Source organism: Cucumis melo, chromosome 9, assembly GCF_025177605.1.
Source record: "Cucumis melo cultivar AY chromosome 9, USDA_Cmelo_AY_1.0, whole genome shotgun sequence".
NCBI lineage: Eukaryota > Viridiplantae > Streptophyta > Magnoliopsida > Cucurbitales > Cucurbitaceae > Cucumis > Cucumis melo.
In genome coordinates this window covers 22,747,455-22,806,071 of record NC_066865.1, presented here as the reverse complement: position 1 = coordinate 22,806,071, position 58,617 = coordinate 22,747,455, and the positions used below count along the sequence as shown (strand labels likewise).

General features: G+C 29.9%; 7 protein-coding genes, 1 long non-coding RNA gene and 1 other non-coding gene across 10 annotated transcripts in view; 5 read left to right on the top strand and 4 right to left on the bottom strand.

The window, feature by feature from the left end:
* Positions 1 to 1,385, top strand: part of LOC103482670 (ACT domain-containing protein ACR8-like) — a 3,288-nt gene extending 1,903 nt beyond the window's left edge. The window contains exons 4-6 of the mRNA XM_008438941.2: positions 1 to 330; positions 432 to 536; positions 625 to 1,385. The exon at positions 1 to 330 is cut by the window's left edge and continues 237 nt beyond it. Coding sequence (XP_008437163.1) covers positions 1 to 330; positions 432 to 536; positions 625 to 987 — 798 coding nt within the window. The 3' untranslated portion in view covers positions 988 to 1,385. The remainder of the gene's footprint in view (positions 331 to 431; positions 537 to 624) is intronic.
* A 13,082-nt stretch (positions 1,386 to 14,467) lies between these two features.
* Positions 14,468 to 19,067, top strand: LOC103482669 (AT-hook motif nuclear-localized protein 1). The gene is made up of 5 exons (XM_008438940.3): positions 14,468 to 15,398; positions 16,237 to 16,304; positions 16,750 to 16,881; positions 18,253 to 18,414; positions 18,542 to 19,067. The coding sequence occupies exons 1-5, from the start codon at positions 14,999 to 15,001 to the stop codon at positions 18,770 to 18,772; spliced, it is 993 nt and encodes a 330-aa protein (XP_008437162.1). The 5' UTR covers positions 14,468 to 14,998; the 3' UTR covers positions 18,773 to 19,067.
* Positions 19,068 to 21,808: 2,741 nt separating this feature from the next.
* LOC103482668 (ATP-dependent Clp protease proteolytic subunit-related protein 2, chloroplastic) lies at positions 21,809 to 25,552 on the bottom strand. The gene is made up of 9 exons (XM_008438939.3): positions 25,387 to 25,552; positions 25,255 to 25,298; positions 25,078 to 25,150; positions 23,583 to 23,703; positions 23,110 to 23,247; positions 22,851 to 22,967; positions 22,537 to 22,605; positions 22,332 to 22,427; positions 21,809 to 22,078 (listed from the first exon to the last, which is right to left on the bottom strand). Exons 1-9 carry the CDS (start codon positions 25,446 to 25,448, stop codon positions 21,941 to 21,943), a joined length of 858 nt encoding a protein of 285 aa, XP_008437161.1. The 5' UTR covers positions 25,449 to 25,552; the 3' UTR covers positions 21,809 to 21,940.
* Positions 25,553 to 26,160: 608 nt separating this feature from the next.
* LOC103482667 (protein cornichon homolog 4-like) lies at positions 26,161 to 28,427 on the bottom strand. The gene is made up of 4 exons (XM_008438937.3): positions 27,988 to 28,427; positions 27,527 to 27,708; positions 26,543 to 26,665; positions 26,161 to 26,439 (listed from the first exon to the last, which is right to left on the bottom strand). Exons 1-4 carry the CDS (start codon positions 28,057 to 28,059, stop codon positions 26,403 to 26,405), a joined length of 414 nt encoding a protein of 137 aa, XP_008437159.1. The 5' UTR covers positions 28,060 to 28,427; the 3' UTR covers positions 26,161 to 26,402.
* Positions 28,428 to 29,208: 781 nt separating this feature from the next.
* On the bottom strand, positions 29,209 to 30,898 carry LOC103482666 (uncharacterized protein At4g22758). The gene is made up of 3 exons (XM_008438936.3): positions 30,584 to 30,898; positions 29,836 to 30,046; positions 29,209 to 29,747 (listed from the first exon to the last, which is right to left on the bottom strand). The coding sequence occupies exons 1-3, from the start codon at positions 30,896 to 30,898 to the stop codon at positions 29,515 to 29,517; spliced, it is 759 nt and encodes a 252-aa protein (XP_008437158.1). The 3' UTR covers positions 29,209 to 29,514.
* On the top strand, positions 29,370 to 30,093 carry LOC127150936 (uncharacterized). The gene is made up of 2 exons (XR_007823554.1): positions 29,370 to 29,459; positions 29,583 to 30,093. It is a non-coding gene; the product is annotated as an uncharacterized LOC127150936 (long non-coding RNA).
* A 1,613-nt stretch (positions 30,899 to 32,511) lies between the features above and the next one.
* Positions 32,512 to 35,077, bottom strand: LOC103482665 (pentatricopeptide repeat-containing protein At4g22760). Its single transcript, XM_008438935.3, has one exon. The coding sequence runs from the start codon at positions 34,566 to 34,568 to the stop codon at positions 32,826 to 32,828; it is 1,743 nt and encodes a 580-aa protein (XP_008437157.1). The 5' UTR covers positions 34,569 to 35,077; the 3' UTR covers positions 32,512 to 32,825.
* Positions 35,078 to 36,378: 1,301 nt separating this feature from the next.
* On the top strand, positions 36,379 to 36,451 carry TRNAK-CUU (transfer RNA lysine (anticodon CUU)). The gene has a single exon. It is a non-coding gene; the product is annotated as a tRNA-Lys (tRNA).
* Positions 36,452 to 46,210: 9,759 nt separating this feature from the next.
* Positions 46,211 to 50,601, top strand: LOC103482664 (uncharacterized). Of its 2 annotated transcripts, XM_008438934.3 has the most exons (2): positions 46,211 to 48,831; positions 49,882 to 50,601. In XM_008438934.3, exons 1-2 carry the CDS (start codon positions 46,512 to 46,514, stop codon positions 49,923 to 49,925), a joined length of 2,364 nt encoding a protein of 787 aa, XP_008437156.1. In that variant the 5' UTR covers positions 46,211 to 46,511; the 3' UTR covers positions 49,926 to 50,601. The 2 variants fall into 2 exon arrangements, with proteins under 2 accessions (XP_008437156.1, XP_016898880.1); XM_017043391.2 differs by lacking the exon at positions 49,882 to 50,601 and having other exon boundaries at positions 46,211 to 49,674.
* Positions 50,602 to 58,617: the final 8,016 nt, after the last annotated feature.

The window sequence follows — 58,617 nt, the reverse complement described above, 5'->3', positions numbered from 1 at the left end:
ATTGTTGGACGTTTGAGGAATGTTCTGAAAGGGGACGATGATATTCTTTATGCCAAGACTTCAGTCTCCATGACCGTTACTCATACCGAAAGAAGGTTACACCAAATGATGTTTGCTGATCGGGATTATGAAAGGAAGCCTGTCCTGCAGCATAGTGAGGATTCACCTGTAGTGACAGTTCAGAATTTGGTGGAAAGGGGTTACTCAGTTGTGAATGTTCAATGTAAAGATCGAATGAAGCTGTTATTTGATGTTATTTGCACGATGACGGACATGGATTACGTAGTTTTCCATGGTACAATCACTACATCAAGGCATAGAGCATATCTGGTATTAATTTTTTTCTTACCTTTTGGGTTCACATTCTTCCACATGATGGTTCAATCATCTTGTTATTGACAAAGACACCATATTTCCTTTGGTTTCCACAGGAATTTTACATCAGACACACTGATGGAACACCAATTAGTTCTGAGGCTGAAAGGCAGCGTGTCATTCAATGCCTCCAAGCCTCAATAGAGAGAAGGACATCACGGGTACATGACTTGTTTAAACGTATTATTGTTTAATTAAATGCCTTGTTGCATTATTTATTGCAGACATTAACTGTTATGTTTACAACAGGGTGTGAGATTGGAGTTATGCACAACCGACAGGCCATGTCTCTTAGCAGATGTTACCAGAACGTTTAGAGAAAACGGTTTAAACGTTACAAGAGCAGAAGTATCCACATCACAGGAGGTAGCTCTAAACCTGTTCTACGTAACGGATGGACATGGGAGTGCTGCAGATACAAAAATGATAGACTCCGTTAGAGAGAAAATTGGGGTGAGTAACTTGAAAGTAAAAGAATTACCATTGATTTCTCAACAAAAGACAGAAGGGGAGGAGCAAGCAGCGAGTGTAGGTGGGGCTGTTTTGTTATCTCTCGGGAGCATATTGAGAAGGAATCTGTACAACTTGGGATTAATCAGGTCATACTCGTAGGCATAGAGACAGAGAGAGAGAAGAAAAGAAAAACCAATAGAGTTATTGAAAGATTTGTCCATATGTCTACCTTTTCCGATAGCATATTCTTTGCTTGAAGTTTGAGCATAATAGTTAGTGTACATAAAAGAATCAAACATTGGAAGGAAAGAAAGGAGGTGGGTATGTTGATAGTTAATTTGTTTTTAAAAAGTTGGTGGAAAAGAGAGGAAAGGTTTAAAATGGGTAAAGAGTAGTGTTTATTATGGTGTGTGGTCTGACATGTGCTGCTGCTGCTACTAGCTGGCGGACCAATGTTTGGTAAGAAGGTAGAAGGGAAATGGGTTGTATACAGCTTAACACATTGTACATAACAGCCTTTTTTTTAAGTACTTGAATCAATGTTGACTTTCTCTCTCTCTCTCTCTCTCTCTCTCCCCCACATGATGTTATATTTTTTTAATTATACTCCAAATTCAAACTATAGTCAAAAAGATTAGACGAATGAATGCGTAGTGCAAGGGTAACGCCTAGTTGTCGTTTGCTATCTTTCTTCTGTCTTCAAGTTAGGGTAAACAACAGTGATTTAGATCGTGTTTGGGGAATATTATGTCTAATATAATAATTAATTATTATGAGATTTAGAACTATCCAACACTATAACAATCAATTTTTTGCTATAATAAATGAAATTGGGTTTATCTCAAAACAAGATATCTTTTCAGATAAGGGGTTTGTCTAAAACTGGAACCCAAATTCATGTATATAAATAGTAAAAATTGATAGAACACAACACAGAAAAAAGAACAAGCGAATAAAATCCAAACAAAAGAATATAATAATAAAATGTTTTGATGTCAAAAGCAAAGCCAAAGCTGCCTTTTGCCGATCGCATACAAAAAAACAAAGAGAAAAGAAAAGAGGAGCTCGAGAATCACAAACACCAATACGAAGCCTCTTTCTTTGATTCCCACGGGGCCGGGTGGCTCTGCTTTACATACTCTTTTCGCTTCTTCTTCTTCTTCCTCTTCTTCTTTTTCCTTTTCTTTTAACTTATGAAGTAATTTGTGGTTAATTTGCTCATTAGTCCCTAGATCTTTTGAATTTGTATCTACTTGGATCATTAAATTTAAAAATTAATCTATTTAAATTCTTCACTATTTGGTTGCGGAAATTTTAACTAATGTTTAATTGGTCTCTAAACTAATTCTTGTCCGATGTTTTTTTTGACTTATTTGAAGTCTTGCTTGATCCAAATATAAATTTTGAAGTTCAGAAATCCCCATGTTTTCTGATTAGAGAAAAATAACGCTGGCGTTTATCTATGGTGTATGTATGTAATCTCATTATCCTCCAAATATAGGGTTTATAGAGAGACGTGTTGGGTTGGGGCCCCAAAAGGCCTAAACTTTCATCCTCTTCTCTTTTTTTTTCTTTTTCTTTTGTTTCTTTTATTTTTCTCTCTTTTTCTTGGTTTCATACATCTGATTTTATTTATTTTTGTCCATTTCCCACTTCCCTTTTTAATTAAGTATGAGATTCTGCTGCTCGAAAAATGGGTCTGTGGAAAACAAAGAATAAAAACACCTTTTCCCATTGGTCAAAGAAGAAAATTGCTATATAATTTTCTTTTTCTTTTCTTTTTTAATGCACCTTTTCTTAGTATTTACTATTTCTACACCCTCCTCCTCTAATTTTCATTCTGTCATCCAAAATATTCTTTTACCTATGAAATTATTCCCACTTCCAAATAGTATAATACAAAATTTTGAAGGCATATGGAAATATAATTCATAATCATATGGAATATTAATATACTTTTTCCATTTATTTTATTCTCAAATTATATACATACATACACACATATATAGGATCTCTTAATTATTTTTATAAGCTCCACATTGAGACAAATACATATGTAACATGCACAGTTTCTGAGAAGAAAAGGACACAAAATAAGTTTTCCAAAGGATTATTATCTTGTTTGAATGGAATAATTTTGCAAAATGGGCTTTTCAAAAAAAAAAAAGAAAAAAGAAAAAAAAAAGGTTTGCTTTATTTAGTTGATATTGAGAAAGGTATTTTCTTTAATCTTTTTCTTTTTCTACAACGAAACTTTTAAAGATGGGGGAATACAGAGTTGGGGTTGGGGGTTTTTAGGCCAACTTGAAAATGATTTTTGACAAATTCTCTAATGTTTGTATGCTTTTCATTTTTCAATTTAATTTTTTATTATTTTATTAATTTTAATTTTGAATTTCTTATAATCATCTTGGGGATCTCATTGTTAATAAACATGAGAGCCCGTTGAATATTTACTTAACATGAAACTTAAGACAATAAAACAAATCAATAACTATATGATTATTTTAACATTCATTTTATTGAAAGATACCTAAAGACAACATCGAGGCTCAAATACATCCCAATCCGAATCATTCTAAGGAGTGTATTCCTAAGGATCCACATGTTTCTAATTGTAAAGTCAAAGACTCCTGAATATTAGATTCACTAAACTTAGCTCTATCCCTATCACCTACACAGTAAAATTCAAACTAAACTTGGTGATTGAGAAACTGCGACCTTGAGAACTACACACAAGATGCAGTTGTTAATATTGCATACATTCCAAAGAAATGGTACTTAAACACATACTATAAATAGTCTCGTTCCACCATTTCAGGAGTAAGTAAAGCATTTAGTTGAATAAATACATTATAAATGTACAGATTTAGACATTAGAGTTTGTTTTGCTTGAGATCAACGCTCGTGTGAATTCTCTTATAAGATGGTCCAAATACACCTCCACTAAGGTTAAAGTAGCTTTGTCTATGAACCCAAAATTGCAGCCGCATCTATTCGCTTACTAATGGTTGGAGACTAAGTTAAAGAACATATATAGGCATTAAGGACTAAACTAATAATAAAATAAATAAAGATTAAGGTCTAAATTATATATATATATATATCTAAGATTATGGTTTCTTGAAGTTCATGACTTTGCTTGCTTTTGAGTTTTGGGCTGAAAATAACAAAGGCCACGCCAAAGTTTCCCTATCTTCAAATTTTAGTGGGCCTCGTTATCAAGGCCCACTAAAATGCTATAATAATTATTTAATCTTGGTTAATTAAATGTAAATGGAATAATAATAATAATAACAATAATTAGCCCATTTTAATTTTAAAAACAACGGATAATGTGGTTAAAAAAAATTAAAAATTTAAGTTTATGAACTGTTGAGATTTTTCATTTGTATTTATATGGTTCTTAAACTTTTAAATTATACTAAAATATTTGATGGATGAAAAAAAAACAATGATGTGAATTAAAATTGATAAGCTTTATAAAAGAAACATAAAATCAGAGGAACCTTTTCAATTGAAAAGAAAACATACAATTAATGTATTTAGTTTAGGAAATAATTTGAGTAGATTATTTAATTAGTTATGGAGATAAACCTAACCAAAGGCACAATCATTAAAAAAAATTACATAAAATCTAAATACGATTTTTAAGATCATCTTTATCATGTTTTCACTTTAAAATTTTAGAAAGGAAAAAAAAAAAAAGTCACTCCAAAACTCATTTGAATAATTCCCAATTAATTTAACGTTTAATTTTATAGTTTTGAACTGTTATTTTCATATCATCAAATTTAATTTTTTGAATTAAAAAAATATTAAAATCAAGCATGTCCTCAAACATTTATAATTACCCTATTTGGCTAATAATTTAAATTTTTTAATTATATTTTTGTTAAGAGCTTATAACCTAATTTGAAGGCCCAAAACATCACTTGGGTGAATTTTGCAATAGATATTGATCACAAATAAATAAAGAGAAATAAAAATAGTAACTCTCAATTATGTTAATTACTCAACAAGATATTGCTATTTTATGACCTTGAAATAGACCATCAATTGTCGAAGCACCACTTAATTAAAAGCTAATTAATTAATTAATCTTTTCCTGTAATGATTTTCTCTATCATAAACAAAGCTTTTCCACTAATTAATCGAAATTAATAAATTAATTATTAACCTCGTTTATTTTATAAATAATTCGGTGGGTTTGTGAAGTAAAATAAAATAAATGTTAGGTAGGATTAACAATCATATAGCTGAGATGGAAAAAAAAAAAAGAAGTTTATAGCTTATCTGCTGCCAATTAATTGTTAAAAAAATTGCAAAATTTTAGTAAAGAAAATTAAACTTTCAGTATTTATTTTTTAAATCAAATTATCTGAGACTTTTATCGTTTATAAAAGGAAAAACTTCAGAGATAAAAAAAAAAAAAAAGAATTGATTATATTTATATTTGTGAAAGTATTTATTATTTGAAGTAAATAATAGAACACGAAACATAAGATATAATTATTAAACATTTCTTTTTCTTTCTAAAAAAACAAGAAATAAAACGTAGAGTGAGAAACAAGAAATAGAATATAATAACATTACCAAAACCTTGTTAACAATATTATATAAAATAAAAATAAAATAATAGTATCGATCTTATCTAAACCAACTTTAATTCAAATTTCTCATTTCTTTAGTAATATTATTTTATTTTATTGGGGTATGGGGATTTTACTTTTTTAACTTTATCTCAAACACAACTTGGACGTAGATACCTTTTTTCCTTGAGAATATTATTTTTTTTTTTGAAAAAAATTATGGATATTATGTTTTCTTTAATATGTATTATAATAATTATATATACATTTTTATTTTAAAGAAAGAAATAAAGGGATGCATATTTGGTCAATGGTTGTGGCTCCATAATTAAAGTATTTTCTTTTTTAATTTATATATATATATAGACTCTTGAAATTGGCTTTTTCCAACCCCTAAACGAGTTGTTTAAGAAAATTTTAAAACTAAATTAAGGTATTAAGTATTGTCCATTAAGTTTGCTTATTGATATATCCTTTAACTCTTAATTAAAAGCCATTAATTTATGTTTTATATATTTTCTATATATTAGATATAAAAGTAAAGTTGTAAAAATTTATTGGATGTTTTCTAAAGTTAAAAGCTTACTATTGGCATGAAATTGAACTTTTTTAAAAAAAATTGTTAAATATTTTAAAAGTTTAGTTTAAATAGACACAACTTGATTTAACTTTAAAATAATTTAAATTTGATGTCATAATTAAAAAGATATATATATTGATTTTATAGTGTAAGCATAAAGAGGATGGTGCAGTCTTGGGGTTTGGGGGTGGCAACGAGTGGTTTTCCATCTATGTAATTTAAAATAATTATGGGTTTTTCTTTTGTGATAATAATTTTTAATTATGCCAAAAAATTATGATGTCTTTATTATTTTTTTTTTATTTCTTGAGAATAATTATGTTGGGTTTATTTACATTAATTTAGTGGGATCATGTTTACATCAACTAATTTTAGAAGATGACTGGTCTAATCCTATAACGATCAGATATAAAAAAAATTATCGTAACATATTAAATCACAGCTCATAGGTAGGTGATTACTATCAATTAAATTTATGACCTCTTAGAATTTTATCAAGATAATATCTAAAATATTTACTACTAGGTCAACCCATGACCATTTATTAAAGAGAAACTTCACGACTATTTATAATCAAGTTTTCATTAGCCACCAAAAGAAATTTATATTTCTAAAAAGACTTGTTTTTCTTTTTTGTAGGGCATTGCAGCTATTGAACCCTTTGGATATCATAATTTTCTCGTTTATTGTTTTTGCTATCTAACATAGACACAATTTTCTAGTTTTTAATGATCACAATAACCCTAGTGTTGATCATATTTATTGGATGATAAATCGGGTAGAATCATTTGACTGTTTAAGTCGTCAACCTTCTTGTTGATGGTTCTTTCTATCCCTATTGATGACGATTGTTCATGTTTGCCCCTCCTATAGGTTCTGTCAAGTTAAACTCTAATACAGCTTTCTTGAATGGTGATCTAGATATTGGAGCAATTGTTTGTGATGTTCATGGTGGCGTGCTTCTTGCTATCAATATTAATTTACTTTAATCGGCACTATTAAGCTTGCTGAGGCCATTGCTATGTTCAATGGTGTTTCTAGATCCCTTCAAACAAGCATTGTTTTTCATTTTTGGATTGAATCTAAATAAAAAGTTCTCTGAAAATTTTTAGTTGGAAAATGTCATTGTGTAAATGAGATTTAAGTCTTTATTGACGACATTTTTACTTCCTTTCTTGAGGTTCTATTCTTGGCTTCATCTAGACGTTCTTCATTTTTATTGATTTTTGTGTTTCCATCCATTGTACTAGAAAAATCAACAACTAAAGTTTTTTTGTAGAATCTATTTTTTAAAATTATGTTTTTCCTTTTTTATTTGGTTATTCATTGTTTTAACGTTTTAAGCTAAATTTTGAATTTGAAATTTTTTTAGATTTCGTGGGATGTTAATGTTTAAACTTAACTAAACTTTAATTTTCATAAAATTGGATAAATAAGAGAAAAATGAGAATATTTAAATTGACAAAATGATATATATCATTCAGTTTCAAATTGTTTTTTTTTTTCAAATTAAAAAAGATTAAATATTTAGATCATTATATTATACTAATATGATATAGAAGCATTTAAAAACTTTTAGTTTGCATTGGTTTTGAAATTTTAGAGTTAACTTTGGATATTAACTCTTTCTCTTTCTATACCAACAATAAGAATATTTTTAAAAAGAATTTAAAATATAGTGGTATTTTATTTATACTTTTAAAATTTTAGTTAGTTTTAATACAAAACAACAAATGGATTTCACAAAATAAATCGAATTCTTTTAACTCTTTAGAATATAGTGGTAGCTAGGATAATTTTGAAACTTTATAGATATTTTTTACATATATAAAACACAATATTTAAAAGTATTATATATATAATTCATCAACACATCTTGTATCAATTATCATCACATAAAAGGGTCATTTTATGTTAGTGTGTTCTCTATCTAATTAAAATAAAAATAAAAATAAAAATAAAAATAAAATGATAATAATCATTATAAGCAAACAAATGAAGAGTAGATGTAGAACAAATTAGATGCTTTATATCCTGATCTAAAAAAATTGCCATTGTTGGTAAAGAGTCAAAAGTAATAATAATTAAAATGAAAAATAAAACAAGTGAGAAGAAAAGAAAAGAAAAGATGGATTCAAATCAAAGTAAATAATAATAATAATAACAATTAACAATAGCAGTGGCCTCCAACCTACAACCTTCCAATTTAATAGAAATTTAACAGCAACGTACCCTTTTGTGCCTCCCAAATTACAACTTTGCAATTAAAACTTCTGAAAACACTCTTCAAGTTGAATTCAAAATTATTTTTGAGATTCAAACTACCAACTTCATACTTATTAATGCATTCGGATGTTAATTGTATTATTTCTTTTCTTAGAAAACAACAAGTAACAAATTTAAAGTGAAACATTTCATCATATGCATTTTCCAAAGAATCATTAATACAAGAAGAGAGGAAAGAACCTATACAAAATGATATAATAAAAATAGATGAAGTCAATTCGAACAATTAGGTAAATTTTTAAAATTGTTAGTTGAAATAAAACATGTTTGAAACTATTTAGGAAAATACGACATATTTTTTAATATCTTTTAGTAAAATAATTTGGTTCATCTGATGCACTCTTCTTAAGAATTGTGATTGTGATGAACCTCTCATTATTTTTTAAATTAAATTTAAATGTGGTTAAAATAAGTAATTTGTAAATACTTAGATATGTACATAATTTGGTTTCAGGTGGAAAAAAAAAATCAGTATTCATAAAATTTAACATTAATCAAACATATTGAGATCGTTATTTTCCTATATGACCGAAAAAATAATATATCTAATAACCAATAATTGTGACTAACTTTTTTTTATTTATTTATTTTACATGAATTTTAAAATAATTGTCAATAAATAGTTATATAATCTTAAAATAATAGAATAGAATAGAAATGTTGAAAAATATACATTTGATGGCTATAAAATTTAATAGTAACTCTTCATCTAAACAGAAAAAATAAATCAAATCTTGATGGTATATGCTATATTCCTCCATTTATTATATTCAATTATAGAATTTAAGTTGACCTTTATTTAGACATTGAAGGATTGAATTTATGAAATTGAATGTTTAAGTTAATTTACTCACAACCTATTTTTAAAGTGAAATATTTTTATTTTTTCTAATATAATAATCATGTAAATAAACTTTAGATGTGTATATCTTTATAACTTATAATGATTTCTATCTTCTATTTATTGGTATTGATTGTTCTTTTATTGTTTTTTCGGGTTATAGTAATATAAGTTTTTACTAATTATAATTTTTGTTTTTAAATATTAATAATCTTTAACTTGTTGTTTCGATTTAAAGTGGTATAAATGAGATTCAAATTAAAAGGAAAGACATATTAAATTAAAATCTAAAAAAGAAAAACTTTAATTTTTTTTTTAATTTGCATATAAATTAAAAGGAATCGGCCTATATGCAATTAAAAAAAGAAATCCATTTTTTAAAATATTTGGATTGCTTTACAATTCCTTATTCCTAATTATTAAAATAACAAAAAAGTTGATGCGCACTTCAAAATTATAATTAAAAGAAATTGGGGTCATAAATGCAATTTCCATAATATTTCAGTAATTATTATTGACAAAATGGACAAAATTCATGAACTATATTGAATATAATTATCAATTAAATAAATAAAACATCATATTATGCTTCCCTCCATCATGAAGTATGGTTTGAATATAAAATTAATTAAATTTAGTGAAATTCTAAGTTACAAACTTTCAAACAAATACAATATATATTATAATACTATATATAACTTTTCTTTTATAAATATTATAGAGCAAAAGTCTTTAAAGTCAGTATAATTTCAATTCACATTGTGGGGATCAAAACTCATTTCAATGGGTCAATTAGTTAATTAGTGGACTAAATTAAGGGATAATAGCTGTTATGAACTATTGACGATAAAATCACGATAATTAATTATACGAGATAACCCATTGCAAAAGTGATAAACAATCCCTTGACTTAAAAAAATAAAAAAAATTATTTTAAATAAATATTTTTAAAAAAATATTTACGAAAATAAAAAAGCATCACAACTATAGTTCACTATAGAATACTATTTGTTTTTATTGTGATACAAATAGATAGTTTATCGTTGTCCATCATAGATAAACTATAATATTTTTATATATTATAAATGTTTTGGTTCATTTTGCGTTGAATATGGTATAATTAATAATTTGCTTCAACTTTTTTTAAAAAAAAATCTCTTATGAACTTTTGAATTTTTTTTTTCTATTTAAGGTCATGTTGTTTTTGAAAAAGCATAATTAAAATTCTCTTGCTATTCATACAATCAATTTGTTTGAAGTTATGCTTAGTTGGTGTAGTCAATTCTTTTACTATTGATCATATTATAGTTAAATATATGCTCGTACCGTTGTATTTGAATGGAGAAAAGGATGAACAAAAGTTTTATAATTATCAAAATATTAGAATTTAGTAATCCACATATATTCTTTTTTTTTTTCTTTCCTACTATATATTGACCATATTGTATATTTCTAACATTTTTTTTTAAATGCTTAGAGTTCTTATGAATTTTATAAAAATTCAAAGATAATTTTTTAAATAAGTTACTAATTGTTTGTGTTCATATAGGTATTTTTGAAAATAATAATAATAATAGTTTTCGTTTTCTTTAACGTCTAATAATAAAAGTTCTTTTTTTCTCTCAAATTAGCTTTTGAAATAAATGTGTAAAGCTAAGTATTTTGTTTTGTAGAATAATAATTCATAATCCTATAAACCCAAAACTGATGGTTTTTGTTTTCAAACATTAAAGGTTTGTATTTATGAAAAAGATTCGTGAATTATTTTCAACTTGCAATTTGACAAAGTTTAATTAATGATTCTTTCTTGCAAGAGTCAAATATAAGTAATGAGATTGACCAACCACATTCAAATTTTCTTTTTAATTTAGCTGTTTGGGGTAAATGTGAATTGTTATGTGCAATGCTAAACATTTTATTTATTTGTTTGCTTTTTTATTTTTTTAAATTTAAATTAAACCTATTTTCTCACGTAAATGACTAATTTTTCTTTAGTTTTTAAATTTTGGTCCGGGTAACAAAAGAAGAAATATAGAAGTCGAAGTATAGTGTTTATTTTTAATTATTTTATAGGTTTCAAGTATCAAATAGGTAAAGATTTAGGGAAAATGGGATTAAAACGAAGCAATTTAGAGCACTAAAGAAGTAATTAAGCAAAGAGTAAAAAGTTACAAAAATATCACCCACAACCCTGGTTGGCATCATCTGTGGTTCTAAAAACAATAGCGGACGAATTTTGACAGTGCCACGACGCTATGTGCGGTTATAAAATAACACTTCAGTAATTATGTCATATCTTTTGATCTGGGTAGTCATTTTGGGCAAATTATCACCCCTTTTCTTCATTTTTTATAGTCCATTCATTTACAACATTAGTTTTTTGGTTTTCTTTAATCTCCTTTATGTAATAAAGCAAAGTTCGATCTTTTTCACCACTATGGGAAGATATTTTTTTTGTTTTTTCTTTTTCTAATTTGAGGGATTTTGCATTATATTTTTTTGGACTATTTTGATAATACGATTAAATTTTTTTGTCTTTGTGTTTTACTCTTTGACAATCAATATTTAATTGTGTAGTTTAATGTTTTAGATTAATGTATAACACTATAATACATCTGCCTTTACAATTATATGTTATTTTCTTAAAAATAAATAGGTTAGATAGTTTTGTGATCTATCATCGACCATCCCAATAAAGAAGGGTCAAATTTTTATTTGTTATTATTTATAAACGTTTAGAGAGAAAAGTAATAATAGGAGGCACTAAAAATATAAAAAGCAATATCAATATTCTATTTTGCTCCATATATTATGAAGCTATTTAATTTATAGTTTTAATTTATGAACTTTCAATAAATCTTAGATGTAATCCCCGCTATGTCATTGTTAGTTTTAGTATTGTTTTTCTTTTTAAAGACTTTTTTGATGTTTCAAAACATTTTTATCATAAATTTTAAAAATATAATCACATATTATATTTTTTTATATGAAAATTATAATCTTTGTTTAACTGTTCGATATAAATTAATAAATTTGGCTAACTAAATTTAAGATTTATAAAAACTACAAAAATTATTGAAAGAAAAACATAAAATATTGATACTACAACCCGTGGAGGATCTAAAAAAGATAAACTCTATTTATACTTGTTGAAACTTTTCTCGTATATTTCCTAAATCATTTATCTATATTGTCTTTTGGTGTAATTTCTATTTTCAGTTTATAAAAAAACAAGAAGATTTTCTAAATGACCTAATTTTACCAGCATTAATGCATTGAGTTAAAAAATGAATGAAAAATATTTTTTCTTTCATATATTACAAACTAATTTTACATTAAAAGAATGTCACCCATATCATGAAATAAATATTTATTTCAAACAAGAGTTTTTTTTTTTTAAAAATCAACGATCGATCCATTGAAAATGAAAATCATATTAGAGCTCCAACTATTTCTTAATGAGTGAGATATTTCTAACGTGACGATACATTATAGGTGTTGGTGGGGATACTCTATGACGAAGTAAAATGTTAGTTTTCATTCTTCTTTTTTTTTTTACAACTTATCAAAGATTATTTACAGATCTTTACCGTTTATTTCATCTAATAATATAATATTAAATTCATATAGACATCTATTGTCTACACTTTAGTTACCACATCAAGTTACTCATCGACGATGTTTGTAAATAATATTATTGCATGTATAAAATATTTTACATGGTTTTTGTCACTTCATTTATAGTTGTATTTAATGAAAGTAACTCTTCAATGGTTTTATCTAAAATAAATGTCAAAGTTAAAAGTTAACATTTCATTTCTCATTTAATTTTGTGAGGCGTAGGTTCTTTCCATTGTTTTCTCTCCTCGATCTTTCTCTTCAAAAAAATCAATGAAATTAAGTAAGTACAATAAAAATTATTTAACTAAATTTCACAAAAATTTTTAATTAAATTTCACGTTGGACAGTTTGAATTTTAAGAAAAGTTACTCAAATTTTTAGTTGGAAAAAATAAATGCCTTATGTATATAATCTAAATTTGAATGTTTAATTGAAACACATTTTTATTACCTTCCTCAATAAATAATAAAAATTAAAATTTGTGTCATCCTAGAAGAGATTTGAAATTTAAATATAATATTTATACGATGATAATAACATTCTAACTTGATACCTATACCCGATCAAAAATATTTATCTTATTCTTAACCTATTTAAAAACGTCTATTATACAAATACTTGATTGCAAAAAAATCATCCAATAATATCATATAAAAATATTTTAGTACACAAAAATACATGGGAAAAAGAAATCATGTTTTAAAAATATAGTTCTTCCAAGTATGAAATTTCATCTTTTGAAACCACTTGTAAATTGGTCCAATCTTAATTTCTTATAGTAAATTTAAAGTATCTATTTACTTTCATACATTTATTTTTGCTTATCCAAATATATTTTGTTTACATTCCCAAATTGTATAGAAAAATTTCTAGTAATTTTTTTTATACAAAATTTCTTAATTAGTGTAAAAAGATTCTTACCTCCATAATTGACATGAACATTTTTTTAAAACATAATTATAATAATAAAATATTTAAAAGTAGAAAAAAAGAAGAAGAGAAAATGACATAAATAAAATAAAATAAAATAAGGGAAGAGGAGAAGGGTGAAGTAGGAGTTTCCCTTTTTCTTTTTTTCAATGAGAATTCCTTCAGCCTCTGGCAACCTCATTTTTACTTTTCCCTTTACCCAAACAATTTATTATTATAAACAATAATAATTCCTTACACAAGTTATTATATTATTTTAAAAAAATAAAACGATAATTATTAAGCATTGGTTCTCTAGAAAAAGTAGTCCCAGTTATTATTAATATTTATTCTTTAAAATTGCTACTTTTTCAGAAACAAAATAATAATAATAATAATAATAATAATAATAATAATAATAATAATAATAATAATAATAATAATAATAATAATAATAATAATAATAATAATAATAATAATAATAATAATAATAATAATAATAATAATAATAATAATATAGATTTATTATTAATATTAATATTATTATTGTTTATTATTTTAAAAAAAATCACCCACCCACTTTTGAAAAATCAAATAAATTTTATATTATTATTTCTCTGCCGGATTCCCAACCATACTCAATTACCATTTTTTTAACAAATAAAAAAACAAACCCCTAAGAAAATTGGTTTCTTTATGGCTATAATTCAATATTCTTTTTAATTAATTAATTAATATTTTGAATCTAAATTTGGACAGTCTTTGGTAAAGTTAAGTTAGGTCTCCAATTATCTAAACTGCACAAACAAGGTTTCATTATCTCACCATTTTCCCATTCAAATCAAAAGCTAAGTTTTTCTTTTTCTTTTTTTTCTTTTTTTTTTTTGCATAATCTTCTCGTATTTTTCAATTTTCTGAAAAAAGAAATGTTTTTATTTTATTTTTCTTAAAATAGATCAACATGGTTTAGGCTCTGTGTTGAACTTAACTATTTCTTTTTAGCAAAACTCTTCGAGTAAACAGTTCTTTTTTAAATTTTGTAGGTCATATAAGATTATAATCTCATTGTAAAGTCCTTTCTCATAATTTTTTTTCATGCTATTTAAAAAATAATAATGATAATAATTAATAATAAAGAAAGAAACTACCAAATTTCTAATTTTTGAGCTTCTAATTCATTTTCATTTTTCTGGGTTTTGATTTTTGAAGAGTGTCTTTCTTGTTCTTCTTATTTTCTGATGAGGGATTGGAAATTAAAGAATGAAAAATGAGTTTTCATAAATAGTTGGAGGAAATATTTGTTGGGTTTTTTTTTCTTTTTTCTTTTTTTCTTTTTAAGTAATGGAGGGAAGGGATGGTGGTGGTGCAAGTAGTGGGGTTACTGTGGTGGGATCAGATGCTCCGTCGGAGTACAAAATAGCTCCGAGGACTTCCGATAACCCACCGCAGACTGGTGGATCAACAACGCCGCCGGCGACTCAATCAACTTCGACGCCGTCGGCTTCAGCTCAGGTATCAGGACAGCCTCCGCCGCCAACGGCGGGCTCCTCAGTACCGGGAAAGAAGAAAAGAGGGAGGCCCAGAAAATATGGACCCGATGGCTCTGTTTCTATGGCTCTGTCTCCCAAGCCGATATCGTCATCAGTGCCGCCGCCGGTCATCGACTTCTCGACGGAGAAGAAGGGGAAAGTACGGCCGGTGAGCGCTGTGAGTAAAAGCAAGTTCGAAGTAGATAATTTAGGTAATGGGGATTTATTGATTTAATCACTCTGTCTAAACTTGGAGGGATTTTTCTGTTTCTGCCACTTAGTTTTTTTTTTTTTTTTTTATAATAAAAATAGAGCTTTGCTTTGGTTCTATTGATGTCCATGGCCAGTAATGTTCTTCGTTGGGCTGATTTGGTTGATTTGGGAACTGGGTTTTGGAGACAAGTGTTTGGATTTTAAGATTATTACTTAGTGATTCTGTGTGAACTTCTTTTCTTGCTGGGTGGAGGATGTGGGGCCTCTGGTTTGGATTCTTTGATTAAGTTCTCGAAGCATATTGTTGTTCTGATTCTCAAAAGATTGAGAGCTTTCTAGGTTGGTCTGAGAATGTCGGAATCTTCTTGTTTTTTTTGTTCTTGTTTGAACTCTCTGTCTCTGTCTCTTTCTCTCAGTTTGACTATTTTCTGATCCTGAAAACTCATGATTCATTCCCTTCGAGAAAAGGGGTCTTCAATTTTTTTGTTCTGGTGTTGGGTTCTGATTTGATTTTTATTTCTTACGAGTTCATAGACTCCATGATCTTTCTATCTTCAAATGTTTCTACATGGACCCAATTAAGTTTTTTCCATTACATGCCTCTACTCATCTCCAGTTTAATGCTTTCTTAGAGGTTTATGGATCAAAGTCTGTAAATCTGTCACTTGATACGGAAGTTTTAGGATTCTATAATGGTTTCAAAAATTCTTTTAATGTTGCCCACTTCAACTTTTTTTTTTTTTATTCTTTGAAGATTCATTCTGCTGCTAAATTACCTATCGTTCAATCTAGTTTGTCGTTGTGTTACAATCCTGTCACTAAATCCGTCCTTCTCAGGTGACTGGGTTCCGTGTTCTCTTGGTGCAAATTTTACGCCTCATATCATCACTGTCAATGCAGGCGAGGTAAAATGTCAAGAACTTATCTTCTTCAAAAAAGTTGGGGTAAAACCTGCGTTAGAGTTTTTTCTTTTTCTTTTTCTTTCATATGGTTGATCAATAAAGAGACTAATATTTTTTTTCTCTTCACGTCGATTCCATTTCTGAAGTTGAATTTATAGGGCGGAAATGAAATTTATGTAAATAACTGTTAGAATAGATGAAAGTCTTGAAGTTTGGTTGTTTCATTTAGTCACCACTATTTGCTCCACTCCAAATAGGAAAATTTCAATTTGTTATAACAAAAGTGACTTAAAACACTCATTTCTATTGAACTATTCTTGTGGTAAGTGAATAAAGGAGCTCTGAGTCTTGTGATGTGAGGGAAGGATAAGAACAAAAATAGAACGGTTGCTAATTACACTTTCATCCATCCTTTTCTCTCATGTGACCTAGTTTTTCCTGTTTGTAGGATGTCACAATGAAGATAATTTCCTTTTCTCAACAAGGACCTCGAGCTATATGCATTTTATCTGCAAACGGTGTAATCTCAAGTGTCACTCTCCGCCAGCCTGACTCCTCTGGAGGAACACTAACTTATGAGGTGATGCATTTATTTTGCCCTATAATGAAGAAGTGCCTAATTGAATGGTAATTCAGTTGTGTATGAATTCATGAAGTTTGCGATGGTATTTCCCCGTCTATTGGCTCTTGCTACCATGCTTTTAGGATTCAGTACAAAAAGAACATGCCGTTATTAGTTCCCTTACAAAATATCGAAATTAAAAATTCGAACACTATAGATAAAACAATTTGTATATGCAGACATCTATATGAAGCGGTTCTGAGAAATAGTACCATATTTATTAATTATGGTTCAGAAATTCTTATGTTGAATATTATGGAGGCTAAATTGAAATTTAATGAGCATTTATTGTTTACTTTTCTTTTAAAACCAAGGCTTTCCAATTCTTAACATTACCTTCCTAACATTGCACTTGGTCATCGACATATATTTCACTGTTCCCATCCTGCTCGTTGGGTTAAACCATCCTCTCTCTAACCTTAATGCAAACCGTAGCTAGATAGTTCTTTATTATTTCTTTCAGCTATCAACTCCTATAGGTGAAATGACTTCCAAGCATGTCTCTCTTGACTTATCACTTTCATCCCTCAACATAGAACCTTCATTTAACATTTTTTGTAATGTAGATAAATGTGAATTCGCTGCTTTCTTTTTTCAATTTTGGATTCTTCGATCTGTTCTATTATGTTTGTGTTGTTAAACTCAGGGGGTTCAGTCACAATGCAACCAGCCAATCCTGTTTAAGAGTTGATTAATGGGAGTACACTGGATACCTTAATGTTTTTATCCACATGCTATAGCAGTAAAATCTTTTGTCATAAGAGGCTATAACTGATGGTTCCAAATAATGGGAAAGAAACTCATTCAAATTGTAGTTTTCTTGCATTTTGCATTTTTGCTTCAACACTGTACTTCGAGCATTAGACTCATTCGTTATGTTAATGAAGTCTTGTTTCCATTGCAAAAAAAAAAAAAAAAAAAAAAAAAGAATTGTAGTTTTCTTAAGAATTGGTAAAGTATATTCTTCAGATACCTGGTCATTAAAATGAATTTGCTAGTAAATATTGATTACAATAGAATATTCCATTTTGATAGTTTCAATCAGTCCAGAATTGCATAATCATTATTTTTCAAGTAATGCTGAAAGATTTCCTGTTCATTTCTTAATGCACCGGGTTGTTCTGAAAACCTCAAAGTTTTGCCTCTGATCTATGCCAAGAGATCTCTCTGATATCTATTAATTGAATACCTTATATCAAGATTGTTCTTCTCGCGTACTTCTCTGCTGAAATGTGGTGGATAGAGGATAAATTAGAGGATTAGGATGTTGGTTTTTCATCCATTTGCGAAATATATCTCATATCCTTCTTTTTCTCATTTGGTTCACAGGGACGATTTGAAATACTTTCCTTGTCCGGCTCATTCATGCCTAGTGATAATGGAGGAACTAGAAGTAGATCTGGTGGAATGAGTGTTTCCTTAGCAAGTCCAGATGGGCGTGTCGTAGGTGGTGGAGTAGCTGGTCTATTAGTAGCTGCTAGTCCTGTTCAGGTACGGTATTTCTTTGTTTCTTCCATGCAATCAGTGATCCATTATTGATATGGCCAGATTGTAATTACTTTCCAAACAAGAGCTATGGAAACTAAGATTTCGCTTATTACTGTCTTTGCAAAAATAGGTTGTAGTAGGGAGTTTTCTGTCAGGAAATCAACATGAACAGAAACCGAAAAAGCCAAAACATGATACCATCTCACCGGCCCCGCCAACTGCTGCCATTCCAATATCTTGTGTCGATCCTAAGTCCAACCTGTCACCTTCCAGTTCCTTTCGAGGCGATAACTGGTCGATGCTGCCAACTGATTCAAGAAATAAGTCAACTGATATCAATGTATCTCTACCCAGCGCTTGATTTTTGAGCTCCATATCTTATTATGGAAGTCTCCCCCTTCCCATTTGCCATCATCAAACTTATTAATTGGTGGATGTTTCACATCTTGTTTCATGATCTCTGTAACTTACCATTGTACTTCCTATGTAGAATTTTAAACCCCCACACTACTGTTGATTCTTCTCAATTAGCTTTTCACTTGGTAGAGTAGCTATAGGCTCCCCGATGCTACCGCGTCGAGCCGAATAGAATAGTTTGATGTAATGTGAACGACTCACTTTTTGTTTCATATCAATGGATTGTGATTTTATGTTTCCTTCTTTTTGTCCTTATCGACATCGGTCAACATGTCTTCCTCAAATCTTTGTCTCTCTTTGCTTGGATTCATTAGATTTCGATGAAACTCCTGAGGATTTGTTTGGAAGACCATATGAAAGGAACCTTTAGAATAAACAAAAAGCCAATTCATAAACAATCAAGAATCACATAAGAAATCAATTACTAAATAATAGCAAGAATTGAAGTCAACTACCATCAACATCAACACAATATATAATTAGATCAGTGTTAATACGCAACTAGCTTAAACTTATCAAATCAATATATAAAGCTTGCTTAATCAATCAAGGAAGTGAAGTGAATTATGCATGTATTATAGAAAAGAGAAGCTTTTAGTTTGACTTGATAGATTTTGTTGTTCCTGCCTATTACAACATTGATGGTGACTTTAAAAAGTTCCCTATTAATTCTCATATTGCTTCAATCATAATGGAACCTTCTACATTATTGTTAGGGTATCGATTCTCTATATTTTTATTAAATCTTAAAATCAATTCGTTCAAGTTAGTCTATTGTTAATTTTTCTTGTAAGAAAATTATTATTATTATTATTATTTAAATGAATTTGATAAAATTTAACTTTGAATAAATTTAAAATTTATTGGAAGTAAATCAACTAAATCTAAAACTTGTTCAAACTTTATTCGATATAGAAATATAACTAAAATAATATTTTTGGTCTTGCTACTATTATTATTATTATTATTCTCAACTCTATGAAGGTTTGACTAGATATTTTGAAGGTTTCTTAAGATTGGGAAAATGGGGTCAATTTGATTTAACTCAGCCATGCAAGTTGAGAAAAGTTCTCATATTTAAGTTTAGTTTGTAATGTTTTTGTAGGCCCTATTTGATTGCAACTTGGGTTAAAAAATTGACTTATTTGTTTTCACTTTTCTTTAAATACTTTTATACTCTTGACAAAATTTTGAGAAAACAAGAATGAGTTTTTAATTTTAAAATTTTGACCTAAATTTGGAAATGTTTTTCAAAAAGATAAAAAGAAAGAAAAATAACAAGTAGTGTTGTTTACATTACCTATTTTTAAAAATAGAAAACCAAAATCAAAATTGGTTAGATCATAATATTCAATTTTTTACAACTTTTTTTATTCTAATCTCACTGAAATTAAATAACAATGTGAAAATGCCATTCAAAATTGTTATTAATATTATCCACCACATCCTTATTGAATACCTAAATCAATCTCAAATTAAAATATGTTAAAGCAAGACATTTATGTGGTTCAATAAGGAGAAAAATGATTAAAAAAGGCATTTAATAAGATATTATCATTTTTTTTATTGTTTAATTTTAATTTTTAAGGCTAACCTAAACATGGCCATAGTTTATCTAAAAGTCAAAGTAGTTCTTGAATATAATCACTTATTTCAGTGGGTTAGCTCATCATGTAATTAAATCAAGATTTTGCTATTTTTTTTAGCTTTTAGAGGTTGGATTTTCCTATCTTCCTTTTTTTTTTTTCTTTTTGAAATATTGATGTGCACAATGATCTGAATAATAGTTTAGATATATTTATGAATGCACCAAAGTATATATAAAAGAAAGAACCTAGTTTATGTTGGAGTAAGTTTTAATGATGTTTTTATACTTTGACGTTTTCAATTCTTATTTGGACGGATGCAAAGTTGATTATAATAGTTTGTGGAGTCAAATAATCTATATTTAAGTGCAAAAATTTTAGTTTGAGAAGTTAAATTTATTTAACATGGAGGTGAAGTATTGAGTTTAGGTTGATTATTTTTATTTAAGTTCTTTTTACTGTTTGGATTATGCAAGTATTAGTATGTTAAATATCATATTGCAAATAGGAATAAAAAGAAATAATTAACATGTCACTTGCTATACTTTAAAATTAAAAGAAACTTGAATTATTGAACAAAATTTTACTTTTCTATATTATTACATTTGACAACAGTAAGGTAGTAGGGTATTGAAGAAGGTACACCTACATCCCAAAAGAAAAATATAACTCAGTGTTCGATACCCCAACCATAGTGATGTTAATTGTGATTACATCCATAAGTAGCTTGATCCATCTTTATTCATAGTTTAACAATAAAAAGGAAAAAAAAATTACTATCTAATTATTTAGATCTACTAAATGCACATTTTTCACCGATAACTCTCTAATTTTCTACAATTATTAACAACCGACTCTTTCTTTAGAACATTTCCAAAAGTGTTTTCTTCTCTCTTTTTTATTATAAAATTTGTATTATTTCTTTTTTTAGCGGTCTCTAAAAAATGTAAAAATGTAATCAAGTTGCAAGCGGATAACTCACAAAGTCACTTCATGAAGATGACAAGGCCATCAATAATGATTTTTTAAATGATAATTAAAATTAAACTCTTTTCAAAAAGAAGAAAGAAAATCACTTTTTTCAAAAATTCTTTTTTTATAAAAAGGCCTTTTGAAATTAGCAATATTTATAAATAATAAGAAGAAAAAAATATACCAAAAACCCTCATTTAATTATTCTAGATCATCTCTAATCTTTAAGAAAATCTAATTCGTGTTTAAATTCTTAATCATGTCTATTTTTCTTCTCCTTTTAGTACAAATTCAGTCTCTATATTTATTAGCTTACTGATATAGATAGTATGCTTCTTGCCACAAATGTCCAAATTCAACCTGATATACACACTGATTTAACTATGTTTGGTACGACTTGAGAAAAAAACTAACAAACATAATATTTCAAACAGAACTTCCATTTAAATATAATGGATCAAAACAAGATACGAATTTTCATAAATAAATTTTACTTAATTAGTTGTGTGCTTCATGTGAACCTAAAAATAAACATGTGAAGGATTTACTTAACTCTAACCAAGCCCTGTTCCAGCATCCTTACGAGGTGCATCAGCCTTAATGCGCGGTGGCCTAGCTATACGGTCAATAAGTCCATAATCAAGAGCTTCTTGCGCATTAAATGGCTTCAATCGACTCAAGTCCTTGCTAATCTGCATTTATCCATTTATAAGGTCTTTAAGTTAAAGTTGCATCTTTGAGAAACATTTCCAAATCAGTACAATGTAAGATTCAAAACCCAAAATTCAAATTTGGGCATGTGCGAGCTATGTTGCAAGTTCGTAAAAGCTCAAGATTCATAAACCAAAAAACTCATGTTGGTTATCTCACTGGTAGCAAAAGTAGGTTTCGTTATGAATGAAGATATTATTATATATTTATAAGCTATGGTGCTGAGGAACTGACCTTTTCAACAGGCTGGCCTGTTTTCTTAGAAAGCTCCTCAAAAAGATAATCCCTGATTCTCAAGAGCTCGTTTGCTTCATTTTGAATATCATCAGCCTGTCAAGACAATTTCCGAAACAAAAATGTAACAGAACAAAATGTTTAGAACTTAACAAAGGCAATACATGATCGATGTGTGTGACAGGATATAACAAATTAATGATACCTGGCCACGAGCCGATCCGGCTGGGGATTGCAAAGCAATTCTTGATAGTGGCATAGCAAAGCGGTTACCCTTCACAACGAAAGGCGTGGTAAGATTTAAAAGAGATAAAAAGGAAGGAAACAGTTGGGCAAAAGGAATGAGCATTTCCAATTTTATTTAATGCAAATAAAAGGGGTTGAGATTTATTTTATGTGGTTGCATAAGATATGTTTTGATGAATATGCATGATTTTACTGACTGAAAAAATAGGGGTCACGAACGAAGAACCCCTACAAATCCAACATTTCTTAGACAATGATTAAATCTGTATTTACCTTTTCTCCAGCTGCTAGAAGAAAGGCTGCCATATTATAGGCATAACCCACACAATGTGTAGCTACAGGACTATTCAAGCTCTGCATTGTATCGTAGAGGGCCATGGTTGGAGTTAGCTGCAGAGATGCAAGGTTTCATCAGAAAACTAATACTAAATGAACCCATAGAATATAATTGAGAGAAAAGGAAATATAACAGATAATTATGGCGGAGTGGATCCAAATAAAAGATATATATTTGTAAACATATTTAACTCACATCTCCACCTGGGCCATTTATGTACATATAAAATTTCCTGGAAGTTTCAATGCTGTCAAGATATAGCATTGTTGCCAAAATTTGATTGCTAAACTCTTCATCAATGTTTTGCCCAATGAAGATAACTCGTTCTCGATACTGAACACAAGAAGAATTGCAAGGTTATAAAAGTTCAGTACTTCATATATTTATTTACCAAAAAGTTGGTTTTTTATATTCAGAGATTCTAGCCAAAAGAATTAAATTTGGTATAAAAGGACAGGAAAGAAAAAAGAGACAATAATGTAACAAAATGATGAAACCAACAGCAGCGTCTTTCTACTGTGAAAATACACTGATGCTAATAGTAAATTTTATGGTAACTTAATTGTAGGAAACTCATGTGTCCTGGCTGGTGAGTCTCATAATGTCAAACTAAAATTCTGCTCAGCCTCAGTCGGAGCCAAAATTACATAACTAGATCTATCACTTACTAGTGCATTCCACAAATCAACCCATTGCCAAGTTCCCTCCCCAGGATTTCTGTAAGGCACCCTTGGTGTCCCTATAGGCATCATCTGAAATTGTGCACGAGCAGCCTTTTTGTTATGTGTCCTGCCCGTAAAGTAATGAATTAGAAGAAATACATTAACTACCAGATGAATGCACGTTCCAACAGAAACACCTCTTTTAATTTCTCTTCAACTTTGTTGTCCTTATAGATGTCATTGACACAGAAAGCACCAATCAGTAGAATCAAAATGTAGGAAATAAAGGTTTGAATGGAAAATGTAGGAAACAGGAGGCCTCGTTTGATAATGATTCTTTTTAATATATATATGTATAGATATACATATATATTATGTGTGCCTGCTCACTGTTCCTTTAGTATGATTTCAAAATTTATTAAATAAAACATTTGAATTCTTCTCAAATTCCAAAAAGAAAATTAAGTTTTTAGAAATTAAAGAAAGATAGTTTTCAAAAACTTGTTAGTCTTTTTGAAATTTGGCTAAGAATCCAAATGTTTCCATAAGAAAAATGAAAATGATTGTAAAGAGAATTTGAGAAAACAAACACAAATTTGAAAAACAGAAACTAAATGGTTGTCAATCAGGGGTAAATGTTTACAGGTAGTTGCATAATATGTATGAAACTATTTTATGAAAACCACAGATTTCATTGAGGAAAAAAATGAAAGAATACACAGGCATACAGAAAAATCAACTCGACAAGAAGAGGAGACTCCCTTTACAAGAAGGAACTCCAACTATACAAGATAACACCTATAAAATAATTACATAAAATTATTGAATTCGAAGTCCAAAGATAAACTAATGAACAAGGACCATAGCTCTCTAAGACCCCTTTCCATTCCCCTAAACATCTTACTGTTACACTCACCCCACAAAACCCAGAGAACTGAACACACTCAAGCGAGCCAGAGAAATTGGCCTTTCTCCCCAAAAGACTGATCCAGGAGGAACTCCTCGGTCATAATATATGACCATGTTCTGATAAATTTCAGCAAACATCCACTGTCGGTCAAGCATTCGGATTCAGTAACTGATGGAAAAGAAAAGATATCCAAAGGGGCCAAAAGAAGCAGTGCAATTCCCATATTCATTTAGAGACGGCATACAATCAATAATATTTTCTGCACGCCACACTATAAAAAAATATTTCTAGTCAATCTCTCCTCAGTCCAGCATTTATATCACATGATTTTTCAGACAGGAAAACGATACTATTTCATCAAGGAAACAAATGAAACATTTCGTGTAAGTAGTCATCATATAGCAACCTAGGAGCTAGGAGTAATAAAGGTAGAAATTTTAGCAAGATAAATTATATCTTAGCAAGAACCGGAACTTAAGAATAAGTATAGAATGTCTTGAAGGTCCAAGAACTCCAATTGATTAATATCACCAGAATTTAGTTCCAAATGTAAAATAGGAAGCAGGCTTAGCTAAAACTACAATTTATTACCTGGCCTGCAAACTTTTATGAACTTTTCCATAGAATTCAGCAGTAATATTAGGTTTTACTCCTCCGAATGGACCTTAAAATTTGAAAGAACAAAAAAAACAAACAAACAGAAACCATATGTGATTAACAAGCAGTGGAATAACAAACATCAAGAAAAGGAAGGAAATGGAAGCTCACTAGCTGATTGAGGCTTTAATCCCGAGTAAACCTTGGTTGTAAAGCTAGCAAAATTCAGAAAACCGAAACGAAATCAGGTAAGCGGCGAGAGTAGCAATAAAGTTAAACAGATAATAGAAAGAGAAGGAAAACCTGAGAGAAGGCTGAGAAACTTTGATTTGAGGTTGAAAACAAGGAGTAGAAGAGACTGCCATTCCCAGTCGATTACAGAACTCTCAATGCAGAAGAGCTTAGACCGTTTTGGGTCTAATTCCGAAGAAGATGACACAGCGGCCAGCGCCGAAGGATCAGGTAACGTCAGAAAATTCTAAATTAGGCCTTTTGGGCTTCTACGAAATACGCTTAACCCGATAAATTATTATTGGGCTCCAATTAGGCCCATATCCAAAAAGCCTTTCAATTGTGTCTGCTAACCTTCATCATCCTCTTTGTAAATCTATTTTCTTGCAGAGACAATATGACTTCGAACCTTCCATGAATATCTACACAATTTTAATGTATTAACTTTGCAAAGTTCCAAAAGATATATACCTTTCAACTTAATTATTTTTTAAAAACTTTTTTGGATTTTTTTTTTGTGGATATTGGACTTTTATTTTTTTTGGTAGATAATCCGTATCAATGCAAGAGCTGATTATGGAGGACGAATTTCTCTCTCGATTTTAACAAGGCAAACTTCCAATTTTCAAACGACAATCGTCTTCAATCTCCATTAAACTATGACCTATAGAAAAACACACATCAAACTGGTGCAAGTATTCTTTTATGCATTATTATTATTTGACATAAATTCTTCATAAAATTCTTACATAATTAACGCACAAAAGAAAATTTTTGACAAATGCAAATACGTCTCCATTCCATAAACAAACTCTATTCTCTTACATCATGTATAAAGGCTTTCTCTAAACATAACAAGAATCTCATCTTTATAGTTTTTAAAATTTTCGTTTATACACAGCACTGCAAAACAGGGGCAGCATTTGGTGGCAATCAAAACCTTTAGACCTTATTCACAAAGCAATTATTTGTCAAAAATTACAACACAAAGAAGATACCCTAAGATACGTTTTACACAAAACTTTGTAGTGAGCCGCACAGTGGCATTATCTCCTACAAGACAACAATTTGCACTTTGCAGAATCTATTCAAGACTCATGATCCTCCAACGCGCTGTAAATTAACCTGCAATCCGGAGAAACAAAAAAGAAGAGAGAAGACAATGATTAAAACAAATGACATCAACAATAAGATTTCAAGCTTTGAGAACGCTCTTCAACTGGATTACCAAAATATGGAAAGAAAGAGAAGAGAAACAAGATAGACAAGTTTGAAAAGCCTTTGCTTCTTTTCCCAAGGTAACTGATTAAATATCTCAGTAACATCTACCAGGTGATTTCGCTGAGTGTACCTAAATCATGAGAAAAACACACATTAGACGGATTTAAGCTTGGCATGAAGAATTACCAGCAACAAACAAACGTAATAAGCCATATGTGCACCAACCCAATCTCAAATACCCAAGTTTGGCTTATCTCAAATGATATCCATTAAAGTTCCAGTCACAGAACTGTAGTGTGAAAGTCCAAAAGGGGTTGTCCATGAGACCTCCCTAGTTCCTTACATTCTTAACCATCCCAAAAGATTAACTTATCTGAAAACTAACGCTATTAATCTAAATCCCACAGACTTTAGGTGCATTAAAACAAGGTTCAATTGCAAATGTAGCAATCAAATCTGAAGAATTTGCAGATATACCACAATACAAAAGAAATTGAAAATATAACAAAATTTAGATATAGTTCCCAAAGACTATCCTATAAACCACATCATTGATGGGGTCTATCTATCTATGATAGACCATATCACTAGTAGGAATCTATCAACGATAGAGTATATCACTAATAGATTTTGCTATATTTATAATTCTTTACAAGTGTTACCATACACTAAATTATTATCCCTAAAAGTGTTACCCAATGTAATTACAGACCGTAAAATTCACTACTTAGATGCTTTCACCCGCTATCCACTCAACAGCACTTGGCTACTAAGTGTTACCCGGGCATATATGAAGAGATAGGCAAGCCCCTTCATTCAAAATATATACATTTCATCTTTCATTTGGAATCCCGAGGGTAGAATATGAGATTCTGATAGCTCAAATTGGGAACCAACATGAGGATAGTACGTACACCCCACTAAATATTATGCATCTATATCTCTAATAGTAAACAGTCCGATCAAAGATGAAAGAAATAGAGAAACTTACATTTTTAAATTATAATAAAGGCAGGGCATACACAATAATGACATAACCCAATGCCCTGACAAGAGATAGAAGATGCACAAGACTCCTTGGGTAATGAACTCAGGCACGACCACTTTGTTTATCCGTGATGAGGAGTCATAAGGGTTGATATAATCAAACTCAAGATCAGCTAAGCACATTAGCTGCAAAAAGTTTCAAGAACATCATAAGCTCCACAGTTCCAACATTGTTTCACTTTCACCAATGATATTAGGCAATCAAAAACGATATATGCTAATCAAATATTCATATACAGAGATACTTTGTGAATTAAGACATCAATTCTACAGAACTAGCCCAATAAACATACATAATCACGCCAGAAGATTTCCACCATCGAGTAATTTCGTTATAACAAATCAAGAGAAAGAAAAATGAAGGAAATGGTTATAGAAACAGAAATTCTAGGGTTTAGAGAGAACCTGAAAAACGACAAGCATGAGAAGCGCAATGATAAAAAAGAAGGAGAGGAGCCAGACGTAGATATCAGCCATAGTAATGCCCTAAACTTGTGTGTCTGTGTCTCCACTTGCTCCCTGTGTGTTTGATTTGAAATCAACCTCAATGCCACGATATGGCCATCAGAAATACACGCGCCGGCGACAGGGGAAATGGATTGAAGGAGGTGGTGAAGGAGTTTATAAGAAATATGCAGAGTGAACGGCGCCGGAGACAAATTCCTGTTTGCAAACGACCGATCGCATCGGGATGATTAAATTTTCTCAAGGCGACGGCAGGCTCTCGACACCACCTCTTTTTTTCTTTTTCTTTTTCTTCTTTTTTCCTTTTTTTTTTCTTTTTTTTTTTTTTTCTTCTTCTGGAAGAGAAGAGCTTTGAAGTTTCTAAACTGCTTCCTTGTTGCAGAGGCGATTCGACTTTCTTTTATAGTCTTCAGAGAAATATATTTTTAGTCCTCAAAATTATTTTTAGTTGCATTTTGGTCCTTTAAAGTTTGTTTTTTAGCACCTCTAATATTTGAATCAATACTCCCCCACGTGGCATTTATTCTTTTTTTTTTTTTTTGGACAATAATTGGAAGATTATCGATGTTTATGCATCCTACTTTAACCAATAATCACACAAATTTAGGTTAGATGCATTCTAAGATAAGTATTCACTTACCTTAATAGATAAATAAGTTACTAGAAATTTCAATAAAAATGTAGAATTTGTCACCATGACAATGTTTGTTTGGACAATTTTGTAGAAGGTAAAAAGATAGTTGTTTTTTAATGGATGAACCTAAAAAGTTTTCAAATAAAAATATTTTTAAAAAAATGAATTTGACACATGACAAATGATGATAGGATTTTTAGTGGGACGCATCCCATTCATTTTTCTTATTTTGTATTGATAAAGATTATCCAAAGTAATCAAATACTAAAAGATTAGATATGATTATAGTCTTCATATGGATCAAGAATGTATCAAAGAAACTCAAAATATTGATTAGTTTAGATGTACAATAAAAAGAAGTAAAATCTTTTTACTTCTATCTTAGGTTAATCTCGATTAAAAAGGATAAAGAAACATTATTTCAATGAACGAAGATGTTAGATTAAAAAAGTTAAGTTATTTTTACCATATTTAGACTAGATGATTTAATCAAGAAAGAAAAGAATCGGGACTCATAATGGAGAATGTGAATAAAAGTTTCGACGTTAAATTCTCTCTATTTATCATTACGATGATCTTGTAACCATACAATGTCCAATGGTCCATAGGCAACAAAGGCAAATAAGAATATATTCTATATACAATTTAAAGGCTAACTCAAATGGTGTTTCTTTCAACTCGTAAGCTTGATCAACGTCCTCCTATAAATGTAATGAGATGACAAAAATACCAAAAACACAAAGAAAATGAAAATGGAAAAATAAGGTTAAAGAGTAAGGTAAGTAATACGTTGTGTTACTCTTCTGAATTCTAATATTTTGTTAGATATGATCTTACTTCAAGCAGACAATAAAATTGCAGAGCTTTTTTGTTCTTCTTATAATTTTGCTCATTTTTCTAGCAACGAAGCTAGAAAGCAAGAAACTAGGAGGAATCGGTAAGGCAACATCCATCGTTTCTTTGATAATTTCTCGTGTTGAAGCAGTCGATGATTCTCCTCCATGGGTCTTTCGAAGATAGAAACTTCTGCTACCAAGTTCCCCAATTATATCTTTCCGATCAAGACCTAAGCAAATGATATAAAATGATAACTCAATTGGCGTTTTCTCAAATTTCAATGAGAGTATGGTAAATTAAGAAATAATTTCACATACTCTGGAGACTAAAATAAGAGTGATGCAATTCAAAGGAGGATGGTGATGTAATTGGTTCAAGCTTTGGAGTTCTTCCTTCTTCAACATACTTAGCAACGACTAACTTAATTGTGTCGTCAACATTAGATCCTAGTTTAACCATGGCTCGTACTGGTCCTGGGCTCCCTTCAACCGTCACATTGATCACTACTTTAGCATCTTTCTTGTAACCCTACGTTGAAGAACCCCTTTTGAATATCAGTGTTTTGTATGCTAAAATTAGGATAAAGTTAATTTTAAAAAACATACTTCTTATGAAATCTACAAATAGAGGGAAAAAAAGTAAACAAGAAACAAGTCAATGCATAGATAAATGTTATGAAGTAACACTAACAACGTGTTAACCTACGTCCTTGTTGGAGTCAATTTTTATTTAAAAAATTATAAAAACGTTTAGAGAGCTAGTAGACTATGAAAGTTTATATAAACAACTCTTCAAATCTTTTTGGCCAAGCACACAAACTAAATTTCACTAAAAAGACCCATGTTTGATAATCTAGAACACTAGATGATACAATATACGTAATAAAAAAGGAATCAAGAGCCAAACCAAACCAAAGAATACAATAATTAACTTGGTAAAAAAAGGAAAATCAATATCTAAAGAAACGAAGAATTAGGCCATAATTATATCTCCTTTTCTGATTATCTGATTTAAGGAAAAGCAGAAATCGCGGATTTGCAATAAGAATACAACCGGAGCCCTAACCTCGAGTAGCTGATCGGTTGAAGGAGTCAACAGAGGAGATGAACCAAAGGCTTCCGAAAACGTATGAGGACGGAAAATAACAACCTCTTCCCCTTCCTTCTCCGACGAAAAAGTCCGATCAGCGGCGGCGCTGGTGATGGCAGTGGTCCAAAGGTTGGGTTCCGAGGAACATCTGTTGAAGTTGGAGGGCTTGGAAGGAGCGCGATTCGTGGAGGGAGTTCTCCGATGCGGAGATTGAGAGAGATTATGGCGTATGTGGTTGTCGGTTGTCCTGGAAATGGCCGGAATTCTTCGCCGGAAAGCTGTGGTCGACATAAATGGGTGAAGGGAAAGTGATTGGGTAAAGGGGGGTAGTTGACAGTTTTAGCGTGGGAGTTGAGGGACCTTGGCTTTTCCGCGGGGGATCGTTTTATGGTCAGTTTTCTTCAATGGAAACGTTGTCGTTTATTTGTTGGGTTAGAAAACGCCTTCTCACGACTTTGTTTAGGCATCGAGGTGGGCCCCCGCCGTAGCCGACCATACACGTCATCTTCGTAATAAGAGTTCAGATTTTTTCTCTCTTTTTTTGAATGAAATTCAAACGCCTATTCATACTTTCTATTTCTCCTTTGTAATTTTCTGATTTTTTACACTATTTGAATAAAATACAGAGTGATTTTTTTAGTACATAAATAGTCAAAACATATTCTCCTATAAGCTTTAGTTTATAAGTAATTTAAAAAAACTATATATAATATTTACGATATTGATATTAATAGAAATATCGGTGTCTTAGTTTTATTAAAATCTTAATGGAAATATCTATAAAATCTTAATCTCAATGAATATTTCAGAAAAAAATTATATAAACAAAAAATTTCAAAACCTAAATTTATATTAGGGATAATTTAATTAAGTTGTCTACCTATCGTTTATGCTACATTAACATTAAAAATATTTTGTTTGCTTAGTTATTAATTTCGTGAATTTTTTTAATGTAATTGAAATATTCGTTTACCTCTTATGTTAATATTGAATCCATGGAAACGCGAAAATATTGATGAAAATAACAACATTTCGATAGAAATTTAAAACTATTGTCATGCTCAAAAATAAAAATATAGTAATAATTTGTGGCTTTGAAGTTCAACTTAAATTGTATGTGCATCATAGTGAATTTTTAAGTCGGAACAATTTTAACTCTAACATTTGAAAAACTAATTTTCAAAAACTAAAAGTTAGATGGTTAAAAACTGAGGTCTAAGTAATTTAAATATTAAATTACCATATTTGTTAAAGAAAATCACTTTTTGTCCCTAGAACTTTATAAAAATAATAACTTTGCAGTGAAATTTTAGTTGGTTACAATTCTGTTTTGTAGTGATTTTATAACAACTTTATCTTCATTACGAGAAATAATAAAGTGTCAAACTTTTTATTGGTAATAAATAAATATTCACATTATCGGTTTTTATATTTTAATATTAATTTTGAAGTTTCAAATTACAATATTATACTAAATAATACTTTATTTTTAATAAAATATGATTGTAGTGTAATCGTTGTGCCCCACCCTTGCGACCATTTTTCGCTGCTCTGAGAGTTGAAATCATAGAAATAATAAAACTTAAATTAAATGAGTATGAAATTTGATTGAAGTATTTAAACCCGAAGTTGAAATCATGCATCAATATTATGTCAATAAATTGACATGGTTTTAATTTTTAAAAATGATGTGATGACATATAATCATGATGCAATTTAATACATTTATAGATTATAAATTTGTCTGACGTATTCTAAAATAAAGATTAAAAGAATTGTTGGACATAAATTATCTTGCTTGTTGATCTGCTCATCTTCCTCACCTCTAGTTGGATTTTGATCTCAGCGATTTTTATATCGTCAAGCGACGGTGAAAGACAACCAATATTAATTTCACTCAAATATAACACCAAGATAAGATTAAATTTTTTATAGGTAATTTCCCTAAAATAAAATTATGTACAGATTAACAATCGGAACCAAGTAAAAAACAAATAAGGAAACGGGATGGGCATTTCCAGCTATTTCAAAGAAGCCCATTCCTGAAAATAATTCATCTTAGAAGTGAAATTCGCAAGTTAACAATCAAGAACTTAATATTAGGAACAGAAAGGACTTACGATGAAGAACTTTTATTCAAGACTCGATCTTTTTAACTTTAGTACCTGTTTTTTCCATGGAGAAAGGATGTTACAAGCAAAATTCAGAGGATAACTGTTCAGCTTTCAGATTGCTCCATCCAACTACACCCAGATATCTTGGCAAATACTTTATTGCTCATGGCTTTTCTCATCCTCTTAGCATCATCCCACCTCTCCATAGAAGAGTAAATGTTGGCTAGAAGAGACCGGTATCCGGTTGTATCAGTCACCGACTTCGAGCAATTTCGAGCTGCTATCTCACCAAGTTCAACATTGTTATGTAATTTACATGCATGAAGCAAGGCTCCCCAGACACCAGCATTTGGCTGCACTGGCATACTGCGTATAAGCTCATATGCTTCTTCTAACCGCCCCGCCCTCCCCAACAGATCCACCATTATCCCGTAATGATCAGCTAGTGGCGCAAGTCCATGGTCCTTCATGGACGAGAAGCAAAAGTAACCTTCATCTACTAAACCAGCATGATTATACGCTGTAAGAAGTCCAGCATACGTCACTAGATTCGGGGAGATGTTAACTCTTAGCATCTCTTTGAATAACCCGATTGCTTCATGGGCCTTACCATTTATCCCACATCCAAAGATCATAGCTGAATAAGCGACTAAATCCCTCTTTTTCAGATCATTAAACAGCTCAAATGCCCTGTCGATGTTCCCGGATTTTGCATATAGATCTACTAATGCAGTCGCCAAATGATCATCCAACTCAATCCCAAGTTTTTCCATATACGACTCGATCCAAGTACCATAGCTCAGATTTCCCAGCTGAGTACAAGCAGATATAACGCTAGCAAAAGTCATCTCATCCGGTTGGATATTCAAATGGGGTTGAAGCATTTGGTTGAATAACTCCAATGCTTTGTTAGGCAGACCATTTTGTGAATAGCAAGCAATCATGGCGTTAAATGAGAAAAGCTCCTTCTCATTTTCACCCATCTTATCAAAGAGCTCACAAGCAGAATTAACCTCCCCAAGCTTCGAATACCCAGCAATCAATGTAATCCGCGTAACATTATTTCTGTTAGGCATTACATCAAACAGGTTTCTCGCAGCCTTCATGTCTCCACAATTCACATAGCCACTGATCATAGCATTCCAAGAAGCCGAACTTTTCTCCCTCATTTGTTGAAATAAACACAACGCTCGATCCATATTTCCAGAATTGGAGAATCCTGTCAACATCGAATTCCAAGATATGACATCTTTCACAGGCATTTCATCAAACACTTTCTGAGCGTCAACTAAGTTTCCAATTTTCACATAACCAGACAAGATTGAATTCCACGAAACCACATTTTTCTCGGTCATATCATCAAACACCTTCTGAGCAAAACCCATATCACCCAGTTTTGAGTAAAAATCCACAAGGGAAGTTTGAACGTAAACACAGCGACAAAACCCCAACTTATAAACCTGAGCATGAATACACCTCCCACCAAACTTACACATAATCCTTCCGCAAGCTCTCAAAGTCGAGGATACAGCAAAAGTGCTCGGATGCAGCCCCAATCTCTGCATCTGAACATAATGGGCAATTGCTTCCATGAACTGACCATTCTTGGAAAAGAACCGAACGGCGCAGGACCATGTGAAAGCATCTGGATTTTGTGAATGGTGAAGAATTCGTTGGAGATAACGGGATACAATTCTGGCGCAAGTGAACTGAGAACGAGTGATTTGACGGACCAAGCAAGACTCGAGATTTGGAAGCCCGTTGACGAGAATGTGGGCATGAATTTGAGTAGCTTGTTTTACATGTACAGAGCTGTTCAAGAAGAATTTTAGATCGGAACCGAGCATCAGAACTGGAAGCGGCTCTCGAATCTACACGCTTTGCGTTCATCTGACTCGTCGCTTAACGGGAAATTCCCCCATCTTTTGGGCTTTCTACAGTCTATTTCTTGCAATGGACGTAATGATAATGGATGAGTAAATTACTACAGAATTTTTTTCAAAATCACGTAATTTTAAAAATTAATGTAAAAGATAGAGTTGTGCGAAAAGATGATTCCCTAGATCGTGGACCTCCTCTACAACTTCGGGTCGGAGTCGTGTACCCGATCCATGACTTTTAATTAGAGTCGTGTATCTGGTCTATGACTTTTGACAGATAACAGTCAACACGTTGAATGCTAGAAGTCGACTTCCCTTCTTTGAAAACCCTACAAGGCTTCGCTTCTGCCTCATCCTTTGTCAAAAAAAATTTCCCTTCCTTCCGAATATACTCTCCTCTCTTCAACCCCATCCAACAGAAATATCATTTTCTCTACCTTCTTCCTCTTCTCTACTTCATCTTCATTTTCATTTTCATTTTCTCCAACTCATTCTTCTTCTACCTCATTTTTTACACTAATTTGCCCAACTACCCTCTATTTGTCAAAATTAAGATTAAACAAATAGGGATATTATACCTACTAACAAGAAACCACAACTTCTATTTTGATGCATCTTTCATGGGAGTAAGGAGGCCCCTTGTCCCATTGATTCAGAGGTCCCAGTCAGAGAGTCATAAGCAGATCGAGAAGGGTAGCCAAAGCAAGACAGAGAATGAGTAGTTCTCAAGCCAGCTGGCATTTCACGTAACGAGAAGGAGAGGTTGCGAATGAAACTACCACCAACCGGTAATTCAACAAGAGGCCTTGACGGGACAGGAGGATTCCGTCTATCCCTCGTCCTAAGAATAATAGAAAATAAATAAAATATTTAATATCAATAGAAAATAAATTATAAATAATATTTTTTTCTATTTAAAAAAAAATACCATTAAAGTACCTTTTACTCTCAAGATTTGTTCATTTTAGTCGTTCATTTTAAAACCTAACTTTTAGTATTGTAGTTTCAATAACTCAACAATTTATTTCATGGTTTGTCAATAAAAGAATTTAAAAAAAATGCAACTTTGATAATTTAAATTAAAATAACATTTTGGACTTAATTTTTTATTTTTAATAAATGTTAAATTCTTAATTCTTGCCATAGGTATTTATAAACTTTTTGCAATATATAAATTTTGTTTGTTTAAAATGAATTTTGTCTCATTTTAACATTTTGATCGTGATATTTACACAAGCAAAATGTTAAGTTGAATATTAGTCTTTACCGTTTAAGGTAAATGAATCAAGTGACAAATAACATTACAAACACCGTTATGATAAATTTAGAGGATGAAAAAAAATTGTAACGTTAATTTTGTAATGGAACTTTATAATTTGTATTGGATAATGTGAATTTTTATAAATATATTTTATATATTTTAATGCACGTTGTATATTTTTATATTATTTAATTAAATTGTGTTTAGACTATAAACAAGAGTCTTAGCAATAAATTTGTTATAAACCCAAACTAAAATATAACATTTCAAGCTTCAACATTCAATATCAAAACATAACAACATATCTAATCCTCATCTAAAGAGAAGTTTGTTCATGCTAATGAAAAGGCTACACCATGAGAACTAACCACAATAGACTAAAGTTAAGAGAGGAAAAAAAGGACGAGAAGATGCAAAATAATGGAAGATTGCATAGCCTTTTCCTTCTTGTTATATAGTTTATCTTCCATATGCAAAACTGATTATATATGTCTCTACCTAATTTTTGAACAAGATGCCCGTCTAGCTCAGTCGGTAGAGCGCAAGGCTCTTAACCTTGTGGTCGTGGGTTCGAACCCCACGGTGGGCGAATATTACTTTTTCTTTTCTATATTTACAACTTTTTAAATTGTTCTTATATACTTTGTTTAAAATTTTCTTTTATTTTAAATAGCAATTGTTGTAACTATTTTTGAATATCTAAATATAGCAAAATTAGAAGATTGATAAATTATGATTTTTTTTTATTTCACTGTATATTAAGAGAAAAAGCTTAGGAACCTTTTTGGATATCTATTTATTTTGTAGAGAAATTAGATGCAAATTATGTTAAGCCCATCTCCAAGGATACACCCCAACGACTGAATATTGCTCTCATGACCCAAAGAGAGCTTCGAGTCATAAGCCCATGTGGAATATTACTTGACCAAGTATGTTTTATAGCATAATCGGTTTCTTGGTATCCTTTTCTACCCTAATAATAAAATAATATGATTTGTTACGTCACTCATCATTTTCTAGCATTCTTTCGCTCGCACAAGAAATGAGGATAATATATTCTCATGTCCAATGTCACAAACTTTATACCAAACAAGAGTGTGATATCTCTAACTCATATTCACTCCAAATGACACATAAATTGTCACAATCATTTGAACTTAGGCCCAAATACAATGTAACCAAATTTGATTTGAAGCTTATACTATTCTTCCTTCCTCCCTTTTTATTCATTTTTAATGACTTTAGAGATAATACTATGAAAATTTTTGTCAAAATTTATCATTCAACAAACATAACAATCAACTAATTGCTGAATATCAATCCTTTTCTTACATATATACTGCACATCCTTAACGACACCATAAGTTTATTATTCAATCACTATCTACTTTTAATATCTACACGTGACAATACCTTGATAAACATATTATTTGTTCCAGCTACTCAAATCAAAATCTCTAAAATCAACTTAATTAAAATACTACATTTTTTAATTATTAAATAAGATATCCAAAAGAAATAGAGATATTTAGGTTACCGTAATTATGATTAAGTATTGTAACCACGTGGTAAATAACAGTGGATGGTGGGCCAATTAAATTATATCGATTTGAACAAACGAACCTTATTTCCATTGGCCAATATTCCCTTAAAAGAAATCTTATCTATTTTCCCCCAATAATTACTCTCTAACTTTAATAAATTAAAAAGGAAAAAAAGAAAAAAAAAAACGATTCTCTTATTTTAATCATTTGCTGGACTTTTTACGGCTTTTCTACTGTATGCTATCATGGAGAATAATGTCAGCCACTTCATCTTTACCGTACACGTGTCCTCATACTTTGTAATCATAGGCCGACATGTACGGTCATGGGCCCTACTTCTTTTTCCTTTAATCGAAGCCCAATAACTGAGAGAAGCCCAATTTAGAACAATCATAATGGGCCGAGGCCATCATTAAGATTCTCTTACATTTTGAAGTTGCAATTCATGCGGTGCCTCATCCAAATCATCAATTATAGTGAAATTCAATCATATCTACCAACCTTCCCTCTCTCTCTCTCTCTCTCTCTCTCTCTCTCTCTCTCTTTTTCTCTTCTCCCAAATTTACTTCATAAAATAATAAATCATAAGATATATTTATTTATTATGTAATCAAACGTGGAGAATAAAAATTTAAACTTACAACTTGTTCTATTTAATTAATATTATTCAAATTAATATACGAGTGATCTCATGGGCCGAACGATTGTGCTTTCAAGCCCAGCGAGGGCAAAATTGTCATTATGCATTCAATAAATTTACACGAACAAATAGTTTAAACACACTTATATACTTTCAAACCATGGAATATGTAAATCTTCCCTCTAATATTAATATTTATGCTACTTAGATAATTTAACCTAAAAACCAAATATATATTATATAGAACTTCTAAGACATTTGGTTTGACTTTTAGTGAAATAAGTAGTTGGTTTTCTGTGTAAGAAAACGATGTGTGTAAGTACTATGAAAATTATGGTTTTAGATCTAAAGATAAGAGATATCCCATGGTACCTAATGCATTAATTTAAGGGAAATAAGAAAAGAAAAAAGCAATTGGTTTGTTGTGATTGAATAACCAATTGAAATTAGATATGGAAAAAGAAGAGATATAAAGAGGGAAAATAAAAAAATAAAGCTGTTTAAACAAGTTTTGTTTTTATTTATGATAGGTAGTAGAAAATGAAATATTAAAGGCTATTAATTATGCAAATTGGGTCCATAATATAATACCAAACAATGGAATTTAATCATCAAATTGCGACGGGAGTACGCCAATAACAAAGTTAATAAAATCATAATTAATTAACACTAATTAATTATATACCTTTGCACACTCTTTTTTAGTTTTATACCACAAAATGCTACTACCTAATAATTAATATATACACTTCTGGTGGCTTCACTGATTGCAAATATTCTTTTTCTTTTTTTCTTTTTAAATAAAAAAATAGAAATTAATAGAAGACAATTTCATCGGTTGTAATTTTCTTCTTCTTTTATAATTTTTGAAAAGTATCAAAAATTGATTTAATCGATCAGCTTTGTGTTGATCAATGATATGAGACAAAATGTGGGAGAAAAGGAATAAGGTTTGTAGTTGTTGTTTGGTTGCAAAGATGCAAAAACTACATAGCCACCAAACAAACAAAGGTTCTTTGAACATCTTCCAAACCTTTCTTTTCCAAACAAACAAAGAAAAGACTGTATCACTAAAATTTTAGCTACATTATATACAAAATTCTAAGGAAATTTCATGTAAAAGTTGAAGGATAATAAAAGTTGAAGCAGAGGGTAGTTTGGCTGCGTAATGGTGGGAGATTTAATTGTTAATGAGCAGTCAATTTAGGAGAAAAGTGTGGTATCATATCTGTCTTAATGGGTTCAAATTTTCAGCCTTCAAATTAAGGTGGATTACAGTTGGGCTTTCTCCCTTTTGATGTTGACCATTTTTATCCCCTTCCTTAATTACATTCGTTAATTTAATTCCTCCTACCTTCTCCTCTCTGTTCCGTTATTACGTTAGGTTACGTTAATTGCTATGTTTAAATAAGTCTTATACACATATGAAAGTCCAATCAAACTATCTAAATTATAATATAAATTCTTAATCCAAACACATTTTTTATACTTTAGTTCAAGTATATCTACTCACATCCAACTATTAACATAGAACCTTATCAAAATATTTCCAGTCTTAATTATGGTCTTTTTCAGTTTCATAATCCTAATTTCTTCTCGTCGTAGTTTGCATACATTGATTAGAGGATTAGTTTTGGAGACCAACAAATAGAAGAAAGGAAAGTAAAAGTGTATTAAAAAAAAGAAAAAAAAATAGGAGAGGGTTATACCGTAGAAAAAAAATAGAAAAAGAAGGTGCGAAGTGATGCATAAAAGTAAACAATATTTTTATGATCATTTTTTAACCGATGTACTAACAAGTTTCATTCCTAGATCAATACTAATTTTTTCTTTTCTTTTAAATGATTGGATTAGATGTATTTGTATTTTGGTACAACTATTTCTCTTACTTGTCATTCTAATAATGTTGAAATGTGAATATAAATTAATGTAAATGATTTGCAATAGTACAAGTTAAGATAGAAATCCAAGACCTTTCAACGATCAATAAGTCTTGTCCCATCCTTATCATGTAAATCACTTTTTTTTTGGTTTTTGGGTAGTCGAGCATATAATTAAAGGCTAATCTACTATTGTTTGTATTTATGCAATTCCATTTATGTGCGTATATTTCTATAAATATTTAATCATTTTATTTGAAACAAGAGAAAACAATAATAAAAATTATTATGAAGTACTATTTTAGACATCCTACCAAAGAATAGTTCTCAATCCACCTATTAACATTTTCTATTTGATTTTTCTTTCCTTCTTTCTCTCATATAACAATCTTTTTAACTCCTACTTTCAAGTACATTTCTTAGTGGGTGACATTGTCATTTTCTTCCATTTCTTTCCCTACCAAACCGCATCAAACTTTTTCCCCCTCCTCCTCGGATTATATTTAACACCGCCTCCCTTAAACAAAAATACTAACAAGTTAATTTCTTTTAATACATAATTATTATCTATATTTAATCAGTGAAATTCACGTCCAATCAAGAAATAATTTTCTCTCAAATATTTAATTTATTGTAGCTTCTAAACCTTTTAACAACTATAATTATGCATTTTAGTCGGACAAATTAAATCATAACAATTTACTTGTTTATTTATCATTGATTTAAAATGTACGTTTATATGGGAGTAAATATGTGCAAACACGAACCTAACTAAGTGGTTAAAAACATTTACTCATTCCTCACCATCGTGTACTTAAAAACAAACCATTAGAATATGTCTAATAGATTTGTTTAAAAAAAGGGTAGAAAGTGAATACATGTTTTAAGCATCACCACACAAATTAACCTATTTCCCCTATCTATAAATTTAAAATGTGTAAAATAAAAATGCATACAAAATGTCCTCCTCTAATGGTTGTGTTAGCAACAGTGATTAATTAAGCTCAAATCCAATTTGGTGATGGAAATTTATTATTGTCTTTTATTCAATGGAAAAGGAAAGGACAATGAGAAAAAGAGTTTTATATTAAGACACAAGAAAATAATAATAAAAGTTTTTTTTCCCTCTTTAATTTGAATTATTCATTTGAGTGTAAATTAAAATTCCACAACCTTACATGACTAAAGACAACAGTAAATTAAAGTTAAAATTAGAAGGAAAAAAGAAAAGTGTATTTATGTTAAAAAAAATATATATATATATTAGGGATGGGACAAATAAAGACTAATCAATGTTTTATGTGGATGCCACATCTACCAACATCGTACCCTATGGCGTTTTACTATGTCTATGTCCAAACACTCCAATTTTTCCAATATTATCCAACTTATTAATTCATTTTTAAATAACTTTTTTTTTAAAAAAAAACCTTTTTAAATTGCAAAATTGTATCGTAAACTTTATTGATTCTCTAATTTCTTTAAATACTTGAAAGAAGTCTTCTTGTATTTAGAGAAATTGTACTAAATAGAGAGAATGAATTAAAAAAGAAAGAGCTAATTAATGAGATATTATGAAATGGAACTATATATATGTTCAACTTTACTTACACATTGAAAGAAAATGACATCTTTATGTAGTAATTTATTTTTTCTTTTTAAATATTTTCATTAATGCTGGTAGAAACAAAAATAAATTTTAAAATACTCGTTTTATTATATTATATTAAATATTAGTGATTTCTTTAAAAGCAATAGAGAAATTTTGGAGAGGAATTAACCTACCCTATGTATTAGAAAAGTTATACTAAACAACACTATTGATAATAATTTGATTTTTAAAAAATCTCAACAAAAAATTATGAACTACTGTTATCGATGGAACATGTGATCATTGAAACAATAAAAATAACACCTCGACTCGATGTGGTGCTAGCTACAAATATTCAAGAGCTTAAGTTTGTATAAAATATCGAATAATGTAGTAAGCTTTTTTCGAGAGAAAACCCACACATTTTCTTTAGTTGGATAATAACATATCTATAAAAGAGTAAACTTATTATTTTTCCAATACACATTTTTCAATAGGGTTCAAAAAACATAATCAATCAAATTGAACGAAAGGCACCAATTGCACATACAGTAACCGAGTCCAAAAGATTGTAATGAAAAATGTCCACCTTGATCGAGATAAACAATTGGACCATTTGACCTAATTACCTCTTTACGTTTGAACTATTTATTTTGTCTATGTATATATATAAAATTATAATTATAAAAGAATGTATTTTTGCCTTTTAAATACATCATCACATTTGTTTAAAGTTATATATGGTCAAAAGGTTTTTCCAATGGCACGTGCAAGTCACGTGGAAATAGATTGTCCTTAATAAATGTTCCTATTTTCAACCGTAAAAAGATATCGTTGCTTTCTTTGTTTGGATTTCATTTTTTTTTTCTCTGTCAAAATTGGTGGTTATACCAAAAAAAGTGCATCTTCGTATAAAAGTTCTATATTTCCATTTTTTTTAAAGAAACTGTATTTATACAAAATATTTAATTATTTCACCCCTTTTAATAGAAAAAAAAAAAAACCCTTACTATCTGAGGCCATCGTATTTGTAGGATTCTTTAAATAACTTTTATTTGACTCTAACACCTTTTAATATCATAAATGATCAATAATACACTTTTTATAATTTTTAGAGGAATACGTTTATAAAATATACTATCAAAAATTTACATTAGAAAGTCCTTAAATTATTCCACATCGTAGATAAACAGTGAGTTATTATAATTTGATCATAATAGTTTACATTTTAAGTATCGATAATTTTTAACTTAGATAATAATAATATGTGTTTGATGTGTAAACTATTATAATAGTACGCTCTTTTATTAATTAATCTAAATATTTAATATAGCGAATTTATTTTTCACATACAGAGAAAAATCAAGCTCCAAATTTTAAATTAATAAACAAAAAAAAAAAGGAAAAGTTTTGGTAGAGGAAAAAGAAAAAAAGAAAGGAAGAAATGAATCACGTTGTATTTGTTGGACTTTTTGAAAACATTTTAATTTTTAACTTTGGGTAGTCAACTATGCCCCCTTTGAAATTACAAAATCTCTTAATTGCCCCTATGGCGTCTGAATCATCCACATGAACAAGATGCCACAAACACAAACCTCCCTTTTATTTTTCTAATATATTTGTTTTTTTTCCCCCACAATTTTTGGCCTAAAGTAATCCTTCCATTTAAATTTCAAATATCTAATCGATGTTTTACCTTTTTCTTCTTTTGACCCATTCGAATCCAACCTTATATTATAGATTTAACTTACATATTAATAATATTTTGAAAAAAAAATCATATTATTATGAATCTCATTTTTATCTTTTTGTCCCTTAAAAAAGAATATATGTTTTTCTACGTTGATGTCAAAAAAATATACAAAATATTTTTTAATATATAAATTGTGAGAATATATTTTTAAAAGAAAAAAGCATTAGATTTTAAATATATAATAATATCAATAATTTATTGTATGGAGTGTTTCGTCATTTTTATGAATAGAGACATTTGTTTTTAGTACTTGTTTACTTGTTTTTTTTTTTTTTTCTACATGAAATCCCATACTTAGTTTCACTTACATGTATGCCAATTTTCAAATTTATTGAGGTTGGACATGCAAAGTGTATATACACACACAAAACCATAAGAAAATGTCAAAAAAAAGTAAATATTTACATTTGAATTATAAAAATATTCATAAACTTTGTGTTTGGATAAGGAATGCTCATAAAAGTTCAAAAACATCTTTATGCTTAAAAAAAAAATGGTTAAAAAATACTCTAAAAATGGTTGAAGTTTTATTTCTAAAGTAATTCCAAACTATTAAAAAGTTTCATAAATATCCTTAAACTTAGAAGAGAAAAATAAAAACTAAAGAATATTCTCATTAGTCCAAAATTTTATACCAAATTTCTTAGCACCTAAAATAAAAATAAAAAATTTAAGTTAAAACCATGGTTTTAAATTTTTATCAATATGTAGATATTTCTATCGATATTTTCACGTTTCCATGTATTCGATATCAATAGAAGATGCGGATTGATATTTCCATTACATCTTAAAAGATCAACAAACCACAAAATGACAATAATATAAATAATAGACATATTTACTTATTTGAAAATAGTAAAATATTTATTAATTAATTTAAATTTATTTTTTGAAAATTTTTATAATTTCTCAAAAATATATATCGAAATCGAAATCTTTATAAAACTAAGACTTCGATATATCATTCAACATCAATATTTTAAAGGTTTTTTAAAAAGTAAGAAAAACTGACAAACTATTTACACTCCATAAAACAAAACCACTAAAAGACAAAATTCATTACACTTGATTTTTCTACGAAGTATAAATATTTTGTCAAATGTTTTATTTTTTATGATTTCTATTTTAAACATAGATTAAAGTATAAAATCCCATAAAATTTAACAAAGTTAAAAAAAATCTCCTTAGTATAAAAAAATAATAATTAGTCAAACAAAAAATCTCATACCGATAGATCAATTAGACTATCCATGTGTGTTAATAGTCAAATACATTTTTATCTTACAATCAACTATATTTTAATTACAGCAATTACTATTGAGATTGATTGTCTTTGTGTACTATTTTGTATTTATAATATCCAATGAACTAACATGTTAAAAAAATCTAATCAACAAATTCAAAATCAAGTGACATTTATACGGAATTTACTCAAGTTAAAGAAAAAAAAACTAAGGAAGCAACCCTATTAAAAAAAATCATTTATATAAAATACAATAACGAAATATATAATATTCATGGTGTACACGAACAACTGAGATATTTGGATCTCAAATAGGTGGTATGAATTGTGATAACTCACTATTAATTTACAACTTTAAATATTATAGTTGATATTTTCAATTATTACGATCTATAATTAACTTAGTATATTATTATTTAAAATCTATCTTTTGTTAGAATGCATCTTAAAATAGTTTCCATTCCAAACAATTAACAACCAACAAACTACCATAATTTCACCATTTACTTTAGTTTAAACTTTAATTGGACAAAAATAAAAAACCATGTTAGTAATATGATTTTTTTTTTAAAAATAATATTATGAACCATTTTTTTCCCATTTTTTAATTTAAAAATTAATTATCCAAAATGGTTGCCTCCTTTCTAATCACTCATACGATCTTTTTAATTAATTCAATATATTGAAAAAAATAAATGAAAAAGAAGAAATCTAACTAAAGAAGGTCTTTTTTAAAAGAGAGAGAAAAAAAGAAAAAAAGAAAAAGCAAATGGAAGGAAAAAGTTAAAAATGTGGAGAGGGAAAAATAAAATGAAAATGAAATAGAAGCAACAACAGTGAATGTATAAAGTGAGATTATGAGGAGAAGCTATTATTAATAACCTAATTTAACTCCAACTTGACTTTGTGAAAGAAATCATTTCCAAAGCTTTTTTTTTTTTTTTTTGTTCTTTAAATTTAAATAAAAAAAAATCAAATTAATGACTTTATTTATAAATGTTTAGAAAAAAAAATATAATAAAAATTTAAGAAAAGAAATGAAAAAGAAAGAAACAGACAAAGAAAAGCATACCCCACAAGACCCACAATAAGAAGACCCCAACAACATAAAGAAATTAAATTAAATTAAAATAAATCAACTTTTATTGTTATTATTAAATTTTTTATTTTTTGAAATTAAGAAAAACATGAATTGAGTGCGCAAAAAAACCAAACCCCGTAATGCGCGTGAATTACACTCTGATACGAGAGATTCATAAAGTATACGTAATACACTAACACGATCATCTCCTACGTGAGATTAACATCCTAATCCCTTATTATATTAAATTAAATTAGCATGAAAAATATACCTGGATATGTCTATGTCTTTGAATTAAAAGAATTTATATCAATGTTGAATATTCATGATTCTATGAGTATCTCGAATGAGTCTTTAAATTAAATATTTGATTTTTTTTTTTTGTGTGTGTTATAATTTGTAGTGATATTTTTCGTAAGATTGAGATTTAAAAATTTATGTAAATAATTTTAAAACATTAATTAGGGGATGGTAAGTAAAAGGGAATTCTCCATCGCTATTTCCACGGTGTTGTTTATTTCTTTTTCCCACGGGCATGAAGTTGAGCGTAGGCGCGTGACAGTTAGTACACACAGATCTCTTTTCTCGTCTCGGTCTCCTTATTTCTCCTCCTCGTAGTGTTTTATTCTCCTCCTGAATTTCGTCTTCAAACAGTTTGAATAAACTTATTTCATATCAATCACTGAATCCCCAAAAACTGACCCTTGACCCTTTTTCCCAAAACCCCCGGATCACCGGCCTCCGCCATGGGAACTCGCCGGAAATTCCAGCGGCGGCTCCGGCCGGTTCAATGCACTCGACAATCACGAAGAAGTTGAGAAGGGGGGGAAAGAAAATGAAGCCTAGATCCTGAAAAAGAAACAGGTTGTTCGAAAATTGTTGAAAATTCGAAGTTTTTTATTGGTGGGGGGGCGGCAATGGCGGCTACGAACGCGTCTACAACAGCAGCAGCAACGGCAGCGGCTCCGGCTGTGGAGAGTGGGAGTTCTTCAGCAGATGAGGTGACTGCAAAAGCCGTACAGAAGCGATACGAAGGACTGGTAATGGTACGGACGAAGGCTATAAAGGGTAAAGGGGCTTGGTACTGGGCTCACCTCGAACCCATCCTCGTCCATAATACTGACACTGGTTTGCCCAAAGCCGTTAAACTCAGGTGTTCTTTATGCGACGCCGTTTTCTCTGCCTCAAACCCTTCTCGAACCGCCTCCGAGCATCTCAAACGCGGCACTTGCCCCAATTTCAACTCCCTCCCTAAACCCATTTCCTCTGTTTCCCCTTCTTCCTTTCTTCCTCCAACTCCCACTTCTCCACCGCCTCTTCACCATTCTAATAACCGCAAACGGACCTCCTCCGCTGTCGCCGCCTCTGCCGGCGACCGCGCCGGAGGTGGCGGGTCTTCTTACCAAGTCCCACCTCTTGCGATTGTGGATCCTTCACGGTTCTGTGGGGAACTGACGTATTCACCGTCGGTGGGGGTGAGCGGTGGCGGCGGCGGTGGGGGCTTATTGGGGCAGCAGCCGCATTTGATGCTATCAGGGGGGAAGGAGGACTTGGGAGCTTTGGCTATGTTGGAGGACAGTGTGAAAAAGTTAAAGAGTCCAAAAACTTCACCTGGGCCAACGCTGAGCAAGACGCAGATTGATTGTGCAATTGATTTTCTTGCCGATTGGGTCTATGAATCCGGTGGCTCTGTGTCGTTTTCGAGCTTGGAACATCCTAAATTCAGGGCGTTTCTTAACCAAGTTGGACTACCTGCAATCTCTCGCCGGGATTTTACAAATTCCCGACTGAATTCGAAGTTCGAGGAAGCTAAAGCAGAGTCTGAAGTTAAGATTCGAGATGCTATGTTTTTTCAGCTCGCCTCCGATGGGTGGAAGGACAAAAACTACGCCGTTTTTGGCATTGATAAGCTTGTGAATCTCACTGTGAATCTCCCCAATGGGACTAGCTTGTACCGGCGGGCTGTGTTTGTGAGTGGCTCTGTTCCTTCTTCGTATGCTCAGGAAATTTTGTGGGAAACCGTCGCTGATATCAGTGGGAATGTTGTTCAACAGTGTGTTGGGATTGTAGCAGACAAGTTCAAGGCTAAGGCATTGAAGAATTTGGAGAATCAAAATAACTGGATGGTTAATCTCTCTTGTCAGTTTCAGGGTTTTTCCAGTTTGGTTAAGGATTTCAGCAAACAGCTCCCATTGTTCAGTACTGTCACTGAGCATTGTATGAAGCTTGCTAATTTCGTTAATTACAAGTCTCAGATTCGTAATTGTTTCCATAAAGTTCAGCTGCAAGAGTACGGTAATGCCATGTTACTCCGAGTGCCAACCCGTAACCACGAGAAGCTCAACTTTGGGCCTGTCTTCACGTTAATGGAAGACATTCTCAGCTTCTCTCGAGCTCTGCAGCTGGTTGTGCTTGATGAGACCTGGAAAATCGCTTCGGTGGACGACCCGATAGCGAGAGAAGTTGCAGAGTTGATTGGGGATGTGGGATTTTGGAATGAATTGGAGGCAGTTCACTCTTTGGTTAAATTAATAACAGACATGGCTGTTGAGATTGAGAAAGAGAGGCCACTAGTTGGGCAATGCCTTCCATTGTGGGATCAACTGAGGGGGAAAGTCAAAGATTGGTGTTTAAAATTTCAGATTGCTGAAGGTCCTGTTGAGAAAGTGATTGAAAAGAGGTTCAAAAAGAACTACCACCCGGCTTGGGCTGCTTCGTTTATCCTCGATCCGTTGTATTTGATAAGGGACACAAGCGGGAAGTATCTCCCACCATTCAAATGCCTGACTCCTGATCAAGAGAAAGATGTGGATAAACTCATAACCCGGCTCGTGTCGAGGGAGGAAGCTCACATTGCATTAATGGAGCTTATGAAATGGAGGACAGAAGGGCTTGATCCAGTTTATGCAAGAGCTGTACAAATGAAAGAAAGAGACCCTATAACTGGGAAGATGAGAGTTGCTAATCCACAAAGCAGTAGACTTGTTTGGGAAACTTATCTTACAGAATTCAAGTCCTTAGGCAAAGTTGCAGTGAGACTCATATTCCTTCATGCCACTTCCTGTGGTTTCAAATGCAATTGGTCTTTGTTGAGATGGGTGTCTTCTCATACTCACCAAAAGGCTGGTATGGATAGGGCGCAGAAGTTGATATTCATTTCAGCTCATTCGAAGCTTGAACGGAGGGATTTTTCCACCGACGAAGACAAGGATGCCGAGCTATTCTCCCTAGCCAATGGTGAGGATGATGTGCTTAATGAAGTCTTTGCCGATACATCCTCGGTGTAACGGTTTTCAATATATATTTTTTTCCCCAATCTAAATTTTTAGATTCTTAGGATTTATTGAATTCTTTTCACCATTTTTCTCCTTTGATTTGTACCAAAATTTATTTCACCTTCCTTAGAAGATTTTGGGGGATGTAGGGTGGAAGAAACAGGGTTGTTCATATGAGATTTGACTTTTGTATTCCTCTCGAAATGCATTGCGCCCTCGTGACTTCGGCGATTGCTTGGCTTATCCTTATTGTTCTTCTATTTCTTCTCCATGTCAGTTCAGTTTGCAAAAAAGGGTAGAAAAGCTTCCATATTGGAGAATGATGGTTTAAGAAAGCCACAAACAACATTAGATCTCTGTAAACTCTTTTACTAGTTTAGCATTGTTGTCAATACTTATTACTGAAAAGGAATCTCTTTTTTCATTTTTCATTAAGAACGTTCCTCATTTTTCTTAGAAACATCGTCATGTGAACTTTAGAATAGCCATTTCTTGCTTCTCCAATCTTTTGGCTTAGCAAGGTTTTATAGTATATGAATAGGGTTCTAAGATTCTGTTTCAAATTTTCCTCACAGTTAAATCGAACGCGCTGCTTCAAACTGCTATTCGACGTTGTTCGCTCCGTCTGTCCGTCCTATCTTTTATATTCCTTAAGTAATAAGCATTACTGTCAGTACAGTTTTTTATGTCTGGTCCTTTTTTGTAGATAGGAAAATGATTAAAGGCAGATTCGTTTGAAATTGTTAAATTTATATCATGAGAAATTATATCGGGCCCATTCCATCACAATCTCCTATTGCTGAAGCTGAGCTTCATTTTCTTTCAGCACCAAAAAAGAAGGGGAAAAAAAAAATTAAAGCAAGCTCCTCTTGCATTTACTTAAAAACACCAAAAGTATGTCTTGTTTGATTCATCGAAACAGTCGCACATTTCGTTGTCGTGTTATTACAACGAAATATCCACGTCTTACCTGGAAGATAATTGTGTTTGAATTTCTGTTTATTCTTTGCAGACCCATTTGACAAAGATATCCTAGGACTTGAAAGACCACCTTAACACACACAAATATGATGGGTTGTTGGATAAACACAACGCCTAATGATTCAAGTTGAAAATTCTGGCGTTCGAAAAGAAGGCGCAACGAAATGGAGAACTGTCGGGTTGCCGAGGCGAATGACGAGGTGCGAGGGATATGATACGAGCAAGGGAAGGAGGAAAAGCAAAGGAAGAGGAGAAGAAAGGAGGAAGCTTTTTAGCTGGAGAAGCACTTAAGGGATTGATTTGTGTTATACTATTAGAAGCTCAGTCCAAAATTGTCCTGTTTTTTTTGTGTATTTGTGAAAGAGAGTGGAGACCCACCATTGAAAGAAAGGAGTGGAAGTCATTATCTAAGCTTTTTGGGTTTGTGACTGTGAGTGATGGAGAGACAAAAACCAGAGGGAGGAAAAAAGGAAAGGATAAAGAAAAAAAGAAAAGAAAGAAAAGAAAAGAGAAGGAGAGGAGTTTTGCCATCAAATCAAAGCCTTTGTTGGTAACTTCTCTTTTAAACATTCTAAAATCGTCAACTCATGGACATTTGTTTTCATGTTGACTCTGTTCACTCAATTTATGTCTTTAAATTCCTTTCTTTTTAATCTTTTGATGCATCCCATGATTGACATAAAACCTCTTAAAAAAATGCATCATCGACTCCAATATAAAACACATCGATTTACATAAGAAGCGAGAAAAATTGAACCATTGACCTTTAAAATGATAATTCGTTTCTTTATCTACTGAGCTGTGTCTAAATGTTATAAATATGATTGATAAATTACGAAAATTTTCCTCGCATAATGCCAAGAAGACTGATTTGTAATACCATTTACATATTTCATGAAGGAAAAATTGAGAAGTAGTGGGAAGCAGAAGAAAACAAAATATCACATCAACATTTTTTTTCCTTGGAAGAAAAAACCACAATGTCATAACTTTTAAGGGACAAAAAGAATTGCATTTCCCCCTTCTATAATTTGTGCTTAACTTTTGAAAAAAAAAAAAAATAAAGAAATTGGGAATGCATGAATTTGTTGAAATTCTAAACAAATAAATAAGAGTATGATGCAATCTTATTTTTAGTTATTGAAATGTCGTCACATCATTTCATTTGTCTTTATTATTATTATTTTAAAATTTGCTTTAAAGTATTTTGTTTTAATTTTCAGATTTTCAATAAATACACATACTATTAGTTGTATAGTGATTAAAACTACAATGACATTGAAATCAAAATTTTGTAAATAAGTGTAATGATGTGTCTAATTGGGTCCTCTTCAACCATGATTTTCTCACTATGATACAAAAAGTCAAATTGATTAAACTTAAAACTAATAAGTAATTAGAAGGATTTTTGAAGTAATGTAATTGAATGAAGAAAGAAAAAGAAAAAAAAATGTTGAAAAATAGAATGGGGTTTCTAATTTCATTTCAACTTTGCATTATTAGGGCTACTTCTATTTAGGGAGTAATGCCCTATGCTTAGGACACAAGGGAAATAATTATCCACTTTTTTCTTCTTCAAATATATATATATATATATATATATATATATATATATATTTTGCTGATTTGAGTCACAGCAAAAGAGAGAATTGAGTCATTTTGACAATGGCTACTCATCAACCAATTCCAATCTCTTTTTCTAAAGCAAATTCCCAATTATGGAAAGCCACCATCCTTTATTTTTCTCTCAGTCTATCGAACATTGAAGAAACAACAAAACCCACTTTTTTTTTTTCTCTCTTTTTCCTTTTCTTTTTTTTTTCTTTAAAAAAAAATCTTCCAAATAATAATAATAATAAAAACTCAACCCTTCTCTTCATCATTCACACATTAAAAAGCTGTTTCCAAAAGCCTGTTTTTCCTTTTCCTTGATGGAATTGGAAGATCATTATCCCTCTCATCATTTCTTCTAAAATTCTAATTCTATAATAACCATTTATTTTTCCAATTGCAATCGATCAGATTAATTAGTGATTCAAATACTCTCTCAGTCTCACCAAATTTCGTGAAATACAACTATGTTAAGGATTCTCAAATTATTCATAACTTTTTTAGTACGTAACTACTCACTTATAAAAACAAAGATGATAATTGATACATTTTTTCTTGTCCAAATCTATATATGAATTGCACGAAGTTATTCTTTAGAAAAAAAAAAGAGAGGAAAATTTCAATATTTTATGACTGTTTTTTTGGGGGGATGGAGCAACCCATGAAAGAACACAGTGAAAAGCAAAAGAATATAAGTGGGTCTTTTTCTTTCTTTTTTTCTCCTTTTCTTCTTTCACTTTTTTATGGCGATGAATGAATAGAGTATAAAAGTATATATAATATATATAATATATAATGTGTATTTGTTTTAGGTCATTGGTTTAGGATTGTAATTACTAATTTTAGTGGACAGACAAATTATTGTCGGCAAACCTCACTAAGGATGACTGCTCACCAACCCACTTTTTCTTTTCCTTTTCCTATTTCACTTCACTTCTATGGTATATACAAATACAAATATTTATAACGTTCATAAAAATGTCTATATCAATTTTACGATGAAATAATGATAATGTTGATGTGGATGGATAGTTTTGAAAAATAAATTTAAATGCCATTTTTATTTTATTTTGAATTTTAATGACATTTTACACTTTTTAAACAAATTAAAATACTTACGATTTACATTAAATTAATATTTAACAAAATTTTGTTACAAAGCAATAAATGAAGATTGTCTCTTCTACCGATATCGAATTCATGTAGATAGTAAAATGACGAAGACAGATTTTACACCACGAACGTATATATGAGATTTTTGTCCAATGAATTATAATTTATTTTTTAAAAAGAAGAAAAAGAGAAAAGAAAAAGAGAAATAATGATTAGTATTAGACGACAGCCTCACCTTTACACAAAGAATCTTTTCCTCTTCCAATGCTCTCTTCACTATACTCTCTCTTTCTCTCTTAATTAGCCCTATGTGTTATGATTAATGTTTTTTTTTTTTTTTTTTTTTTGTATTTCATCTTAACAAAGATTTTCTTAATCTTTTGCACTTCAAAATCATTGTATCGTTGAAGCCATGAATTTTTGGATTATTCAAAATTTTTAGTGAAATTTTTTCCTTTTTTTTTTTAATAAATATCGTATGTTAGTTAAAATACTTTAAAAATAGAATAAGACTTATTAATATTAATACGATATTCATTAATATTTATGAATAAAGGGATGGATAATTCTATACTAAAAAGTTTTCTTTTTTTATCCTCTGTTTACTTTTTCTTTGGAAGTTTTTATAGAAATGAACAATAAAGCCTACAATTTTATGGTATAATTCCATATACTTTTTTTTGTATTTTAAATATTTGATAATTATTTTGTTTTTGTAATGTGTATTGTTTTTTCATAATCGCTCCCGATAAGTTTTTCACTTTCTTGTTTTCTAAAAAATATTTTTAGATGCTATAAAATGAACAAAAAAATATTACTATTGATAGTCACCAATGGTTAAACTTCTATCAAGATTCTATCCAATATGAAATTTTGTCATATTTGGTAAAACAATTTTACAATTTATAATATTTTTTTTAAACTATCGTAAAATAAAAAGAAAAGAAAGATTAAAGGTGATATCATAAGCTCATTTATTCACTATTAACAAAAGGATGTTCGGTAAACTTTCACATAAGGTTCGGACCGTGATGACATAAATAGATAATAAAAATTAAAATGTAGAAAATAAGAATTGTAATTTAGTCAAATAATTACTTATTTATTTCGCACCAACTCAATCATTCAATCAATCAAATTAACTAATTATAGTTAAATAGACTAAAATTATTTAATTTGAAAGTTTTATAATTATAACTTAATCCTTCTAAATCATACTTCTATAAATATCGAGAAACAAAAAGGCAAGAAATAAGAAAACCTTTTAATTAAATTTGAAAAAAATTAAATCATGTTTCACTAAATATACAATAATTAACTGAATGTAAAAGAAGAAGAAGAAGAAGAAGAAAATTGTTCATAATATTAATATTAGATACCTTTACGAGAGTTAGTTGAAAAAGTACTTTTTGTCATTTATGGACAATTTTTAAAAATCGATTTATTTCTACACACATCTAGATTAATACAATATATAAATAAAAAAGTTGTTTTACTTTAAAAAATTTACAAACATGTCACTATAAGTAGTAATTTGAAAGGTACAATGAGCTTTTTAATTTAATTTAATTTAATTTAATTTAAATGACTTGTCTTATTCTCATTACATAAAACAACTTATAGAATATGTACCATAAATTGAATGATCAAAATGTACGTTACACTTAAACATGAGAAAACAACAAACAAGAGTTTACTTCTTCCTAATTATATAGTACTATAAATATTTAATTGTTGATCCAATAATCTCAGTTTTAGAAAATCTTGACCTCATTATCTTAAATTCAACTTGCTCCAAGTGTTCATATGCATACATCTAATTTAAGAAAAGCAAAAGGTGAACATGTATATATTATGGAAAAAAATATATATCAAAGAACAAAAAGGAAACACACACACATACATATATATTAACTATAGTATTTGTATTTTCGAGTTCGGTATATATTAGTTAATGTATTAGGGGTGAGCATGATAGATCGAGAAATCGAGTCGACTAACCAAAACAACTATATATGATTAGTTTAGTAAAAAATCAAACTAACTGCGACCATTAAGAGTGCAAATTGATCGTTAGTCAGTCGATTGGTTGTTTTAAGTTTTAGAAATCTTTTAAACATTTTGTCGATTTGAATTTTTTCCAACTTAACATTGGTTGAACAACTTTGATTCAAACGATTTTGATCGGTTGACTCGGGTTTTTCGGTTTATCATGCTAACCTCTATTGATTAATTTGCATACTTTTTGTTTCATTAATTCTTTTATTTTTAAAAGGAGACCATTTTGACCCACCATTTCAAAAGTTTACTGTAATTAAATATTCTCGTACATAACAAAGAATTCTAAAATTCAATTCCAAACATATTTTTAGAACAATCATATTTAAAAATACAAGATACTAAATAACCAACTAGACATGCAACTGTACAAAAAGAAAAAAAACTTCAAAAATCATGTATGGGGAGCCAATAATTTAACCTAAATAAATAAATATACACATGCATGCAAGTAATATAGCTAAAATTTGAAGTAAATGGGGTTTTAGGGTTTGGTGTTGAACAAAATAGTGTCAATATGGGGAAAAAAAATTTAAAAATAAAGTCACAAACTTTATAAAAAACAAAACTTTTGGTTGAGTTATTATTACCAAATTGTCCTCCCCATACTACACCACCCTAAAATGGTCAATACTTGTCAGTTCCTTACTGGTTTTTTTTTCATTCACATAACCATTTAAAGAACAAAGACCAAAAAAGTAAAAAAGAAAAAAAAAAAAAAAAAGAGAGAGTGTATTTAATTTTGGGAAAAAAGAGAGCATATTTTTGTTTGAGTTTCTCTCCTGTTCCTTCACATGCTCTTCAAAAAATTTCCTAATAAAATACCATTACTTTATAGCGCAATAACTAACTATGCACAAATGTTTTTTTTTTTTTTTTAAAAAAATTAAATTTAAAAATTTATCTACAACTTGGGTTTTGTTTTTATGTCCTTTATTTTGTCCTCTTACTATTCCTACTATCAAATAGGGTTTCTCTGAATTTTGAATTTTGGAAAATTAAACAATTTGTTTAATAATCGAGATTAAGATAGGTAAATATAGTTTCAATTTTATACGATTCGTATTGTCCTCTCCCTAATCAATATGTTAATAATGGATGGAGACCTATATTGAGGATCTTGACAAATTTGATCTGTACAAATAATTTAAGCACTTTGTTTCAAAAGTTTTCTAAACCCATTTAATATTATATGCTTTTTTTAGTGCACTTTCTTAAATATATATACCTACTACTCTTTCATATCTCTACTTCTTTCAAACTAGTTTTCTAAATATCCACTTATTACTTTTTCTACATTTTACTTCTAAATCTCACCTTCCTTTGATTAATTAGACTAAGATAATTCTTTTAAATTGTTAATTGCAGAAAAATGGAAGTGAGTACTTATCGAAAAAATAAAATTAAAAATGTAAATTTTAAAACTCAAGCCATGTAAAATACAAATTTTTAATTTTGAAACTTTAAACTAAATGAGAATCAAATTCAAGTTAAAAGAAAATAAACACTTCAAATTCAATAGACTGAATAGAAAGTTTGACGAAAAACTTACCAAAAAGAAAAACTTAAGTTTCATGTCTATTTAATCAACAATATATCAAAATTGACAAACATATTTTTAAGCATTATAAATATAATAGGTTTAGGGGTTGTTTTAGAAATACAAAAAATTCAACAAACTATTTATACTCCATAGAATAACATCGCTAAAAGATAAATTTCATTATACTTAATTTTTCTATAAAGGGTAAATATTTTGTAAAATGTTATATTTTTGACAATTTCTCATAGGTTTGACGAACTTTTTATCTTGAGTTTAATTAATTAAATCCTTAATACATACAAAATTAAAAATAAAATTCAATATGCAAAGTTAGAATTGTCTATTTTTTTTGAAAAAAATAATATATCTTAAGGGGCCGTTTGGCTCAAGAATTGTCATTATTGAATTGGATTATGGAACCCAACCCTCGCTTGGGGAAAGGGTTATCATAACCATTGTTTTAGGGTTATCATAATACTTCTGGGTTATCATAACCATTGTTTTAGGGTTATCATAATACTTCTTCCCTCTCTCTCTCCTTCTTCTTTAACTTTTTTTCAATTTTCCATAAATCTATCTCTTCAACTCTTTTCCCCCAAACACATTTTATCATGAGACTATCTTTTTAAACAATTTTCTCAAACACATGTTATAATATATTTTAATGCTAGTTTTATCATAACACTAACTCTTCATAATTAAATCCTTCTCTCAAAGGGATCCTAAAAGTTTTAGGAATACAATGAAGTTTGAAAGGAAAAAAATGGTATTAAAAAAAAGTATAAAATTTTTAATTGAAGTAAATAAAAGTCAAATGAGTGAATTTAGGTTTTTGAAAAAGAAGAAGAGAGGTGGTGGAAGTAGCAAAATTGGGGAAACAGATACACATAATAAGTAGAAATTTTCTTTTTCTTTTTTATTATTTTTTTATTTTTTTTTTTAAGTTAAAAAAAGGAAAAAAAGAAAAAAAAAAGAAGAAGAAAGATGGTGAAAGAAAAAAGAGAATAAATGGTGTAGAAATAATAAGAGCATCGGTATCCGAGGCACGTGTCACTATCATGGTGTTTTATAAAGTGCTTGAGGGCGTACGGTGTGGCCCACCACTCAACTAATAATGATACCTGATTTATTTGGAATCATAATACTTTACCTACATTTGGGTTATTATACGCTGCATCTGACCCTACACCATTCTCTCCTCTCCACTCCACTCCACTCCACTACTTCCTCTATATCTATATCTATATCTATATCTATATATCTATATTATTTATTCAAAATTACTCCTTCTCTTTTGGTCAATCTTCTTTGACTTTTCTGGGTCCCACTCCCTCTCTACGTGTACCCCTACCCCCCTCTCTTCCTACCTCCTTCAATACTCTTCCCCCCCCCCCCCCTCTTTTATCCCTCAATTCTTTCCACAATATACTCCATATTTTTAAATTCATTTTCAATTTTGTTTTCATTTTAATTATCAAAATACTACCTCTTTTTTCTTTTTCTTTTTCTTTCATTAGGTCTCCAAATCCTTTAATTAATTACTATTACTACTAATTAAATAATGTTTGATTTTGATATTTGGTGTTAACTTTTAAATATAACCTTTAATACAAAATTACAAAATTCAATGGTAAAGTAGGGTGAAATTAGACGTTAGAATTAGACCTTTCAATTTATGATATTCATACTCATTGTTTTCAAAAAAATAAAAATTAAATTCTCAAACTTACAAAATTGTTATTATTTCTATAATTACGTAAGTTTAGAGGTTTAACACTTATCACCAATTATATAGTACTTTATGAATGCATTTTGTATTTTGTTTTTAATTTAAAACAGTTTTGCTATGAACTTTTAACATTAATTTTTGTTTCTACGAAAATATAATTAAAGTGACATTTTTAAATATAACAAAATAAATTAAAATATTTACAAAATATTGTAAAACTTCATGGGCCACTCAGAGACATCGACAGACTTTTATATATGTATAAAGTCTATTATGGATAAAATTAAAAAATTTACTATTTTTTTTTTATAAATGTTGCCATCAATTACATTTACTTTCCAAAATTTAAAACATTTAAGAAAAGAACATTAGTGAAAATTTTTAAAAATTGTAAATATTTTGATTCGAAAGCAAAGAACTTTACGAAGAATAAATGTACTTTTCTCAAATGAAAAAAAAAAAGAAAAAAGAATAAATACTTTGTATTTATATCATCATATTTGAACTAATATATATTCCAACATTTATATGTATTTAAGAATAAGAAGTGTTGGTTATATTAGTCATGTTATTTTATGTAAAAAAATAATAAAAGGGAAATTTTAGAAATATTCCTGTGAACCCACGTGCAGGTTTTTGCCAACTGTCGATTGTACCCTACAAAATTATAAAAAAGAAAAAAGAAAAAAAGAAAAAAGAAAATGAAAGTTAGT

Bases quoted from the DNA above. Each gene is read 5' to 3' on its own strand.
- LOC103482665 (XM_008438935.3), bottom strand. From the start codon at position 34,568: ATGCTCGGTTCCGATCTAAAATTCTTCTTGAACAGCTCTGTACATGTA.
- LOC103482667 (XM_008438937.3), bottom strand. From the start codon at position 28,059: ATGGCTGATATCTACGTCTGGCTCCTCTCCTTCTTTTTTATCATTGCG. The intron at 26,666-27,526 runs GTAAGTTTCTCT...CTCATGATTTAG, and splicing joins CTTTATTATAATTTAAAAAT to GTACACTCAGCGAAATCACC. The intron at 26,440-26,542 runs GTAATCCAGTTG...TCCGGATTGCAG, and splicing joins CTCTTTCTTTCCATATTTTG to GTTAATTTACAGCGCGTTGG.
- LOC103482664 (XM_017043391.2), top strand. From the start codon at position 46,512: ATGGCGGCTACGAACGCGTCTACAACAGCAGCAGCAACGGCAGCGGCT.
- LOC103482668 (XM_008438939.3), bottom strand. From the start codon at position 25,448: ATGGCAGTCTCTTCTACTCCTTGTTTTCAACCTCAAATCAAAGTTTCT. The intron at 22,606-22,850 runs GTAAATACAGAT...TTCGTTGTGAAG, and splicing joins TTCTAGCAGCTGGAGAAAAG to GGTAACCGCTTTGCTATGCC. The intron at 22,079-22,331 runs GTCAGTTCCTCA...GGATAAATGCAG, and splicing joins CAGGCCAGCCTGTTGAAAAG to ATTAGCAAGGACTTGAGTCG.
- LOC103482669 (XM_008438940.3), top strand. From the start codon at position 14,999: ATGGAGGGAAGGGATGGTGGTGGTGCAAGTAGTGGGGTTACTGTGGTG. The intron at 16,305-16,749 runs GTAAAATGTCAA...TCCTGTTTGTAG, and splicing joins TCACTGTCAATGCAGGCGAG to GATGTCACAATGAAGATAAT. The intron at 16,882-18,252 runs GTGATGCATTTA...TTTGGTTCACAG, and splicing joins GAGGAACACTAACTTATGAG to GGACGATTTGAAATACTTTC.
- LOC103482666 (XM_008438936.3), bottom strand. From the start codon at position 30,898: ATGTCGACCACAGCTTTCCGGCGAAGAATTCCGGCCATTTCCAGGACA. The intron at 30,047-30,583 runs GTTAGGGCTCCG...TCTTCAACGTAG, and splicing joins CAACCGATCAGCTACTCGAG to GGTTACAAGAAAGATGCTAA. The intron at 29,748-29,835 runs GTATGTGAAATT...TCATTTGCTTAG, and splicing joins CTCTTATTTTAGTCTCCAGA to GTCTTGATCGGAAAGATATA.